Source organism: Acartia tonsa, chromosome 8, assembly GCF_053477335.1.
Source record: "Acartia tonsa isolate MP-2025a chromosome 8, ASM5347733v1, whole genome shotgun sequence".
Lineage (NCBI taxonomy): Eukaryota > Metazoa > Arthropoda > Copepoda > Calanoida > Acartiidae > Acartia > Acartia tonsa.
The window spans coordinates 5,926,738-5,998,826 of NC_137267.1; the positions used below are offsets into that span (position 1 = coordinate 5,926,738).

At 31.4% G+C, this 72,089-nt stretch overlaps 1 protein-coding gene across 1 annotated transcript; it reads left to right on the top strand.

Annotated features, from left to right (window-relative positions):
* The first annotated feature begins 11,960 nt into the window (after positions 1-11,960).
* LOC145325872 (homeobox protein Hox-A1-like) lies at positions 11,961-53,215 on the top strand. The gene is made up of 6 exons (XM_080168844.1): positions 11,961-12,880; positions 13,577-13,648; positions 14,075-14,164; positions 17,585-17,812; positions 51,735-51,913; positions 52,575-53,215. Exons 1-6 carry the CDS (start codon positions 12,616-12,618, stop codon positions 52,791-52,793), a joined length of 1,053 nt encoding a protein of 350 aa, XP_080024970.1. The 5' UTR covers positions 11,961-12,615; the 3' UTR covers positions 52,794-53,215.
* The last annotated feature ends 18,874 nt before the right edge of the window (positions 53,216-72,089 follow it).

Sequence of the window (72,089 nt, forward strand, 5' to 3'; positions counted from 1 at the left end):
ATGTAAATCAAGTAATCGGCCATTGTCTTATTCCTTTAGATTCCAAATTTGTATCTAAAGTAGAATTTATCAGAAATGACAAAGTGAAATTTTGAATTACTGGGAAACTTTAAATAGGTATCAATGTTAACAACCCAATCTATTGAGATATCTCTAGAGGCTAACGGCTAAACCTAATAATAGATAATAGTTATTTCTCGCATCGTATTATAAACGGCTTCCGCGGATATAGAATGTACAATTATAAGATTAAAACTAGTTTTTTTAGCCCCGGGGTGCCGAAGGCAACGGCTAAAAAAACTGGTTTTAATCTTATGATTGTACATTCTATATCCGTAGAAAGCTGGATATAATTCGGTGCTAGACATAGTTTTTTCGTATGGATGAGAACCGGCTCCTATCCACCGGATTGAATGAATACGAGAAAAGCTGTTAAATTCTACACAATGTTTTTTTTGGGACCGGGTGGATTAAAAAATGTATTTATGGTACTTTTAAGATATGTAAGGTATAACAAGGATTAGTAGAACCCAGTATGGTTAAAGTCTCTGCAGGGGCTACAAAAATAAATAGTATATGTAGTTTGAATAAATTTTGAAAGGAATTTTTTATAAAGATGTGTTATCATTTTTGTATTTTTCTTAATACAATGAAAAGAATTTTGCAAGAGTGGATATAAAATATAAGTACTAACATGGAACTCATTTATTAATCAGTACGTTCATCCAGTATGAGGGGGTTGGGTAGAGAAGGGATAGTGGTAGTCGTTATTTTAGCTAACTACGAGTTTCACGTTATTAGAGTACATGATAAGCTGGTGTAAGATCCAGGTAATAATAAATCCATTGCTGCAACTCTAGATTTTTTAAAATTTAACTCTATTGTCCAAGATTTAAATTTTACCTCTATTCTCCAAGATGGCCTTAGAGGCGGTGCCCTGTGATTAGCTGAACCTAGAGGTATCACCATCAGGGGTTAAATGATGATTGTTCTACAATCAAAAAGGCAAAGGAAAGGAAAAAACTGTTTTTAATTTTGGATAAAGATATTATACTAACATTTTATTTTGAGGGGGGTAAAATGAGTGGTTTTAAAGATTTAAGAGGGCAATTTACTGGATTTTTAAAAATTTTGAGTGGGGTACGATGAACGGTTTCAAAGATTGAGAGGGGTAAACACCCCTTTAACCCCACCCTTAGACTTCTACATATAACTAGGTTTTAGAAAAATTGGTCGAATTTCAGTTTCAGGGAATCCTCGTATAGATTGTCAGGATTATGTCTATTTTCTCGACGTAAATGTCTTGACAAAAAAATCTCATTAAAGTTTCATAAGCTATATTAACTGAAAAATTACAATTTTCTCAACATTAAACATTGACTAAAAATCAACTTAAAAGCTGCATGAATTTTATTTATGGAAGGTAAAGTTACATATTCCTTTACCCTTTATTTGGTGTGAAGGTGTGTTTTTGTGTGTGTGTGTTTGAGAAAATGACAGACCTCTGCAATGTGATTGGAAAATAAATATCAGGTCCAAATACACAAAATTTGGGGAGTCCCATGCCCTCTAGAATTATATACAACCCCGCCCTCCCCCCCCCCTCCATCAGAATTTTTTAAAGGAGGGTATATATTTTGTAGCCGCCGATAAACTAAATTTTCAAAGGACATGCAGAATCTTTTTGAAAATGTTTGTAATTCAATATAATAAAGGTTAAGATTGTCTATATGGCAAGAATCTCACAAACCACTGAACCGATTTTGTTTCCATTTATAGAGAAGCTTCTTATAGGACCAGGGAAGTTTTATAACTATTTTCATGGTCCTGCAAAAAAAATATTTCTCTTCGAAAGTATTTTTTCTTTTAAATTGAAATTGACTTACAACCCATCCACCGTACTTCTAGACTAGCCGCTCTAGTAGAGAATAAGATAAATTTATTTATTTAAACTCTCATGTGACTGATACAACGTTGGATGTCAGACTAACGAGTATACTAACATTTTAGATTGCTATGCTTCTTCCATCAAACCATAGATCAGAATAGTTTTGGTAACAGATTCAAGAAAACTATTTTAAAAAGAAATTCTATTTAAGTAAAAGAGTCTACTTTTAATAATAACGGGGGGAGGGGGTGTATAGGGGGGGGTACATACAGGGGGCGACATTTGGTGCCCTAAATATAGGAAATTATCAAAATTAGTATTTTCTCTGTTAAACAAATGTTGTGTCAAGGAATATCTGCATAAAGGTGCTGATTCATTTACAATACCTGTAGTTTACAGCAATTCAAATGCAACACGTGATCATGTTTTTTTTTGCCTTTAACTTATCTGTCATTTAGAAACTAAAATTGGAACAAATTAGCATACCAAAATTGTTACCAGAAGAGGAAATAAACCTGCACACGTAACACTTTAGATCTTCATGACAAAGAACGTGCAGTTAAAGGGCTGGTTGTCTTCTATATTATTGCCATATAATTCTTAGATTCATAATCTTATAGTATATTCTCCTGGGTTTTATGTGATTATTAGTTCCCACTAAATTTTATATCAGACGCTCCAAATACCAGGGTAGGGCAGCCACCGCCGCTGTATAGCGGCTGTATTAGAAAATATATAGCAGTCCAGCCGCCTGTAAAAAAAGCTTTATAATTACATATGACTGTCTTTTTAATGCTGTATATCAAAACTTTTCGCGTATATTTAATACTTAGGAATAGTTATTTTTTAAAAAGAATCTTTTTAATAAATAGGGCCTGTAGGTTCGTCCGACCGTTACAGCTAGCTCTACAGCATGTTAGAATTGTCCTATATATTTCATACTTTGCTTGATGATTCCTGTAACATAGATACGATTTAAAAAGTCCTTAGGTCCATTTAAAGCATACTAATTTTCAACAAGGTACAATATCATAAGCAAAGCATCTCTATAACCCTGTCCTAAAAATGTAAGCATGGCCTTATAAAAAATCCCGTATTTACAATATTTTTTTTGAAAATTATTTACAATTTTGTTTAATCTTTAGATTAATATTCTGCTTATTTAGTTTCAAAAATCTAAGTGTTTAAGTTTGTTTGTTCCACTGTTTGATGGATGTTTTCATCATTGTTAATTTTATGATTAGCTATCATATAAGAAATGTAAGAAATGTTTTAAATGCTAAATACAATGTGCATGCCGAGCCCCTCATGGGTAAACTAGATATTCTTAACATTTTCGACCTAAGGGATATGTTGTTGAATTTGTCTCTAAATATTTAGAAAACAAACTTCCCAAATGTATGCTTAATTTTCTGACACCATTGCAAAATACTTGATCAAAATGTCTTAGAGTAGAGAAGCCAAAATATAAAATCAATGGAACTTTCCCTTCAGTAAAAATCCAGAAAATTTTGAATAGTTGGGCAGGTGAGCTAAGGACATTAAATTCATCCAAAGCTATTAAAAAGTGTGTAAAAAATAAGAGTATATCAAAGTACAAAACATTTCAATGCAGGAAGAGAAAGTGTTATCCCTGTGGAAAAACCTAAATATAGTTTAAATATCGCAACCAGTAAGCTACTTTAATGCCATACCCTGTAAATAGCTAGTATTATTTTATATCATTTGTTAAACTTGTAAAAATTTAAAAATAACTGGGCCGAAGGACAGTCAAGATTGACTTTAAAGGCCCTGTAGTACAGTTACCCTAATTTTACAAATGTAAATAAATATATCTATAAAAATTTATGTAATTTAAATGTATATAATTATTTTGTGAAATTAATCTGTAATTTACCACTAAAAAATAATATCATATCATATCATATTGTTGCTGCGTTATTTATGGGCATAATTGTACTTGTTTTATTTTTTGCGGTTTGCAAGCCTTATCCGAATGTAGATTTGAGGCCTAATTTTAGAATTATAAATATATTAAATATTACAAAAATAAACACACAAAAGATTGGTTTTAAATTTTGATAATATGTTATTTTTGTATGAAAAAATAATTAATCGTATGTTAACTTATTAATCTTATTTATTGTCAAATGGCTTATATGATACTATTGAATATTGATTTGTGCTTCTTTTTCTTATAAAAAATTACTGTTTTTGTGAAAAAAAAGATTATTTTGGTTGGATGTAAAATCAAAATTGCGGTTCTCAAGACAATTTTAACAAAAGTACAGCTATAAACCCCAAATATTTCATAAAAATCTGACTTTAAATTAAGTAAAATAATCTTTAAAAATATGCAAGGTATAGACATGTATGGTTATATTAACACATATGTCAGAAATAACAAAATGAACATTCATGCAAAGTTCTGCAACAATAAGACAATATTTTCTTGCCTTAAAATCTTTAGGAACCAGCTTTACCTGACCTAGTGACATACAGACCCAAAATGAAAGAAAGCTTCGCTTTGAATAATCCTAAGCTAATGTTTATGAGATAAGAAACATGTATAAACATACAAACATAATGTTTTCATGTTGGCAATTTAGGTAATTGTCATGTAACCCCCCCCCCCCCCCCACCAACAACCCCCTCAATCACCCCCCTGTCCTGTCCTATACATTATTCAAGAATTTCCCCCTCTAATTGAACCCCCCCCCCCCCCCACCTCCATCTGATACATCTGTTATTAACCCTTTATCTTCCCCAGCGGTTCCTTCTTCTTGCTTTCTTAACCCTTCATCGCCTATTCAACCCCCCCCCCTCACCCTCTGAACAACAACTATGTTTTTCTCTCTGTTTTCTCCGTTATTCTATAGAGAATTGGATTCAAGGTTTTCTACAAAGGTTTGGCTTTGAGTTTTTTTCCTAATTCTAAATTCTACGATGGTTGATCCTTGTATAATTTTATTGAAATATAATTTGATACTTTTAATAATTAATATCAAGCTACACTATTAACCAGAATATGATTCTGGTCTTTTATTTTTATTTTAAAAGCACAAAAAATTGACAGGTTTAACAAAAGTTATCTATATCCTAAAACTTTCTTCTTTTAAATGCTTGTTGATAATAGCAAAGATTACTATAAAGTATTGCCAATATGATTTAAACAAACACTTTATCACATTATAGCTGATCAGAACGTTGCCTTTGATTTGCTAACAGATCTGTAGTATAGATGTATTTATAGACAACTACCTCCCTTCCTTTTTAAAAGACCTCTTTCGTCTGCTTCTAAATTATTTTCTGCTACTTGGCTGTGTTAATATAAGCGATACCATTGGTTGATTTTCAATGACCCAATAGAAAGGTTGCACAAGACGGTTGCGATGGGGAGATACAGTTATTTAACCCTTTCTCCCTCTAGTGTTTTACTCTAATGAATTTCTGATACTTGTTTCAATATTCTTGAAATTGTCGGTCACTACACACAAACACTACAGGATTCTAACATAAAATTAATTAAAATCTTTACAGAAAAATTTGGATTTTTAATAGCTCTAATTTATGCTGTTATTATTTGAAATAAAATGTCTTTAGAGCCCATTTTGTATGTAGACTCAGAATAAGATGGATTGCCCCCTCAACCCCCCCCCCCCCCCAGCACAAACAGAAACAATCATGGATATTGCAAGTAACTCTTCCCCCACCCCCTCCGACTCTTTTAAAAATTCCATATGTTATTCTAACCCCTTTAGCCCCTCCCCCCCTTCTATTTAGATTTAACCCTAATATTCTCCTTTTTTCACCCTGGGGGAAATTAGAAATTAAGGAGGATTGGGGGGAAGGGGGAAGCATAGCCAATTTCTCTGATATAAGAATTGGGGTAATGCCAGGGCCAAGGGAAGATAAGGATAAGCAATAGGGCGAGGTGGGGGGGGGGGCAAGGGTCTCTGAAGACAGGCCATCTATCAAATAATGCAGTCTTATTCTCTCATCTAAACTTATAGATACAACAGATACAGGATAGATAGATAGATAGATAGATATAAGATCTCAGATAGATAGATCAATTTACTGCGATACATTCCTATAATATAAAGCATGTTTTTGTCTGGAGCTAATGTTCTAGGAAATTGCTAGTCCGAATAGATTGTATTTTTTGTAAGCTATATAAATGTCTTTGTGGGGTTTTAGGCTACTTCCCTGACCACTTCAGCCCTCCCCTGCAGGCTAGAGGCGAAGCATCTAGTATATTTTACAGATAGATACAAACTTTCTTCCATATATTCATTGATATTTATAAGGACAATACTTTTCGTTTTAATAAATATTATTTTACATTTATAGGGAGCCCCCTATAAAAATTACAGGATACTAGTTTGCAATCCAAAATTTTAAAGATTTAATTCTCAACAAATATATGCTTATTCTAAGCGCTATTAAACATTGATTGCTTGATTTATTTTAAAGGATTCGAACTAGCTTTGAAGAATCTTCATTATTAAGACAATGGCCGATAAATTGATGTACATCCTTTATGAAGATACACAAAATTATCCCTTCTGTAGAATACTATTAGTCGTTGAGACGTTTGGACACTCAGCTAAATGAACCAAAAAAGTCCTCAAAGTTGCTGAGACAATGAATAAGAATACATTATTATAAAACTTTGGTGACTAGTGTAATAAACAGCCCAATGTCCCCTCCTTACCTGGTAACCACTAACAAAGCAAATTTTAGCAAAAATTCCTACCCTTTATGAGTGGGGCACCCATAACCCATAATAATTAATATTTATGTAAATAGCCTAACAAAAAAGAATTCGCAAAAAGAATAAAAGTGCAAGGATGGAAGGGAACGGACTCTGGAAAATAAATTTAGAGCACCCTGCATGAGCTTAAAACTATTTATGGTCCACTTTCCAGTTGAAGGAATGTCCCCAAATTTTCAACACTTGAAACTGAGATGACAGAGACAGAGTGATTGATAAAACATTTCAAAAGTGTCCCTCGAAAACAACAAATATTCTGTGTTCATAATCTTTATTTTACATGATCGAAGTTTTGTTCAAAAAATTATTCATATTCTTTTGATACTTCCCCTCTAAATATGGACTTAATAAAACTTATTAGATGTTTTTTATATTTTTTTTTACAGTATTTTAGGATAACTTCCTTTCAAGGTTTAAATTGTTCAAAAATACATACAGTCACAAAAAATGCAATTTTCAAAATCACTGAGAATAAGATTTATTTGTATAGTTTGTTCTTAAAGAATAACTTATTTAAAACACACGATTTAAGGTTTTGGAGAATTGAAAAATATTTCTTTTTACTCGAAGCATCAAGTTTGCATTGGTCATTATGTCAAATAATTATAAATTGTATTTTATGATAATGATATTTTACAGTAACATGAACTAAACCAAAGATTAGGTGCTTGAATTCAATTCTACTCACCAAAGTACATAAATCAAACTGCTTTAGTGCTTATATGCATTATATATACTTTTTTACATTTTAAATAGATAAAAAAAACTAATTCTCAGTATGAATATGTCAAAAAAAAATCTGCATTTTTCTTCTGCATTTATTTTTTGCATCGAGTTAGGAGTCCCCGCTCCTCTTTTTGGGCGAGATATTGGGCATTGATTAAGGAGAGGGATTAATGTTCTGTAATAAAAATAAATCATCCTACAAATAATTTAGATTCATTATTAGTAGCAAGGTTGTTTTTTATTATCTCTTAAACTTAACATTAGGAGACGAAAAAAGTCCCTCAATGACGTCATAAAAAGGAGGGATGAGGATGGAGGAGTGGAAAAGAAAACCCATAAAAATGAGATGGATAATCCTTCGTTTTTAAGACGTAACATGCTGACTTTTAGAGGGACTTCTGAATTATTATGAATTTTTTACACTTCCTCCATTTCACCCTATTCTTAAATAATTTACATGCCTGTTTTTGAACCAATCTATTCCTCTTTATGCAAAAATAAGCAGCTAGTTCCAATTTTTAACATCATTTGTATGGCGCTTTTCTTATACACTTACAACTTTGTTGTACATTTATTTTAAGGAACAATTATTCCTGTGGATTGACTACTTAAAGATTAGACTTGAAGTTAAAGGAAAACTTAAAAGAGGCTGGAATAAAAAGACACTCAGATTTTTTATATTGTTTTTTAAAAGCGAAGCTTTTCTATGATTAGGGTCGGTCCGTCCGTAACGGATAGCTTTTTTCGTTAATTTAGGCATGTTAGAATTGTCAAATCGATTTCAAACTTTGCATGGTGATTCCTTTAGTAGTTAGGTACGATTTATAATCATTACCAGAATGTCCGTAGTCCATTTTAAACATGTCGATTTTTTTACTTTTTTAACAAAAAAATTTTCATGTGATCTAATCATCCGATTGATCTGATTTTTGGTATATTAATTCCTGGGACAACAAAGTATAATGTAATAAGCGAAGCAACTCTATAATCAAGTCCTAAAAATGTAAATATGTCCATAAACATTATCCTGCATCAAGCAGTTTTTCAACAAATTCACTTACAATTTTGGTTCGACTCTTATACATTTATATTCTGATTATTCAGTTCTGACACTATACCGTCTTACCGTTTCAGTGCTTCGCTTTTATGGATGTTGTCATCCTTTTTTTTTTTGCAGATATGCATCATTCAAGATAAGATTTAATAGGGCTTACACTCTGGACCCTGAGTCAAACCCTTCCCCTCCTGTGACATAAAAATGAGGGATTATCCATCTCTTTTTTAGGGGTTTTCTTTCCCACTTCTTCTCTCATCTCCCTCAATTTTATGACTTCACAGGAATCAAAAGTAGAATAGATTGGGCTTCGTCGCAAAATAGGTTAAAACCAGCCAAGGACAAATAGGAAATTTTGTAAAAATAAAATTGAAAATTCTCTATGAAGAAAATACATACTGCTATATTTTCTTGTTGATTTTATTGATTTCGAGTTTCCCTTGAAACTAAAAGTTTAGTTGGTAGTGCACTTAATCTATTTATTTCATGATTTCTTGGTTTACAAAACTTAGGCCAACTTTCATAGACTTAATATACACATACCTCTGATTGATACCTCTGGGGACGGTTGAAAAGCAATGATATCCCATTTATTACAGACAACCAACCCCATTTTTGGACGACCTTTGTATGGAAGTCTTACCTGTGCATGGTAATGAGTTGCACCTGTTTTGGGCCAGGGTATTCCTTTTACTCTTACTATTAATGTTGCGCATCTGACTTAGCAGCAGTATGTACCACTTTATATCATATTTAGTTTTGACGCGAAGTGAACCAAGATTCGAACCAATCACCCCCCATTGACGAGCGGATGATATGCATTTAGTTAGGAAATTTAGCATTTGGGGAAGGAATACTTATTGAGGGTTTTAGACTATTTTCTTGACCTCCTCCAATCTTCCCTTGAGGCTAGGGGCGAATCAACTAGTTATAAAATAAAATCATGTCAAAGATCAAATTATAAAAATTGAGCTAGTTTCAACATATTTCTGATATGAGACTCATTTTTAGTTTATGTTTTGAAACAATATTCAGACGTGAACTTGAAAATAATAATGTCATTTTTTTCCACAATGCAGTCATAACCAACCGAACTAACAGGCAACTTTGAGGTACAACTGCAGAAAGTAGCTGGATGCATGTTTATCTGTCAATTAACTGCTGAGCTTTGTATTGGTCATAAGCAATTTTGATTCTTTGTGGATTTAATCTGCAAAAAAATTAACATCTAGTCTACGAATATTTTCAAAATCCAAAATTTACCTCCAGGTACAAATTCTTGTCAATGATACAAGCGACGCTACTCGACAAACATTAGTTTGTCATTTCGTTTTTCGTCTAAAGAAAGCTTCAACTTTTCATGAGAAAAACGTATTGTCAAATCCCATGGCTTGGGGCGCAGTCACATAAGATTTGCTAGTATTTCAACCACCCCATTTGGATATCAGAAACACTACAGACTTTCTTTAACCTTTACTTAACATAACCTAACTAAATAATGAAAATATGACTTTAAAAAAATATTTCAAATAAAATTGGGGAGGAGATAAAAGTCTGTGTTTGCTTAACTGGCAATTTGGAGGATAATGCCAAAAAATCTGCCAATTGCAAAATTGTAAACTTTAATTAAGAAAAAAACACACAACTAGATTACTTAGAATTTTAAATGCACTTAAATTAATTAATTTTAAAGGTAGACGGTTGTACATTTTACATCGTGTGTATATTTTCGGCTGCGCATTTAGCATTTAGTGACTTTCTTATGGAAAGGGTGAGGGGGGTAGGCAGATTTATAGCCTGAAACCACCCCATTCCCTATATGAGAACTAAATCGGTTAAGAGGTTTTCAAGACCTTAATGTACAAATAAATTACTTTGTATAATAATTTTAGCTGTTTGAAAAATAAATTTGAAAAGACTTAGTTTGGTTTAAATGAGATAGAATTTAAAAAAATAAAATTTCACTTTAGCTATTTACTTTTATCGTTTTTCGTTGAAGACCTTTTAGATTTTTTTAGGTATGTTTTATATTAGTCTTGTACTTATTCTAGGTTTACTCTTAAGGGGGTTAAGGGTGTGTCAACGCCCTCTTTTCTCGCTAAAAAATAGCCCAGGAAACATTCTTAAATTTCAAAATAAAGTTATTTAAAATTACAAGAGAACAATTATAAATGAAATGACAGATTTAATTGATCATCATTTATTATTAGATATTCATCATATAAATGGGTAAACAAGGATGATAACATCCACAAAACCAATTGGGAAAATTTGTCGTCAATTTAGCATGCTTATATGGACCTCATTTTTGGTCAGTTCGTTCATCCAGTAGGATGGGAGGAGATGGGGTAAAGGGGATAGGGATGGGGGGTATCATAATTTTAGACAGCTGCGGGTATCAATTTGAAGTACGCGAAAATCTGGTGCAACATCCAAGCAATAATATATCAATTCAGATCAATGTATAAAATCAAAAGTTTCTTTTATTAAAACCTTAAAAAGTTTATTTTTTCAAGTTGTCTTGCTTGTAAAAAAAACCATATCGTCATAGGAATGATCATTGATAATATTAAATCCTAGAAACTAAATGACAATCTCGAAATATAGATAAAAAATCTGATACAAATTGTCTAATGACAGAAAAGCTTCGCTGTTCAATTTGATAAAAATCAAAATTGAGAGGTAACCACTTTAACAATACCTAACTTGGGGTGGTGGGGGGTGGTGGTGTACTCCCCCTCGTGGAATGAATGAATTAATGAAAGGGGGTGCATTGAGGAGGGGGAAATTAATAGAATGGGTTGACATCAATGATGTATTTGAATATATAATTCCTAGAAATGCATATCACAACGTATTGGATTTAGCATGACTTCTACGAGCTTCAAACCTAAAGAAAAGTTAATAATCTATGTAGCTTTATTGCTTAGTTTTTTTTCTGTCGTATGTCACATTTTTAGATGCATTTTTATTTTATTATTCATAATACTTTTCTCTGTCTAGAATATGTTATAGTTGTTGTAAAAATTTTATTCTAATGTTATCGCGGGCTGTTATCGATCCCTTGCGGGTGGCTGAGTGTTTAACCCTCTGCAGACGGGAGGGTTTCATTTCAAATTAAGTGACAAGTTAGATCTAAACCATTGCTTATAAATGAACGAAGTAAAAAAATTCCTACCAAAGGGTTAATAAATATCCCACCCACCCTCAAGTCTTTAAAAAAGTAAAACTTTGCTTCAAATCCCAAAATTTCCCCATAAATTTTAGTATAAATGGCGAATTTCTCTCTAAAATTAAACCTAAAGAATAATGTCAAAAAGAAAAGTTCTCTACGGCAAAAGAGCAAATTATTTGTATTCGACAAAAATGTTGGTTAAAATTTGAAACTTTTTTTAGTGAAACAAAAAATTGAGCCAGAATTTATCATGGGTTAAATTCTGCTTCCGCTGTGCACGGATTGGTGGAAGCCGGGGTCACGTGACCTAAATTTGGCGGCAACTGTCAGGCAGAGTGGTAGCCGAGAGTCAGGGGGAAGCAAGAGAAGGGAATGGGGGCAGGAAAATTTGGCGGCACTTTGGATCTTAGTAGCGGCGGTGTAGGAGGTTGAGAAGTGAGAAAAGGGGAAGGAGTGAGAGCAGATTTGAGGATTGTTGGGGAAGGAGAAGGGTGTAGATTACAGTTTGCTAGAGGATACAGCACAGAATACAACCTAGAGACACTGATATTCAAATTCTGAGCCATTTGCTATATTTTTTTCTACCATAAATGCGCTTTTTCGCATTATCTTAATGGCTTAGTGAATTTTTCTGCAATTTTACACAAAAAGTGATTTTTTTAAGAAGCATATTTAGCCGGCAGTTGTGCCAAAATGATAAAATGCTTTAAAAATGAATTGTTTTAGCAGCCAATTAAAAACCAATTTAATTTGATCTTGGCCCAAATTGGATGAATTATAATTATCAAGTGATTTAAGTGACGATACATCGATAATTCTGCTTTCGGCGGTGTAATAACAACCCGCCGAAACACGCCGCATCGGTAAAACGTTAAACTGTGATATAAAAAGGCCAATATAACGTGGAGTAAACTTAGATACAACGTCGTTTGTTGTATCTTAACGTTAAGTTTGAATATATATTTTACTAAGTCGTCAACCTGGCGGTCTATACAATGAACACAAACGCGGCGGCTTTCGGTATTTGTCCGCCCGAGGCGGCGTACGGCGGTTCTCCCCACTATCCCTCTTCGGAGCAGCTATCCGCCTTTTACGGCTCCGGCTCGAGCGGGGGCGGTGATCCGGGCTCGCCTGGCGGCGGCTCGGGCAACGGGTATCCCGGCGTGACCGGCGGGGACAGCTTGCGGACGGGCAGCGGGGGTCCCATTGTTACAAGTCAACCTGAAACTAAATATGAACCTAACCCTTCACATTCACCCACAGGAACCATTTTCAAGCCCTGGGTTGACAAAAAAAAGGTCCTTTGAAAGAATTGGCTGATGAAAATATTTAAACTTTTATAAAATTCAAAGCATATTGATTTCTTAGCTTTAGGTTTAAAAAAATGGGAAAAATTCAATTTTAACTTGTAGTTAGAATCTAGTAGTGCAAAGTTAAATCTTAATAAGAGTTGGTTTAATAAGATTCCTTTTAAGGCTTTTACGCAATTTTGATGTTACTTCAAATTACAATTAGTTCATTTAAAGATGAAATGATATACTAATTACGCGTTTTTTGTTTTACAAATGAAAAGAAAATTGTATATAAATTCAAAGATAGGCCAATAATAAACCTTACTCAATATAAAATTTTCATAGTCTTTTAAGTTTTTTTTTAAAATGAGATATTTGATTTTTAAATGACTCAGCTGCCTTAACCTTATAGCTTTACTACTAAATGTATAAGTATAGATGCATAATCCAGAAAATTTACTAGTCTAAGGTGTTGGAGACCCTTTTCGTCTGCTAGCAAATTGCTTTCTGTTCATTTGTAGGTGCTTATATTTCCAATGCTATTAGTTGATTTCAAAGACCCAATACAAAATCGTGACAGGGTCCCCGCCATGTGGTTCATGTCCCCCCTATTCATTTACTTAAATCTTTTGAAAACCCTAATAATGAAAATGTTCCTCGCGTGCAGGTCAGCCTGGTTTATTATCAGGAGAGACAAGCCTACAGTATGCTAACCTGGATGGATCAGCTGATATTAAGGAATAATTTCACAACTTAGCGGTCAAAGCAAACATCTTCTTCAAATTTGTATCCAATAAAATCAAAATACAGTAGAATATTTTTAATTTGAGTAAAATCTTTTTGCGTACTATGTTCTAAGATTAGAAGGTCTGATAATTTACTTAAGTACATTTGAAATGTCAGAAAAATGGAGAAAACGATTTTTATAGTTTAGGTAAATATTTAGTATTTTTTTAAATTTCAAACTGCAAAAAAATTTATAAAACATACTTATTTCAATAAAATTTGATTTTTATTTATTGCATTATAGTTTAAATCAACGTGAATAAGACTACATATATTGTCTTATTTTTTTTCTAGCAAAAATTATCAAAAAGTCTATTCAAATATTTTATGGAGAAAAAAAACTTGTGAAAGTTGTGAAATTAACTTATGATCTGTCAGGGTTATCCCTCTGGTTATCCACACCACCATGGCTACAGTGCAGCACAACATGCCAGTCTTGTTCAAGCCAGCTACGCTCATCATTACGGTAGGATTTAGTCTTCCTTGTCAAAGCAATTTGACGAAATCTAATTTTAAAGTTAAATTCGACTATATTGTAATTTATAGGAAGTTATTGTGGCTGATAAATTTGAATAATTTAATAATTATTTTTCCAGTATGGCTTGGAAACCGACTAACCGGTTCTGAACCTTTCTGAAAAATCATGTATCGTGTCGTAATATTGAAAATTTTCTACGAATATTAAAATATGTTTTATTGGCTCGGGCTTTTTGGGGCCAAAAAAATTGGAAATAAGTATAAATTATTATTTTCTCGTATTCATTCGAATCCGGTGGATAGGAACCGGTTCTCATCTATGCGAAAAAACTATGTCTAGCATCGTATTATATCCAGCTTTCTACGAATATAAAAATGTACAATCATAAGATTAAAAACACTTTTTTTGCCCGTGCCTTGGCACCTCAGGGCTAAAAACTGGTTTTAATCTCATAATTGTACATTCTATATCCGCGGAAAGCTGTTTATAATACGATGAAAGAAATAATTATTATTTTACTAGATTTCTAAAATTTTTATTTCCCATTATAATTATTCCATACTTTAACTTATTAGCTTAATTTCTTGTTTTTAAAAGAAAACAAAAAATTAAATTTATAACTTATAAATGTTAGAAAATTTCTCCACATTCAATGAAACAAGGACTTCAAAAATAAATTAAAATATAATAGAAAAAGATTTAAACAAACAAGTTAAAATTGATTATAGAATATAAGAAAAGGGTTAAATTTTTTGAATATAATTGTTTAAATTTTTCAAACATTTTAAAGAAAACTTATACCTAATGAAGCCACCTTATTAAATCGTAATTACCCTAATCAGTGTGTTGATTATATGCGACATAAAGGGGTATAAATGTAAATTTTGCATGAACAAATTAAAACCTAAGTTTCCTGTACCTAGTTGATTGTTAATTACTTACCGCTAAAGCCTTTGAAAACTCGTCACCGTGGCCAAACTCTCACACATCTTGTCGTCTTTGCAAAGGAAGTAAATAGCAAAATTGGATGGGCTACGATATTCATATTTTTGCCAATTTTATACATCCATAGTCGAAATTCAATTGAACAAAAATTGTTCTTTGGTTTTAGGTGAGGAAGAGTAAATTGGACTTTAAATCAAAATGATAACAAAGTTTTCTAAATTCGTCGCTTCAAAAACTTTTATTGATAATTTTGTTTATCATCATTTGGGATGTACATCAATTTATTGTTCATTGTTTTATAGGTAAAGTTTAAATAGAATAATTTTCTTTTCTTCTTTTATTAGGCATTATAAAATTTTTTAAAAACAATAATTTCGTATCACCACCTTTAAAATTACAGGAAAAGAAAAGGGGGGCAATTATTCTATAAAGGGGGGATGGGGGCGGCTACTTTATATGCATATAATCCAATGAAAGGGGGGGCCTTTACTGTGGTTTACATATATATTATGCATGCATGAAACCATAATATGGGGGCAGGAGGGGTGGGACAGGGGGTCATTTTACCAACAAATAGGAAGTCAGAACCAATTTTTGGACAGTTGACAGAAAAATAACCAAATCAATGGGGGAGGGGGGGGGGGTAGCTTAATAGAATATAAAATTAAGGAGTTTTAAAAGGGGGAGTGGCTTGTAGATTAATTTTATAGATGAAATTTACAGACAGAGTTTTGTCACTGTAATAAAAAAAAATATTTGGCCTTATACTTTTCCTATGCCAAAAAAAATTTTGAGAAAAATTATTTGATTTGATACATATCATAGTAAATTAAAGGCACCTATTATTTTTAACTTGAGAGTTGGGAGAAGAAATGATTTATCTACAGGTGCCCTATGCCTGTCCGTGAGTGGACTGTGGCCGCAAAATGCGGAGTTAATTACCTGGCTGATCCATCATCGCGGCTGTAATGAGTTCTACACAATTAGAAACCAATCACCGTGTCACCAAAATAGAAAGGAGGGAGGGAGGGGGAGGGGTGTACATTACACCCCCATAACACCACTTAACCACCCCATCCCCCCCCCCTAAAAGGAAAGAATTCAAAGATTTAAAATCATGGAACAAAAAGGGGGAAAGATATTTATAAGAGAGAAAAATAAGGATAATACAATAATTTAAGTGAAAAGATTCAATTTTTATAAAGCAATGTGTTAATTTATAACTTAATGGTTTTCCAATACATAAATATAGTGCAAAGCCAACTTATGTAGATATTAAAACCAATATTAACCCTTAATACATACATTGTAGCTGAACAAAGTGTTGCATAAGTGCTGCAGCTACTATACATTAATCTATAGCTATTATAAGAATATCTAAATAAGATGTTTTTGTAGTATTTTTATTTTCTCAATATGAGTGTCGCCCAAAATCAGGGATCTAAAGGGATATGACAATGGCCGATAAATTGATGTACATCCCAAATGATGAGACAAAAATTATCCCCTTCTGTAAATTACAGTTAGTGGTTGAGCGTTTTGAAACTTAACTCAAAGAACCAACCAATCAAAATTCAACAAAAGTCCCCAAAGTTGACAAGCCAACAAGTAAGAAAACGTAATTATAAAATTTGGGGACTGGCGTAATAAACAGCCCAATGTCCCCTCCCTCCCTCCCTGTCTGAAAATATTGTTGATATTTACATAATCAGTGGTCACATTAACTTCAATTCAATTTCATACCACGCCAACAAATATTTTTAATCACCACGGAAAATAGACACAAATTAAATACCCTTTTAAAAAATTATGGGCTTTAGAAATTTTACAAATTTTGGGATTATAACAGAGAATTTAAAATTAAAGAAACTTGGAAAATTTAATAATTTTATTTGTTTTTATAATAAAATGTACCAAGAAACAACTTTTTAGAATCTTAATTCCTATGATAACCCCCCTTAAATTTCATACTTAGGAGAGGAAGGGGGGTGCTTAGGGGGGTTATAAGGGGGTTTTATTGGGGGGGTATAATGTTGGTTGCTTAATTACATTTCTATGGTTTGTAATGGTCAACTTAATATGCTTGGAATACAAGAAAATTTTCTTTTATCTATCTATCTATTAGCTTGTATGTCTATCTATCTATCTGACTATCTAAATAGTCTTCTGTCGATCTTGAATAAATTTGAAAATTTTATTTAAAATTCCTTGTACAAAATTATATTATAATATTTTATCAATGGATAAATAATAAGTGGATATTTTGTCATCAATTTAGGTTGCTAATATAGTTCTCATATATTGGTCAATAAGATCTTCCATGGTCAGGGGAGGGGAGGGTTATTGTTATAATAGCCAGTTGGGAGAAATATTTTATCAGGATATGCGAGAATTTCTGCCAATATCCACGTATTCTATATCCATTTATATTTCTAGAAAAAAATAACTCTATCTTTACTTCAGGCGAGATGGCGCACCACGGCGAGAGCGGCCTGACCTCTCAAACCGGTTCCTTCAACCCCTACCTGGACGGCATGTCGTACGGGAGCCAGTACGGGCTGTACCCGCACCACTTCAGCAAGCTGAGGTCCCCGCACGATCTGTCCGGCTACGGGGATTACCCCGCCAAGGCGCAGCAGGCTGTGCCCACATACAAGTGGATGCAGGTCAAGAGAAATGTTCCAAAACCAGGTAAGATTTTCTATTTCCAGTATGGCTTGGAAACCATTTAATATTCGCTTGATTAGCAATACTGAATTTTAGCTAATTTTCCTCGAATTATAAATAAAAGTTATAATATTTATACTAGTTTTGTTGGCCCGGGACTTCGTTCAAAGTGTCTCAAAACATCAGCCATGTGACGTCATAAAAATGAGGGATTATTCATCTCTTTTTTATGGGTTTTCTTTCCCTCTTCTCCTCTCATCCATCATTTTTATGACGTCACATGGCTGATTTTTTGGACAATTTGTAATTCCAGTGCTTAAAAAAACATGAAACTTCAGGCTTAGAATTATCATATAAATAGCGTTATTTAAAATATAAAATTATTGGTTTAATATCTAAGGGAAAGGTCCTCAAAGTTGACAAATAAAGATTGATAAAATGATAAAGAAGGAGAATCCTAAAATTCTTAAAGAATTTCTTTTCATTGCCATGTCTATCAAAAAAAGTTTACAAACGTTTATTTATAAAGACTTAATATCTATATGGATGGTTGCAGCTTTTAATACTAGCGATTATGCCGCTAGCTGAAAAATATCCCAAGACTTAAATTTAAAATAGAATTGTTTAAAATCGTACAATTGGATAAAAATGAAGCTACCTTAAAAATTTGAATACGATCGGTGTGAGTGTGAGATCTTTACTGACAAACATAATACCTTTCTACTTTATAATAGACTAGCGGCTACGCCCCTAGAGGCCTCTAGTGGCACTTTAAATGTGTTTTTTTATATTTAAATATGTCTATGGTGCGTTTGACGTTTATGTTTCGTTGAACTCTCTTTGTTAAATGGAGAAACGTAATTTTTTTTTTATTTTTTTGTGATTTCTTTTCGAAGGGTGGTTATAGTATAAACCTCCCCGGGACCTATGAGAATCTACCCTGTAAAAGAGAACCCTATCGGTTCAGCGGTTAGCGAGATCCTTCGGTACAAACAGACATCCTGTTACTTTAGTATAAGGATAGTTATAGTTATAATTAGTTTAAATTTGTGTTAAAGTAGTTGAATCGCTAAAGTATATAATTATACATTTTATTTGTTGATATAATGCCAGCATAAAAGTCTAGCAGGGAATAGTCTACCTTGATATGAATGTCCTGTGACATTGACGTTGCAGTGAGCAACGGATTCCACAAAGATAAACATCTTCTAGCCGTGGACAGGGATGGGTAAACTAAATAAATTAATATAAATCAAATAAAAATAAGGATTTTTACGGGCTAATCTGATTGCATCTAATTTTTTAGCTAGTAAAAAATGACTATTATTTAGACAAACTGTATTGTTTTTTCTGCATTTAAGTGTAAAGATGTCTATATGTCTTTTTTTCAATTGTTTTTCAGTATACTTATCCTTTTTGTGTATATATTTATTTATCTACCATCTTTGTGCTATTGTATTCGCGTAACATTGCCCATCCTCCCCTCTCCCCCCCAACCCTCCATTTTTGGTTTTCATTCAAACAAACACATATGTGATTGTCTACAGGAAGGGAGGGGACATTGGGCTGGTTTTTTTTACACTAGTCCCCAAAGTTTTATCATTCGTTGGCTTAACAACTTTAAGGACCTTCAATGAATTTTGATTAGTTTGTTCATTAAGTTGAGTGTCCAAACGTTTCGGCCTTTTATTGTAATCTAAGGAATGGGTAATTTTGTGTATCATCATTGGGGATGTACATCAATTTATCGGTCATTGTCTTATCCCTTTAGATCCCTGGTTTGCCTACCAATAGTCTGGTTTGGTATACCTACTCTATAACTCACTCTTATTGTATTGTGTATGTCCTCATGACTACTTTTTTAATTAAATCTTTTAATTTTGCATTAAAAAGATGTTTGAAGTACCCCTTTCCTATTCTATTATATAAAGTAGTAAGCTTTTTTTTGTCTGTAGCGAAGGATCTCACTAACCGCTAAATAGATATGGTTAGTATTTACAGTGAAGCTGCTTATAGGTCCAGGGAAGGTTTTTAACTATTTTTCGGGAGGAAACCACCTAACTCTAAAGAGAAATCGCCCCTATAAAAAAATAAACTCCTCCCTCCCTATTTTTTTTTTAAAATTCAAAATTAAAAATATGGGACAGGAATCATTCGACCCCCTACGCCCTAAAGGACCCTAGAGGCTAGGGGCGTAGTCGCTAGTTTTTTAAAAAGTAATATGAAAACCTTTTTTGTTGAAGCTTTTTTTAGTTCATGTAAAAAATGACGTCATACTAGCCCACTATTGGTCAATTAAAATTTATACTGGCCTGCCATTGGTAATTTAGTCTGTGTATTGGCGTATCAATGGTCATTTATATGACGTAATTTTTAATATGCATATAAAAAGCGTCCCTTTTTTCTTTGCTACTTATGGATAATGATATCCTTGTACATATTAGTATTGTATACTACCATTATAAAACTTAGGAAAAGGAATGTTTAACATAATAAAAGAACTATTCTGCCTTCCTTTTTTGTGGATTTAAGAGAAGCTTATCATACTGCTTTTTAAAAAATTACGTCATACAATACAAATGACCAATTATAGGCCAATAAACAGACTAAATTACCAATGGCAGACCTGTATACATTTTGATTGGCTAATGGTAGGACAGCATCTTTATAGGCACTATAAATAGCATATTATTAAAGCAATTAATACTAATTTTTCTTTGAGTTTTATATCCTTATCCCTTTGTGTATAAAACCTGTTTTTCCTGGATTTTGATCTACGTGTGGACCATTGTTTCTGCCTATAGATAAAAATCTATTGTTTGTCTTCTTCGAAGAAATTGAAAATTATGCTAAAAATCAAACCTATCCTATGATTAAAAATAATAAGTTTTTTTGTCTGAAGAAAGACGAAGAAAGTCCCTCATTGACGTCATAAAAATGAGGGACGAGGAGAGGAGGAGTGGAAAAGAAAACCTCTAAAAAAGAGATGGATAATCCCTCGTATTTATGACGTAACATGCTGATTTTTGAGGTACTTTCTTCGTCTTCCTCTCCCAGAGGCGAGGGGCGAACAACAAGAAGTAGTACTAGAATAGTTGTAAAAATTCCTTATGTAAAAATATTAAACAAAAATTTTACAAAAAAAAATATATTTTGTTTTCTTATTAAATTTTAATGCAAATCATTTTTTTATTGAAAGTCCTTTTCCTCTCCTTATTTTACCTTTATTCTAAACATCTGACTTAAAATTTTATTTTTTAAAATAGTAGTTAAGCTGGTTTTATTTTAGATTAAAAATAAGTTAACAATTTCTATAAAAAAAATTTGCTTTAAACGCAAAAGTGTTTATTGTTTGAATTTTTTACACCTAAAATATGCTAAAGGCTATTTAGTCATTTACATAAACCTATATTTATCATTCAAAATAACTCCATTAAGACGAGGCAAAGAATATTAAAGTTTTTTTTCAGTCGCTTCTTGCGCGCATAACAAAAACAGAGCTTGGCGGCAATTTTACGCGCATTTTGACATGGTGCTGCACGCCGCACCAAACCATATTTCAGCTGTTTTAAAAATGAGGGGGATGGGGGATATAGTAAGAGGGTGGGCTAAACATATGTTGTAACTTATCTTGTAATCTAACACACACAAAAATAACCACACACACACAATTTTGTGTAGCTTTTGTAAAAACAAAAGAAAATGAGAAATTAAAGTTTTCTATGTCGACATGTGTGTAATTATGTATAATTCATGGTGTGAGATTTACCAAAATATTCACAAAATTTGGGAACTTTTTTTCTGGCTTTATTCAAGCTGAAGACATATAATTACAATTCCTATTATATTCACTCTTTTTCTTAATACCAATTCGCTTTTTTAAAGTATGGAGCTCAATTTTTTACTAAAAGCCTTGGGGCTTATATACTCATATTTTACCTATAATTTTGTTATTTTCAACCAAATATCCCCCCCCCACTCCACCCAAAAGCCCCCCGTCTCAAAATTACCCCATTTGTTTTTTATGCTTTGTCTAAAATTTGGTCTATATAACCCTTTATTACTTCAATAACCCCCCTTTATATATGGGGGATATTATATTATTATTTTCATTGTTTTTCATAATTAAAGCAATAGCATCAAATCCCCCCCCCCCCCCGAAACCCTCCCTCAAAATATAATGCATGTTATTAAGTTTGTGGTTGGAGGGTTTTGGGGCTTGTAACCCCCTAACATAATTTACAGGGTGTCCCGGATATTTGTAATGTTGAATTTTTAGAGAAGACGAAGAAAGTCCCTCAAAAAATCAGCATGTTACGTTATAAAAACGAGGGATTGTCCATCTCTTTTTTAGCGGTTTTCTTTCCTACTCCTCCTCTCCTCATCCCTCATTTTTATGACGTCATTGAGGGACTTTCTTCGTCTTCATTTTAAGATATATTTTTCTTCATAATCATATTGAACTATTTTCAAACTCCCCCAAAAAAGTTTTAAATTTTTTTTTGTAAAAAAACCCACCCTGTATAAAATTACATTGTATAGATGCACTGGATTGCTAATAGCCCTGCGGGCAATACCTAAGAAAATTTGATAAACAAGGGAGATTTTGACCAAACCACCTAATTGGGTCTAGAGTTAGTGCCCAGGGGCAAGTCTTATACAAGCTACGCAATAGTAGTATTGGATTTTAGGGGGTTCATTTTAAGTGGGGAATTGGTCAAGTATAAAATTTGAAATTGGGGGGTTGAATTGTAATTTTATGGGGGGATTTGTTTTGATACACTTCTTGAAAGATACATTATTGTGGTCAAAATAAATTATCAATCTAACATGTTATGTTAAATTATTAAATTATTCAATTTTCTGCCAGTTTTCAAGAAAACTTTGATTCATAGATAATGTTTATTAGAAAATTTTGGCACATCAATGATTTCATCCAATAAAAATATATTTAAGGAAAAATTTAACATTATTTTTTTCTTTTTAAAGGCATGGTACTGCTTTTTTTATTTTTGGTTTTGTACAAGTTATGATACATTATACAAGATAGCAGGATACCAAAAATTTTATAAAGTGCTTCTACAAAATCGTTAAAAGTGTAAAAATTGATGCTTTTTAAGGTTAAATCAATATCAAATCATAAATTCAATTCATAATATGTTAATTTTGTACTTGATTCAGTGAATTTTCGTCAATTGTTTGCAGATTTTAATTATTTTTTTCCTGGATTTTTTGGCTGTTTTGTTTGAAAACTTGTAGAATTTATAATTCAGTGAATAAAAAGAGATAATGATGATCAATGCTGAGACTTGAACCATGTACACATGTGTGTGTGTGTGTGTGTGTGTGTGTGTGTGTGTGTGTTTGTGTGTGTGTTTGTGTGTGTGTGTATTTCAAGAAATAAAGGAATTAAAAAAGCTTTTAAAAAGTTTAACAAAAATTATATGATCCTTAAAAATTTATTTATATTATTATTTCAACATATGACTAAAATCATAATGTCATTGTTAAAATGCTTTAACTTGTAGATATATGGTTCTAGTAGTAATTAGGTGTAATAAATTTGATATAAAACCAGTAGAAGTGTTAACAAAATGGTTTTGATTGAACACAGATTGCTATAATACGTTTTATTTTATCATTAATTATTGAAAGCATAACCTTTTTCCACCTAAAAGGTCAAGCATTTTTACAGCAGATTTACAATTCCATTGTTTTTCTGATAGCAATGCACTTTCAATATTTTTGTGTTGTGCATTTTTCTGTTTCCAAACTTTTTGCTCATATAAAGTATTTGGAGGATGCTTTTGTTAGTATGTCTTGAGATAAGGATAAAAAAAACAAATAAAAGATAATAGAAAATATATTTTTTATAGGTTTTTATGAGATTTTTATATGTATATATATCTGAACTAATTGACTTTTTGCGTTTTAATACAAAAGTAGGAATATGACCAATTAAAGGAAAAATATCACAATATGACTGATTTTATTACTTTTTTGACTTATTATATGACAGTAAATATCTTATTTGAGTACAGAAAAAGTAGAATTTGTGAGAGGTTGTATAAAATACATTTTAATCAATTATAAAAATCTTTCAAAATATTTAATAATACTTTTAAATAAAAAAATGTAGTGTTTGAGTATCTAAAATACACTTTCAAATGGTATTTTTATGATTTTTATACATTTTTTTCCTCCTACGATTCTATAACGGACTTGTTCATCCCCCTTGTACTACTATAATCATTTTTCCAATAACATATTTTTCTACAGGGATGAAAGTGATAACTTTAAAGGATTTTAAAGGATGTCCAAAATCCCAAAAATGACTTGATTAATATATCTTGGAGTTTGGAAGGTTTATGAAATGACCTTTGGCATGTTTTGTGCTATTTTCCATAGAGAATTAAAACACCTTGAACCAACCAAAGCAAACTACCTTTTCATATTGTTTGTCAAATTGTCTCATCCCGAATATTCGTGATATTTTTGTGTACCTTTCCTGCTAGAATCGGATTTTAATTGTTTCCACGATATTTCTGCTTCGTGCGTGCGTGTGTGTGTATGTGTGTGTTTGTATCTTTGTGTATATGTGTGTGTTGTGTGCGTGTGTGTGTGTATGAGTGTGAGTGTGTGTATCATTGAGATATTTTTACAATTGATATAATATTGAGATATCACAAAATTTTTGTATTTTGATTTAACTATCATATTAGGTATATATGTATAGTTTTAATGCCATAATATTAGTAATATGAGATATCAATTTCTTTATGTATTTTGTTTTCTATGAAAAAAGATTTCAGAAAATGAAAGCATAATTTTAAATCCTAGATATTAAACTCTAAAAATCTCCGTTTCACTCCTGATGTTAAATTTTGGCCAGCCGTACAAATATTATTAAAAATAAATTACCTAATTGTATCGAAGCATCAACTAAATTAACATTTTATTAAAATTTATAGAATAAACATATTCCAAAAAATGTTTGAATAATTAATAATTATGATTATTTTTAGATTAGATAACTGTTTTGATAATTTCATCTTGTTGAACAAAATATAAATTATTATGGTCAAAACTGACATAAAATTGGCTTTTTGAGCTTATTTGATTATCAAGGAGGAAGGGGACATTGAGCTCTTTATTACACTAGTCCCCAAAGTTTTATTATAACGTTTTCTTATTCGTTGGCTTAATCACTTTGGGGTATTTTTTTAATTTTGATTGGTTGGTTCATAAAGTTTCTAAACGTTTCAAACACGTAATTAACAGAATGGGTAATTTTATGTATCATCACTGGGGATGAACATCAATTTTAACGGCCATTGCCTTATCCCTTTAGATCCATGTAATCTATTTATGGTCTAACTACAGGCTTATGTTGATTTAATAACAGCACTAAATCATAATGCGATAAAACATGGATTTTAACGCCCAATGATATTGGAATACTAAAATTTAATTGACTTAATATTATGCCAATAACCCATATTTACTTAGTAATATAAACAAATTGATTTTAATTTAGGGGGGGGGGTAAACCCTTATTTTCCCACCCCCAATATGACAAAACATCTCTTATACTACAAACAATGGCTATACAAACACACACACACACACACACACATACACACACACAAAATTGAAATACATCTGCCTTTTATAAAGTCCTTTGAGTTTCTGAAAAACCTTTAAAATAACAATTTTGCCGAAAAATTAAAATAAATCTCCTCTTAATTTTATAAACAATTGAGAAGTTTTTTTGCCAATTTTATGTACAGTTTTTTTTTATCTTAAATTAGAATAAGTCTATACAAGGATGACAACATCCATAAAAGTGAAGCTCTGAAATGGTAGGACAAACGAACTTATAGAGTGTCAGAACTGAATAATCAGAATATAAATGTATAAAATCAAAACAAATTGTAAGTAAATTTGTTGAAAAACTGCTTGATACAGGATAATGTTTCTGGACATACTTACAGTTTTAGGACTTGATTATAGAGTTGCCTTGCTTTTAATATTGTACTTTGTTGTCCTAGGAATCAGTATACCAAAAATCAGATCATTCGGATAATTAGATCACATAAAAAATTGTTTTTAAAAAAGTGAAAAAATTAACATGTTTAAAATGGACGTACGGACATTTTGGTAACGATTATAGAGTTGCTACGCTTTCTACGCTTGTACCTAAGTACTACAGGGATCACCATGCAAAGTTTGAAATCGATAGGACAATTCTAACATGCCTAAATTATCGAAAAAGCTATCCGTCTCGGACGTATGAACGGACGGACCGACCCTAATTATAGAAAAGCTTCGCTTTTAAAAATGTTTAGCTAGTTTGTAGAAGCACTCATTTGTATAGGATGTTTGTTTAATATTATAATATACAAATATGAAAATGAATAGATTGTAAACATTTATGAAATAGATATACCACCAGTAGTAATATCCATCTATCCATCTTCAACCAAAGTCTACCTATCTATCTATGTCTATACCTCGAGGGGCATGCTTTAATTGTAAGGTTAATTAAAGTATATTTCTAATATCAATTTCTTCTATTTATATTTACATCTTTACCAGTGAGGGAGGGGGCTTTGGGCTGTCTATTACACCAGTCCCTAAAGTTTTATATTAACGTTTTCTTATTCGTTGGCTTAAAAACTTTGGGGTCTTATATTAAATTTTGTTTGGTTTCAATAAGTTGACTGTCCCAACGTTTCATCTACTAATTGTAGTTTCAGAAGAGTTAATTTTGTATCTCATAATTGGGAATGTACATCACTTTATCGGTCTTTGTCTTATCCTGCATATTTACTGTAAATGGAAAAGGGATGATAATAAAAATTGTTTAATTTTCTGCATTTATAACAAATACGACATGCTTTTCTATGATAAAAGCAATAATTTTTATATTACAACTTAACCAGCAGCCTGTTTTCTTTGTTGATAACGATTAAATCATGATTTTGGAATTTAGGGAAGCACTACACCAATCTCCATATTATCTTTTTTTGATGACTAGAATAGTTATTTCTTTCGTCGTATTATAAACGGCTTTCCGCGGATATAGAATGTACAATTATAAGATTAAAACTATTTTTTCTAGCCCCGAGATTCCAAAGGCACGGGCTATAAAAACTGGTTTTAATCTTATGATTGTACATTTCTATATTCGTAGAAAACTGGATATAATACGATGCTAGACATAGTTTTTTCGTATGGATGAGAACCGGTTCCTATTCACCGGATTCGAATGAATACGAGAAAAGTTTTTCATCTAGTTCCCTATCCCAGTGGTGAAACCGGAAGCGCAAGTAGAACAAACTCTGCACAAACTTTACTACGACCAAAACTAATTCCGTTACATTTATCCTAAGCTTAGCTCCTGTATTATATAACTAGAAGCTACGGTCATAGAGGCCTCGAGAAACGTAAAATTGTTTCTTACAATCTATTTAAAAAATCAGCTATTTACCTAAAAAAAAATTCGCCGATCGAAGGTGTTAGTTATGTTTTTGGCTAATTTCAAAAATGTCCGTAGAGCGGCGTTTTTTTTTTTATTTTTGTCGATTTCTCTGGGGAGGGTGGAGGTACCCTATCCCAAAATAGTTATAAACCTTCTCGGGACCAATGAGAAGCTACCCTGTTAAGGAGAACCCGATTGATTCAGCGGTTAGCGAGATCCTTTGACATAAACATACAAACACACAAACATCCTGTTACTTTATTATAAGGATTATTTGCAACTATAATGTGTCATGATAACTGAGACACCCACATTCATAAACCTTGGATCGATATGCAACTTATTAAATGCTTTTATAGACCTACAATAATTATTTATTTTTGCATTCTGTGTTTCTTATATTTATTTCATTTTTTCCTTATGAAAATTTTATATTCGATAGAGTTTGATAATGTCGACGTAAATGTCAAGAAAATGTTCTTTTTTGTCAATATTATGTAAGCTTTGATCACTTTTATTAAATATTTTACAAATGGATTCATTATTACTTGGATCTTACTCCAGATTATCATGTACTCTAATAAAGTGAAACTCTTAGCTGGCCAAATAATCACCCCTCTTTCCCCATTCCCTCTCCTCATACTGAATGAACGAACTGATTAATAAGTAATGTCATTGTTAGCAACCTAAATTGACATATATTCTAAATCCATTACTATCAAAACCATTTAAATTATAAAATTTTAAGGGTTGAAAAGACATTTTGTTTCAAATCTTAATTATAAGATTTAATTTTTAAATTTAATCAATCCAAAGGCATGTTCTATCCTAATTTAATAAATTAAAAGAAAAGCCGAAAGTTAAGAAAGTTTTTTCTTCAGATCTGATAAAAATGTTCTAAAGCTGTCAAAGTGTGGAACTTGTCAAGAAAAAAGACACGGTTGCGCATTTTAAAAAAATGTCTTGAATTTTCATATTCTTATTGAAAAATTTATTCTTTTATCCACAAGTAATATACAAGAAAAGACTTGCAATAAGCGGAAAATGATTATATAGCAAAAATATGCCAATTATAACTATTTTTTTCTAGCTTATTTTGTCAAGAAAATACTAATTTTGTAATTGTTGTTCGATTGCTCATTCAATTCAAGCAAATTAATCTTTAGAATTTTTAAAATCCGTCCATATACAAGGAAGTTATTTTAGTTTAAATTATAGTCATGTTAGAATATACTGTTTTAAATGTTTTTCAGAGAAGCTATACCTGCCCAAAATCATGTTAAACGCGATGGACCGTCAAATATTTTAATTCAAAGTCGTTCAAAAGTTAATTTTCCAGATCTAATCTAAAGATATCATTCAATTTTAGAAAATTCTACACATTTCTATCTTAATATTCATTCATATCTAAGTTTGGGGGACATTTTAGATTTAAATTTTAAATCATTTAAGTTTATTTTTAATGGCAAAAATTAAAATATTTTACAATTTATTGAAGCTGTAAATCAAGAATAAAGAATGTCCAATAGAGCTTTTGATCTTTTTGAAAAAATTATTTGGCGAAGCTAAATAAACTAAAAAAATATAATGATGGGGGGGGGGGGATAGTTTGCTATGTGTTTGATGTCAAGTTTATTAAGGACTGACCGTCAATATAAATTTAGGGTTAGCTGCGCTCGCGAAAAAAAAACTGTTGAATATTGTAATATCCCTTGTCTTTAAAATCTATTTCCGTTGCCAAGAATTACAAACATGCAATTTTGGGATGACCAAGGGGAGGCTTGGCTGCTTTGTACACAAAATTACGCCATAATAAACATTATGTTATTGTTATCTTCATGTCATTGAATAAAAAGTGGCCAAAGCTGCAATGATGTCTGATAGTTATGTCAACATTATGACAACTTTAGGCATTGATATTGGAGTAAAACACTAGAAAGGGAGAAAGGGTTAAATAACTGTATCTCCCCATCGCAACCACCTTGTGCAATTCTTCTATTGGGTCATCGAAAATCAACCAATGGTGTCGTTTATATTAACACAGCTAAGTAGCAGAAAATAGTTTAGAAGTAGACGAAAGAGGTCTTTGAAAAAGAAAGGGAGATGGTTGTCTGTATATACATCTATACTGTAGAACTGTTGCATTGATTAATATAAAACCTAATTGACCATTCAAACTATCTTATGTTGATGTTAGAACAGCAAAAAGTTTTTCTTCAGTATCGAAATATACTGTACAAAACCCTACTAGCACTATAGATCATATTCTAATAAACTTTAAAATTGTAAAAGAGTATTTTAATTATGATATTAGTTAAATGATTTTAAATAACTTATATGCAAAAAATTTGATAAAACGACCAGATAAAAAAATGACTATTCAATTCTTAAGAAAGCAGTTTTTAAAATCTAATTAATGAATATATTAAATGATTACTCTGTGTAAAATTACTTGTTGAAACTTGGCAAAGGCCAAAACAAAAAAACGTCATTAAAAGTTAGGAAAGTTTTTCTCAAATTGTAATTAAAAGTAGCCACAGTTTGCTCAAGGATTTTTTACAAAAAAGTTAGGAAAATTAAGCTAATAAATTATAATAGTCGTATATTTTAAAATTAAAAAAGAACTGAAAAATGCTGTTATAAAATGTATAAAATTACACTTTCATTATTTTCTATAATCTAACCATTAAGTAAAAAATCCTTGATATTAAGTTTCTTATCAGTATACAATTATAATTATTTTCTTTTTGTATGTATTTCATATTTACTTTTGAAAACGATAATTTCATTTTTTTTACAAACAAATTAATTTAGTTCTTTTCCTGGTTAAATATGGTTTTGATTTATATTAGTAATTAAAAATAAAAAAGGTATTAAATGAAAGGGAAGGTTGTATCTTTTTGTAGACGAATCGATAATTTTTAGATTTTTAAATATAAAATATTATTATTGTTGTTGTATAAGACAATGCTAAATTGATATACATTCCCAATAATGATAAACAAAAATACCCCTTCTATAATATAATATTATTCGTTTGGACACTACTAGTTTTTTACCAGCCAATTAAAGTTCAATGAAAGCAGATGAAATGAAGATAATGTAGTTATAAAACTTTGGGTACCAGTGTAATTTACAGTCCAATATCCCTTCCCTGAGTAAAACTGCAACTTATATTATTATTGCTTCGCTACATTATCACCATAAACATTGAAACAAGGTGTTCAGAAATTTCAAGTTTGTGAAATTGTTCCAAAAATTAGGCAGACACCTGTAATACATACAATTGAAGTAGGAAATATTTTTAGAGTATTGCTTATTTTTATCTTTTTATTTATCTATCCCTTCTTTTAAAGATACAAAATCTTTTTAAGAAAGGCTTTTTAAATAAATCATACTTAATTTGTAAATAAATATTGATAATGGTTCTTTTTTTATGAAAGTATACCTCTATGCTATAGTAAATATGTGTATTGTATGATCTAAGGAATGCCTGGCCGAGATAAAGATCTATTTGGCTTGACAGCTACTGTGCTCCTTGCAGATACAGACACAAGGACAAGGATAACTATAACAGAAAGAGAGAGGGGACAATGGGATATTTATTGCACTATTCCTCGAAGTTTTACAATAAAATTTTCTTATTCATTGGCTTAATAACTTAGGGGACTTTTATGAATTTTGATGGATTGGTTTATTAAGTTGAGTGTTGAAATGTTTCAACCACTAATTGTCATTCACAGAAGGGGTTCTTTTGTATGCCATCATCGGGGATATACGACAATTTATCAGCCACTGTCTTATCCCTTTATGAATGAAAATAATACACTTAAAATATTATTTTATATATATTTTATGTCTATGTTAAGTTGAAATGACAGAAAATCATAAATATTAGAATGCTTTAAAGGTTATGTTATTATGTTTTTAAAATTATTTTTGTGTATACCTATCTCTGCCATGGGTATACCCTTGCATATCCTGAGCTTTGCACAAGATTGACATATCAAAATATCAACCATCTCTAGCATTATTAAATAAGGATGTATCTTTATAGTTGCGCATTTTTCAAGGTTATTCATAACTATTTGGTAATCAATTGCGAAGGAATGTTTTGACTCATAAAAACGTTAAACAGTATGTAGAATAAACGTGGATATTATGACAGGAGAAAAATTTAGGTTGCTAATATGGAACTTGTTTATTGTTCAGTTCGTTCATCCAGTAGGGCTGGGAGGGAATGGAAAATGAGATGTATCATGATAACGTTATTTTAGCCCGCTGCAAGTTTCACTTTATTAGAGAACATTAGAATGTGGTGTAAGATCCAAGTAATAATATATCCTTCACATAGATCCTCAGATGGATTTAGGCTATTTCATTTGAAGATTAAGTATTTGGAATCTTTTGAGCTATTTTTAAGTTTTTAAGATGCTAGAGGCGTAACCACTGGTATTTTTAAAACAAAAACTACTCCCAAATTGAAATATCTTTGTGACTCCAAATTTAGTGATGTAAAATTATGAGATAAGAGTTAATGTTAGAACTAATTAGGGAAGACAGACGTGGCAAAACTTTGCTTTATTACCCACTAATTACTATGATAGATAGATAGATAAATAGATGTTTTCATAGATAGGTACACTGTTAAAAGAATAACAAATACAATTTTAAAGTAAATGGGCTCCAAACAAGCAGGCAGAAAAATAGCCTAAAACCATGAAAAACTTAGAAACTTAGTAAGAGAAAATAGCATAAAAACACCAAGGGTTTTTAACGGAGATAAATTTATTCCTTTATGACTTCTAAACCGATTGATATCAGCTAGATTAGAACCAGTTCTCAGTCATACTGAAAAATCATGTATAGCATCGTATTATAGTCAGTTTCCTACGAATATTAAACGTTTGTTAGGCTTTAGTAGCCAAAGGCCCGAGCTGACAAAATTTATGCTAGCGGAAAGCTGTCTATATTACGATGCGATAAATAAATATTCTCACTAATTGCTTGAGAACTGATAAGAGATATTTGTTAAAACTATGCTAGCAACTTCAATTATTTCAATACATATTTCAATAGTTTAGTGTCTGCCATTTAAACTAATCTCAGTAAACAAGTTTGATTAAAAATTCATTTTTGAAACATTGTCTTTTTTAAATGTGTTATGGGGCTTAGACTTTTTAGATTTTTACTTATGGATATTTATATCAATGTGCACATATATAAAAGAGAGGGAGGGGATATTGAGCTGTTTATTGCACCAGTCCCCAAAGTTTTATGATACATTTTCTTATTCATTAACAACCTTGTGGACTTTTATTGTCGTTTTGTTCATTAAGTTCAGCGTCTAAAGGTTTCAACCACTAATTATAATCTACAGAAGGGTAATTTTGTGTATCATCATTGGGGATGTATATCAATTTATCGGCCATTGTCTTATCCCTTTAGATCCCTTATTCTTATATACACATAAATAATATGTTTAGGCATTTCTGTGTGTGTATATACTATATATGTGTGTATGTTTGTGTGTGTGTGTATGTGTATGTGTGTGTGTGTGGGTGTGTATGTATGTATGTGTGTGTGTGTGTGTGTGTGTGTGTGTGTGTATGTGTGTGTGTATGTGTGTGTGTGTGTGTGTGTGTGTGTGTGTGTGTGTGTGTGTGTAAGATAAATCCCGCTGTATTGGTCTAACTGACAGATTTGATAGATGAGAGACTAAGTCTTGGCTAACTTTTAGCACAATGTATATATGGGCAATACGGGTACTCACAGTCTACACTTCTCCTGGTGGGTCTTGATATTTAGCACAATGTATACATGGGCACTACGGGTACTGGCAGTGTATACTTCTCCTGGTGGGTCTTGATATTTAGCACAATGTATACATGGGCACTACGGGTACTGGCAGTGTATACTTCTCCTGGTGGGTCTTGATATTTAGCACAATGTATATATGGGCAATACGGGTACTCACAATGTACACTTCTCCTGGTGGGTCTAGATATTTAGCACAATGTATATATGGGCAATACGGGTACTGGCAGTGTATACTTCTCCTGATGGGTCTAGATATTTAGCACAATGTATATATGGGCAATACGGGTACTCACAGTCTACACTTCTCCTGGTGGGTCTTGATAAGTCAAATTATTTTTAATTAATTGTTTTTTTTTTAAATTCATTGTTATCACTTATTGAGTAAATTTCTAGCACTTAAAAATTATAAAAGTAAAATTGAAAATATTTCCTTTTGAGCTTAAATATGATTTTTAGTCATTGCTGCTTCTTAATTCTTTTGGTGGGTTGAAAATTATTTTATTTTAACCTTACTTTTGACATTTAATACAACAAAGTATAAATAAAAAGTGTTATAGAACTAATATAATTTCAAAAATATCCTATTGTATAAAGGTACTTCTGTTTTAAGCTCAATAATTTTATTTTCTGAATAAGCTGTAGTTTTCAGGAAAGCTTTATTAATGTCTTTAAATGGTTCTATGCTATTTGATGAGCTCTTCCAGAGGGTGGACCATCTAGTTTTAAAGATGAGTAAAAGAAATATTTATGATTTAATTTGTTATCAATTTATCATTTTTTTAGGTATGTCATGAAGATTTTGAAGAAATTAAACATTTATAGATAGATAAAAATGACATCTATAGTTTGTGGTTTTATATCTTTTTAAAGATGAATTTTAATATTATTATCAAAACTGATTTTAATTTCAAAATATTTTTGATACAATTGCTACGGATTGGTTTCTTTAGGGAGTTAGGGAAGGGACACTGGACAATTAAATACCCCCCCCCCCCCATTCATTTTCGAGTGTCCAAATTCGCCTTCTTTAAGCTGATATATTTTTGGGGGGATGTAAGGGTTGTAGATTCTGCTCTAAATCCCTGGTTATCTATGAATGGATATTGTTTAGATCCAATACAATAATATTATTCTGTGTGGTATCCGTATATAATTGAGTGCAAACTAGAGCAACTTTTCAATGTTTTCTAGTTTTAAAAATAGCTGCTCTATTAGTCATAATCAGTCAATAGTCATCATAAAACAATTAAATAGCTTCACTAAAAAGCAGAACTTATTACGTACAGATCTCTACTTCACTTTCTATAAATCAAAAAGGTTGCACAAATTTTTTTGTTAGTTTTTTATTGACCTCCAATAATTAAAAATCCATTAAAAGATGGTGTGCGCTACTCTATAACTCAATAGTCCTACTGAGTTGTGTCCCATAGCTTGTTGTGTGTGTGTCTTGTCATGTTTTGATTCTGTCTGTCAGTGACACAAAAGTTAATTGGGGAAACATTGTTAGTCGCATCGAAATTAGGGAAGTCAAACAAAAAATCAATAAAATGGTTACATTCATAGATAATAACTTTTACTTTCCATTTGGTTTCTCATAAATTTTATCCTTAAGTTGTTGGTAGTTTGTCTCTATGTATTTAAAAACTACTGAAAGGTTATTTGAAATTGTCAAGTTTTATGCCATTTTCCGTTCAATACAAAAAAAAACTTTATATAATTTTTTATAAGTTTAAAGAATATTTGTTTCTTTAAAATTTAATTTTAATGGGTGGGGACAATTTTAAAAATATAGTTTTAAGACACACAAACTAATTATATGAAAGGGAGGAGTCTAAATATCATTTAAAAAACGATATTCTAATATTTGTTGTGGTGGGGAGGGGCCTTGCTAATGTATTATCATATGAAAAAAATCCCCAAGGAGGGGCTAAATTATCATCTAAAAAAATACTCTCATCATTAAAAAAGAGATTAGTGACAAATTTTCTAGAAAACAAAAAAAAACATTTATTTTCATTTGTAGCTCAACTAATTGTTAATCATTAAAAGATTATAATATATTTATAATATAAATCTTTTAATATTAAACATTAATTTAGGGGGTTGTTTTACATTCTGATTTATTTAATTCATATTCCGATTCAGCAAAGGGCGTTGGCAGATGTTGTTTTTTTTGTCATTTTTATCTTTTGTTTCATTTTCATGTTCTTCGTTTTTTTTGCCAAACAATTAAGAAAAACATGAACAAAAAATGTTGAAGCAAAAAAAAATTGGTCTTATGTACTGAAAAAAATATAGTTATATTTGAGAGTTGCTATTTAAAATTTAAATTCCATAGGGTTTATAGGGGGGGGGGGCGGGGGGGGGTGAGTATGGTTTGATTTTGGGTGTAGCTTTCTGAATATTTTATACAGAGAATCAAAGATTAAAATTAAGGTTAGGAAAGGTCGCAAGATATGTTGGAATTTCAAAATATTTCCTCACATTAATTTATTGCAGCTTCTCTATAACTAAAGTATATACTATATACATACGTCTACCCGTCATTACGTCACTTTAAGACACCTTTATCTTTCTTGTTCATTGAAGGATTTTAATTTTGAAGGGAAAAATTGTATTATTTATTGAAAATATCATATGTAATGTTTTTGTACTGGCCTACTTTTGGTCAATTAAAATGTAAACTGGCCTGCCATGGGTTATTTAGTCTGTGTAATTGTATTGGCCTATCACTGGTCATTTTTTTTCTATGACGTCATTTTTTATTTGTACTTTAAAGAGCTTTCTACTTATCCTTGAAAACTATTGATAAAGATTTTTTAATTGAACATATGAAATAATATTTATAGATTAAAATTAAAATGTTAAATATTCATTTTTATCAATAGAAATATTACAACTAAGGCCAACTATGGAAAATTGTTTTTATCAATGTTAAGTAAATAAAATTATTATGTTTATTAAAAGTGAATTTGAGTGTTTTGTTGCGTGTCGGTTGTGTCTAGTTGTTGGAAGACATTCTAACCACCGCCGCCGTCTAGATGCAGTCTTTTGGTCCAACAACTGAATAGAAGAAAATAAAAAACAAAAAAGAAATGAAATAATTTTTACATTGACCCTTTCTGTAAAGATGTTTATGAATATATTTAAAACTAATTAAAAAGTGATTAAGGGCATATTTACCTAAAATAAAACAGGTGCAGCAAATATGTTAACTACATGCTATTTGGCAGCAGTAATATGACAACTAAAAAAAATATATATATATAGCATCGTATTACAGACAAAACTGGTTTTAAACTTATGATTCTTCCTTGTAATATCCGCGGAAAGCTGTCTACAATACGATACGATAAATAACTATTATTGGTTAATTCTTGTTGGTCTAATTTGAATTGTATATCTTATCTTATTTGGTCTGTGGTACGTGTCTCCTATGCCAACTAAATATACAACATTTGTATAGCAAATAGTACAAACTTTAAAGGACATTCTTCTTTTTGAAAGAAAAATATAATCAAAATTTGCCAATATAGTTTTTAGTTCACTTAAAAAGTGTCTTAATATTTTTTATACTTTTTTTTAAAGGGTAAACATATATTATTTTAAAGAGTACAAAAATAGGAAGGTATTCTTAACGATCTTAACGTACGTCAATTGTATTATTGAAGGGACAAGAATTTCTTTTTGAATCTCGTGTCCTAGTTTGACAGATGCACAGCACACACCATGCTAATGGATTTATTTTTACTTGGATCTTGCATCAGACTTTCAAGTTCCTTAAAGTGAACTCTGGATGAAATAACGATCTTCCTCAACCTCTTTCTTTACCCCATCTCCTCTTCTACTACTAGATAAACGGCCCGACCAATGAATACGAGGGCTATTGCATCCTAAATTGACGACAATTTTTCTCCTGTCAAACATAATATCCACATATATTCTACATCCTTACCAAGCTAGGGAGTGCAGCTACTCTTTGACCACACATAATACAATGGATTAAGTTCCTCTTTATTATATATAAAATTCTATTTCTATATGGTATCTTCAAAAGATTTGGGAGAAATAAAGGACTGTAATTTAATGTAATTGCCATTGTCCCCTCCTTTTTTATTTTCTCTAATTTTCATATTGTCATCCTTGTTTAAAATATTGTATGATATGCAATGTTAGAATGCTGCTTCCAAATATTGACTTTTCTTCACATTAAAAGATTAATTTATAATTCTTACAGCATAATTAAAGTTACTTTTAACGGCAGTATTCTAATTAAAATGTTTCTAATCTATTTCTAGACATCTTATAGACTAAATAACACACAAATAAGCATACCCACACACACACCCACACAAACAAACACATACCCACACACACACACAAACACACACACGAACACATACATACACAGAAAGTCAAAGAGAAAAACTTGCATGTTATGTTCTGGGGACATGCAATAATTTCATTAAAAATTATATAATAACTAAACCTGTATATGTATGTATGTACACAATTTACCAATACGTTGATTATAAGTTTCTTTAATTTTTTTTTTGGTGTTAACATATAATTTTAGATAAACAATTAAAGGCTTTTTCATGGTTTTGGTTTAAAAATTTTATTAAAAGACCACCATTGACGTTTTTTTAATAAGTAGGTGATGTCTAAACAATTAGTGAGAAAAACAACAAGTTTTATCTCGGGTTCGAATCCGAGCAAATAAAAAATCCATTAATAATGAATAATGGTCTGGCCACCTATAAAAATCATTAATCATGTAATGGTGGGTTTCAAAAACCAATAATTTCAAATTTTACAGTAGAATTTAAAAAGAAATAAGACTGTTACCTTAATGTGAGTTTCTATGACCAAAAGACCCCAGAACCTATTTGATGTTGGGCTTGTGCGATGTACAATGCCGCTAATGGTTTTTCAAGTAGTCATTCTACCCCCCATTTAATAGGTTAGCCAATAATAAAGCAAAAATTTTAGTTTTATGCGTTTTAGAATCTTGTAGGATGGTAGCTGGACAAAGTGTATAAAAAAATCAACCATGTGACGTCATAAAAATGAGGGAGATGAGAGGATAAGAGGGAAAGAAAACCCCCCAAAAATAAGGATAATCCCTCATTTTTATGACGTCACAAGCCTGATTTTTTGAGACACTTTGTCCAGCTACATAAGATGAGATTATTAACTGAAGGAAATTATTCAGAACTTTTTCTTAAGTCTAACTTAATGTAATTTTTTAGAAGGTAAGTAAGGCTCTGCTGCAAAACAGGTGGTGTTGGAATGCAACATTCCCCTCTGATACATTTTGCTTCATTTGATAAACACCATAGTGATAAGAAACCATTTAGGGGGGGGGGAGAAAGGATTTAATGGAGTGGTGCATGGTTCACTTTTTAGGAGGGCAGGAATTTGTCACTTGATAAGATTAATTGTTATTCTAACCATATCATAACATCATGGGGTCAGCTGAATTTGAGTTGCTGATTGTGTACACAGTTTCCTCGGTGTTTCCTCATGCTATCTCAAAATTTACTACTAGCTTAAAAGCTTAAAACTTTTGATTTAGATTTTTTTTGGAAGTTTGAAGTTTTCTTTAGCTAGTAATAAATATTGGATGAGGAAACACCTAGGAGACTGTGTACACAATCGGCAACTCAAATTCAACTGACCCATCATGGTGATATTGTTGGTTTTATCATTTATCTCAAGGGGAGGAATTTTCAGATGAAATTACAATTATTTGACATCGGCTATAATAATCAAGCTACGCCCTTAACTGGTATTTCACATCAGAGATTTTTATTCCTTGCCATTGCTGCCCTTCTTATTTTGTTTAAATACTTGTTGTCATTGAAAAAGTAGGAGATGTTTTTAAAAATGTGAATCAATTCAAAAATATTTTTTTTTATTCAATAAAGTTGTTTGTATGGACAGAAAAGATACAAATAAACTTTTTGAAGTATCAATAAGTTCAAGTTTGTGTGTGTGTGTGAGTGTGTGTGTGTGTGTGTTATTCTATTTAAGCGTTATACAAAGAAGCATTGACAAAACTCTAAAGATGTGATACAATTTATCCTGTTATATAAAGTTGTAAGGTTTTATGTCTGATGCTTAAGATTTCAATAACCACTGAACCACAGATTGGATTCTCCATTATAGGAAAGCTTAACATAGGCCCCAGGATGGTTTTTGGCTATTTTTCTACTCCCCTCTTTACCGCTTTTAATATAGAACCTGTAAATGCTAGCGGCGCAACCGCTAGTCCTTGAAAGAAAATTATAACAATAGTTTTAAACATTTATATGCTATAATTTTCAGAACACTTTGCCCCTTGAAAATTTATTATCCTCAGCTGATTTGTGAATGATTTGACATATTTCTATTATAACTGATACCGTCATCCTTTAATACAAAGTCACCAAGCAACACAAAATTGTCACTCGGAAAATCAGTCACATATCAAAACTGCTAAATTTGGTTTTAAAGCCTTTACTTTTTTACTTAAATAGTTGATTCGCCTCTAGCCTCTAGGGGTGGGAGGGGAAGGTCAGTAAAATAGGAAATAGTTTATTCGCCCCTAGCCTCTAGGGGTGGGAGGGGAAGGTCAATAAAATAGTCTAAAACCTCTATAAGATATTTTTAAAGCTCTTTTGAAAAGTACAAATACTTCAGACCAGTAATTTCTCAGATCTTTAGCTTCAAACAATCTTACTTTTTCATATTTTAGGATTAGGATAGAGTTTTTTCTTGTAAAATGATTAAAACATATAATAATTTAGATTTTCTAGGCCTTTGCTACTTTTTATCTAATTTTGTGTTTTTCAACATGTTTCATGGATTGGAAAAAAGCACAGGCGTAAAAATTGTAACAAATTTAATTTTTGAATTATCATTCTTTTAAAAAGTCAAAATATCATCCCAAATCAAGCAACTATTTTTAACTAAAGACTTTTTTTCATATTTGTCTTTAACTAAACTTAGGTATCACATATGTATATTTTGAAAAGAACAGCCTTAACTTGATTTAAATCTCTTAATATATCTCCCTTTTCCTGTTTTTGATTATAAGATAATTGTTTTTGATAAATGATATAATATACAAACAACAATAAAAAATATTGGTTTCTTGTATTGATAATAGTTTAGAATCACAATACATTTTTCATAATTTTAGACTGTTACTGAGCAGTTATTCAACTGTAACTAACACTGTACAATAAGTTAACCTGTTTATATTTAATAAATCCCAATCATACTCATGGATTTATTATTAAACTTTATCAATTATGGTTTTGTAATTCAATTTTGGAGCATTTTTGTTCATTTTTCATAAATAGTCAAGTTTCATATGATTTTTTCCATAGTTTTACAAGTAATCTTTTTCTTACTATTAAGAAAAGTTAGAGGCAAAATAGTTAAGTATATAAAGGAGAATTTTGGGGGAAGATTGATTTATTGTCAATTGTTGTATCACTGACTCCATTTCCAGCGTACATATGTCACATACAAGTGGTATACTAATTATTATTATATGTAGAATATACATATTTGTTTAATACCTACTTAATCAAAACTAGAGTGTATTAATATACATACAGTAGGGGGCTTGTATTTATTTTGCTGTATTATACCTACAAGCCATTTTTTATTCTTTTATTTTTAGTTGAACAAGGATGACAACATCCATAAAAGCGAAGCTCTAAAACTGTAGGACAAACAGACATTATCACTTGTATAGTGTCAGAACTGAATAATCAGAATATAAATGCATAAGAGTCGAAGCAAAATTGTGAGTAAATTTGTTCAAAAACTGCTTTATACAGGATAATGTTTATGTATATACATACATTGCATTGTTAGGACTTGATTATAGAGTTGCTTCGCTTACAATACTGTACTTTGTTGTCCTAGGAATCAGTATACCAAAAATCAGATCAATCTGAAAATTAGATCACATACAAATTTGTTGTTAAAAAAGTAAAAGTAATCTTAAAATGATTAATTTTAATTCTTGCAAGCTTTAACCATCTTTAGTGATTCGCCAATGGATGATAAATTTATATTTACCCCAATCAAGATTTGTCAAAGGCCCCAGAGTTTTTAAGTCAACAAATAAGAGAACGTGGTTATGTACTATAGAAAATAATAGAAATTGGAATCTCCGCTCTAAAATACCCATAAACAGTTGTAGTCCTCACTGTGAATAATATTTGCGAATTCCCCTTTAACTGACTTTTCATAAATACACATCATATAATACGCATTTGTTGTTAGCTAACAAACAGAATTGCTTTTCAGCCTCTTAGCCTAAGCTTTGGGTTTGTACAGTTGAATGAATTTGAGTAGTTTATTTGATTTTTGAAGTATCAAAGAATAATAGTTATTTATCGCAATGTATTGTATGCAGCTTTCCACGGAAAGATGATAGATCATTCAATTTAATATAATCATGAAAAATAGTCTATGATACTATACGATACATAAATTTTCAGAATGGCTAAAAGCTGATTTTTTTGAGAAAATATTTTTGAAACATTTTGGGTTCGCTTATAAATATTGAATGATATAATGTTTGAACAAGAATTGTAATACCAAGAAATAACAAACAGATTCCATATAAAGAAAATTTATATATTTTAAGTGGCATATACAATAAGCAAGGATGACAACATCCATAAAAAGATTTTTTTAAAACCTTTTTATTTATTTTACAAGTCCATGTTCTATAAAAGGGATATTGTTTGCTTATATTGTGTTCTCTTATAAAATAATAAAAAACTTGAGTAAAAAAACAATCAAACTTTCTTAAAGTTCAAAAGGGAGGGCAAAAGTTGGGACTTGGTTAGGTATTCTGATAGATAAACAGTGGCTGGCAAAGATTCATCAAATGGTTGTGTAGCTTATTTTTTGCCATGCTGTAGACTAGCGGCGTGCACATGTTATTGAACGGGTGGTGTATTACATTATGGGGTGAAAAAGAGTGTCCACTTTTAAAGATAAATGAAATAATAGTTATTTCTCGCATCGTATTATAAACGGCTTTCCTCGGATATAGAATGTACAATAATAATGTTATAACTAGTTTTTTTTAGCCCCGAGGTGCCGAAGGCACCGGCTAAAAAATGGTTTTAATCTTATGATTGTACATTTTTATATTCGTAGAAAGCTGGATATAATACGATGCTAGACATAGTTTATTCGTATGGTTCCTATCCACCGGATTCGAATGAATACGAGAAATAATATTCTGTTTACTTTGTCTAAAGATTATCCCTGGGTTTGGAGCCAAACTGAGGAAATATAAAAAGTTTATCATAGCAAAATACTAAGATTACTTTTTACAGAATGGTTTAATTCTTAGAAATGGAGATTTTATTTTTGATTTAAATTAGAATTTTAAAATTTAGTTTATTAAAATCCCAAAAACATCTTTAGGTTTTTCATTTCAATAATTCTATAAAATATCATTAGGCATGTTTTAGTAATAAAAGTTATTGGGATTCGAAGGTCTTTTTTTTACTTTTTAAACTAAATTACTTTGCCATAATTATCATACTATGGACGTACTTGAACATAGTTATTAAGAAGCTTCGCTAATGAAAGATTTCTTTACTTTTATGTAATTTTACAGAAAAAAAATCCAGGAATCCCTAAACCATATTCATATATTAGATTTGATATTGCTTGGATCTTACACCAGATTATAATTTACTCTAATAAAGTTTAACTTGTAGCTGGCTAAAATAACCACACTTTACTAAATCCAACCCCTTTAACCCATTATCTTTCCTCCTACTGAATGAACAAACTTACCAATAAGTCCATGTTATTAACCTAAATTGACCACAATTTCGCCCTGTCATAATATCCACGTACATTCTATATCCATTATTCATATAAACTTAAAGGGGAAAATATTTTTCTGGGGGAAAATATTTTTCTGGGGGAAATTTTGTTGATAAATCATGCAATTCCACTTAACCTTGTGCATACGCTTTTATACAGTGCAGGGGGACATGCATGCAAATTAAGATCACTAGAATGTTTAGGTGCCTCTAAAGGGCTCTTAAATTCTTGAAAAAGAATCTTAAATTAAACAAAACGCCATTATTTTTTAAAAGAATTTTATTACTTTTTGAAACTTCTAACTTTAAAAAATATGTAACTAAACAGATATTTAAATAACCATTGCAATTTCGGGGCGATTCGTCGTATTTTTTAATTGCTTTTGATAGGTTATTTTAGGTTAGGTTAGGTTATATTGATTTAGGTGATTGCCCTACAGGGTTAGGCAATTGGACCCGCAGTGTTTGAGCCCACCGCAGGGGCTAGAAATAGGAGAAAAGCTAATGTGAGAAACAAAGAGAAAGGGACTAAACCCGTTTTTAATATAAAGAATCAAGGTTTTCTTCTGTTCATTAAGATCTCACTAAATGCTAAGCCGATTGAGTTCTCCATTTCAATGAAGCTTTATATTATCCTTAGGCAGGTTTAATTTTATAATATAATGTATGCACACTCTGCTTAAATATGGTTGTGGTTTCTCAACCATATTTATAAGATTCTGATTTACCCAGCTTTATTGACACACAGAAAACTGTCCCGAATTTGTATTAATTTTGAGGAACAAGACTCCAGTTACGTCATATTTTTCTTTCCCGAAAAAGGGAAGGGGGAAAGAAAAAAAAGGGAAGGGGGGAAGAAAAAAGAGATGGGAGAAAAGGGGGTTTTCCCCATCTCTTTTGAAGAGATTTTCTTCCCCCCTTCCCTTTTTCGGGAAAGAAAAATATGACGTCACTGGAGTCTTGTTCCTCAAAATTAATACAAATTCAGGACAGTTTTCTGTGTGTCAGCTTTATTGATTTTCATTTAGCCATTCACTTCAACAAGGTATTTCATGTTTTCATTTATAGCTTTCCAACATTTTTACATCTTTATAAATATTGGTTTTCCTTTATTCTATAAAATAAAGTAGTAAGGTTTATATGAAGCTAAAGATCCTACAAATTGCTTGTCTGATTAGTTTGTATATTTCATGTCTAAGAGTGGTTTTAAGCTATTTTCGTGACCTTCTCAGCCTACTCTGAAGGCTAGGGACGCAGCAACTAATATTTTAAATGTAATATAGGCAATTAGGACTTCCATACAAAGTTCGTTTGATCAAAGGCTTGGTTATCTTCAGGATTTTGGGCTTTCACTTCTAAAATAAAATTCAGTTTATTTACATTAAAATTAGTTAGAACTTTTATTAAACCTGTCTTTTATAGATTATCTATCTATCTACACTTTTATTCTATCTATCTATTTATCTATATGCATATTATTAATATATTAATACAATAAATCCTAACATAATACAATGTAAGATTATTTTTTGGACTACTTCTATATACAACAGAATAATATAGTTATCCTTATACTACATGGTTTAATATAAAAGTTAGCTGCTATTTCAAGATTTAAGGTATATTTATCCCACCAGTTATAGTGGATTATTTTAATGAGGACAATTTTTGCAAATGTTTTGCTTTTATGTAATACATTAGTTGTAAAAACTTTATCTTCGATTGTCTAATCCCTCTTCTATGATACGTACATTCACGTGTAGGATGAAAATTGGCAAAAATTAGCAAATCTTTTGCTCACATTGCGAATCTGTAACATATTTATGCAAACTAATTTGCATAATAATTCAATTCTGTGCCAAAACTGGATAAGAATAAGGTTTTGGTCAGTGATCATATTTAGGCTCTTTTTGCTATGGATTTTACATGTGTTAAAGTTAATTTAATGCTTATATGTTTTAGTTTAATTTTTTATTAAACTATATAATTTTCATAATAGAATATATATAAAAAGTTATTTTATATGAAAATAAAAGTTTTAAAAAGTAGATAGTGAACGAGAGAAGATAGAAAAAAGAAAAATGTTAGAGAGATAAAAGTATCTGAACGCAGGGTTTATAAAAAGATAGTCTTTATTATTACAGCTTAGCAGCAGGGTTTCTAAGAAATTTCTGCTGTTATTATGACATAATATTAGGACCTTAGAACAAAGGTTTGTGTATAAAAAGTTGTTGGCAAATGAAGTTCTGCGGAGGTAAGATTGATCACTCTACAACCAAACAAAATTATTCACATAAAAGTTGGATAGTTAGGAGATAGCAAATACTAAGATATCAAGATAAATAGCAAATATCACTAGATATCAAATTCTGACTTCAAACTGGATAGATAGCATGCTTATTTGATGCTAAAATAAGGAAGATATAGACATCAAATTAAGATAGCTAGCTACAAAATTCTTGCTGATAGAGAGCTATAGATTATTCCAATACAGTTTTATTATAAAGTACTATTATAGTTTTAATTAATACTTTTCTAAGAAACTTTTTTCTACAGGCCAAAGTTTATATTTGAAAATCATAAAAACCTAACCAGCTATATTTAAAACTACAATTTTAACTCTTGCTATTTTTATAATATTTTATTAAGTAAATTTGTAAAAGTAATTAAATAGAAACTTAAATGTGAAATCCTTTACTTAATTTGATAGAAGAATGTTGTATATTATGAATATCATGGAAAAAGACATGTTTTAATAATAATTCAAACACACTTATATTTTAAAAATTTAAAATAAAGAGCATTGGAATAGTTATGTATCGCATCGTATTACAGACAGCTTTCCGTGGATATAGAAATAAAAATTAAAAGATTGATATCACTTTTGTCAGGCCCGATGGGTCGATGACATTGATCTTATGATTTTATTTTAATGTTCGTGGGAAATTGTCTGTAATATGATGCTATACATGATTTTTCTGTATAGCTTTGATTCATGACTTGTTTGTGCTTCGCTACTTATGGATGTTGTCATTCTTTGTTATTTCATAGCTCTTAACAAAGGTTATTTTTTTGTAATCAAATCTTTTTTATTGATAATTCTTATCTACATTCTTGAATAAATATTCTTAATACTTGGAAAGTAAAGTTATAACGGGGGGGGGGGGGGGGGATATACTAAGAGGGGCATTTCTAATATTTTGCCTGGGGAAATTTCCCCCACATTCTAAGGAAAATATATATGTAATAAGAGAGTGGGGGGGGGGGGGGCTTTACTGGTATGTGTGTAATAAGAGAGCCAGAGAGAGGAGGGGGGGAGGTTAAAATGGTGATCAATCACTGTGGGGGCGGGTTAGGGGGGAGGGGGGAGAGAGAGTCCTGAGAGCCCGGATAGATGATGCATTCCCACCAATTCACTAGCGGACAGAATTGGTTAAAATTTAATACACAATTGGCTAAAAATCAACTATAGAATGAAAAAATAAAGAAAAAATAGATGTCAATTTAAAAGTGGTAATATTGAAAAAATTTGAATTTTTTACATTACATGATCCCCCCCCCCCCCCAATCTTAAACTTAATTTTGTTTATCCTGTAACCTTTTCTCTCTATTACCAATTTCCTTTTAAAACCACAGCAAACCTTCCGTCCCCCTATTAGAAATCAGCCCCCCCTGCCTCCCCCCCCCTTCATCTGGTAATATGGTCGATAGAGTTTAACTTAAAGTCAAGAAAATAAAACATTATGATAACCTGTTTTACCCCATCCCTTATCCTCTACCCCACTTTTGCTTTCATTACAAAATTCTTCCATCCTAACTTAACAACGCTACTCAATACTGTGGCTCACCAAATTTACACATAAGGTGACGTTAACATGGGAAATACATATAATTAATTATGAAAATAATATATCCAAGTGCGTCTGTCGATAAAAAGAGAAAGACACAATAAATCATTTAGCTCTTTATTTTGAATTTTTTAAGTTTAAAAATATTGTACTCGGCTATTCCTTGGCCGATTTAGGCTTTTAATCATATCCTGGCCGAGACAAATTTAGACCGTTGACTAATCAAAAATCGGTTCAGTTAGAGGGATACCCAACGTCTCAATTTATTGCTACCAAAAGTCTTATAACTACGTTGCAATTATATAAAAACCCGTAAATTGAGTTTAATCAAAGGAGTATACTACATATTTCAATCACGCCCCCATCCCGTGATACAGCGTGGCAATAATTTGTCATCGACCAATATGGTCATGTATGTATTAGAAGAATGCCTCCCTAACCTACTAAACCCCTTTCTCAATTAAGTAAATTAAATTAGAATCTCTAAAACGATCTTAAGAATAATAGGTTGATCCATATATCTAACCAACTATATAGGTAGTCACATTAATACGATGTTGTGAGGTTGGTACACCTAATTTATACATACTTAATTCTTATTCAGCTAATATTTCATATCTTCAATTTAAAACGATTATTTTTGAGTTTTCACTTATTTGAAAAAATGAATGTTTTTGTTACTTTAATGAAAACTACTTAATCTAAGATTCCAACATAATACTGAAGTATTTATGAATAAATGCATAACAATTCAGATAAAGAAAAAATCCATGAAAAATTAGATTTAACAGATTTTTTATAGAATAAAATTACAACAACATTGTGTTACCTATACTTTTAAAATAACATTTTTTCCTTTTAGTTACCTCTGCAAATATCAAATTTTTTGTCTAAATAATTATTCCTTCGACTGAAAAACATTCTCAAGTATATATTATGCAAATCAACCCCCTCCCTCCACTTCATAAATTTTAAAATTCTAAGGGACCCCCACCCCCTTTCCCCTTGAAATTCCTAACCATATTCAAATTTTGTGATTTAATGTCTCTGTGAAGTGGTTTTCATATAAAAACCGCAGAAAAAGACCCGCCATTCCTTCGTGTTGTACAACCATTGCATTTTATTTTCTACCGCCCCTAGCTGCCACTAGAGGCGTAGGATGCTACCCTTCCAAACTTTATTTTTTTGTTTTAAAAAGAAAAAAAATTCTGCTGGGTTCATTATTTCTAGGGGCGATTTCTTTTGGGAAGGTGGCGTTACCCAAAATAGTTAAAAACCTTCCCAGGACCTATTCAACGGTTAACGAAATCCACAGGTACTCACAGACAGACAGACAGACATACTGTTACTTTTATATAAGGATAGAACAGATAAAGTCAAAAAGTAAATAAGATACATTTGAGAAATATTATGTTTTTTCCTTTCCAATACAAAATTTATGTTTCTTCCTTGTTAAAAATCTAATTTATATGTTTATTGAGTAATTTTAAAATTATCTTTTTGAAAAACTACAAAATTAAAGGTTTTTAAATTATGTAAATTTAAATATAAACATTTTAAATGCGTTAAAATTGCCCAAAATTATACCTCAAGGCCCAAAGTATAATTTTGCATCTAAAATGTGTTCATTTTAATATAAGATATTTTTTTCCCAGTAAAGCTCCGAAACCGATTAATATCCGTTGGATTATAACTGGTTCTCAGTCATACTGAAAAATCATATACAGCATCGTATTACAGACAATTTTCCACAAATATTAAAAAATAAAAACCAGTTTTGTTATCACGGGCCTTCGGCCCTTGGGGGCTAACAAAACTGGTTTTAATCTTTTCATTGTAATATCCGCAGAAATCTGTCTATAATACGATGCGAAAAATCACTATTATTTCTTTTAAAACTACTTCAAATACTACTTAACTAAAGTAAAAGCCTAAAAGCATGCTTGTAGATATTATTTCATGATTTCATTATTAAATTAAAAGGACTGTTGATTTGACAATTTAAAAGATAACAAATATATTATTATATTTATTATTTAAGTAGACATTGTTATCGATATTTTCTTTTTATAACAGAATCTTATTCTAATAACATTATCAATATAAGTTGATTTGATAACAAATATTTTAAGAAGCGGTTTTTTACAATAAATTGATTTGCAAAATAACAAGATTTTTAAAAAAAATTGGGACGTAAAGTCTTTCTAAATTCCCCATGTATGTATGTATAGTATAAAGTAAAATTGATGTAATGTAACATGGAAATATAAAGTCCGGATATTTCATGACTTACAACCAAGGGCAGGAATATGATATCTGCAGAAAAACTTTGTGCCTTCTCCTAAAATTTTGATTTATGTTTTCTGTATTGATAATATCTACAGCATTCCCCACCCTCTGATATTTATTCTTAAAAGTTATCATTTTTCGACAAATGATTTTTCATCCTTCTTTAATATACCTATCCAAGCTTAACACGCACTCACACACATACAAACACACACACAAGCTGAAGTATTATAATATGCATAATTTTATATTTCCAAGAAATGCAATATACATTACTTTTTATTACTTAAGGTTAAACTTTATTAAGACATTGTAAAATGTGGAAAAAGCAAAAAAAAGAAAATTCATTTTGTATTTAGCATAAATAGTGACTACTCTTCTAACCTCTGGGGGCATTTCTGATAGATAGATAGATGTATGTATAAAAATGTTGTTAAAGGCAGACTATGAATTTTTGTATAGATGCACAATAATTAGATATTTGCAAGAAAAACATAATATAAATATTTTTAAAAGTTATAGAAAAAATATATTTTAAAACTACAAATTTCTACAACGAATTTCCAGTTTCATATCCCTTCTTTTAAATTCTTTTATATTTTTGGATGTATTACCCTTATTTGTAATGAAAGAACCTTCTGTTTTTTTTCCTGCCAGCTGATCCCTGGATTCATCCATCCATCATACATGTCAGGGTCATGTCTCTGGCATACCCCCCCCCCCCCTCCCCACAATCTCATATACCTCCCAGGGACCAGCCACTCCTCCCCCTCCCCACCGCCCCACAGTTAAATGAGATCTGTCCCGCGGTGATTAGGGTTAATGAGACTCATTTATTGAAAGTGCAAGCTAATCAAGAGTTTTGTCTCTCTCTCTCTAGATATTTATTTATATTTTTGTGTATTGTGTTTAATTCATAGGCTTGAGGGTCAAATATAATTAAAACAAGGACAGTTAAAATCGATAATGCGGCCATAAGTACATAATGATTTCAATAATGATTTGCTTTTACTAATTTGCATTGATCCATTTTTGTTAGAATTCCATACTTTTTGTAATTTTTAGCAATTTTATACTTGTTTATTATCTACTGGCAGCTGCGCCTCTAACATCTAGGAACTATGAAATGGGATGGTTAAACATAAATAGCCTAAAACCAACCTAATATTTAAATCTAAAAATAACACACTCTAAAGCCATCAAGGGACCGATATTAAGCTTCCGTGAAATAGAGGATTAAATCGGTTCATTAGTTTTTAAAATCTTAAGCTACAGACAAGAAAACCTTACAACTTTATATATTAGGATTTAGACCTTTTTCTGATATAATAATCTAGTCTCAAAACATATGTTTCTAATTTTAAAAAGTCACATATAAAAGATATCTTAATATGTTTTTCGATTGAACATCGACGTTTTTATTACACTATCATATATGGATATTAACATCTTTATATTAATGTGAAAATATGATATTTAATTTAGGATTTCCTATATTTATTTGTTCATGAGCGGTCAACTTACAAAGTGGGAGGGAGGAGTTTCTTAAATGATTTTACGACCTCCTGAAACTTTTCTTTATTACTTTAATCTCAAATCCTCCCCCTTTTTAAACATCCCGTTCTTTCTCATTAGTTTTGATACTTGAGTGTATTTAAATTTGAACTCATTTGACCGCTGCCCCTCCCCCTTTATCTTGTAGGCAAATGAGGGAGGCGGAGACGCAGGTACACTTAAAATAATTCATTTCTTGTAATGACGGTTTCCCCACTAAATAACAAAAAAAAAATAACTTAAATAAAAAAATCTTTTTTTTCATTCAAACTTAACATTGATACAAAATGATTTAGCTTAATCATTTTAACATAAAATAGTATAATAGTATAAAAAAGTACTGGTCCTAGCCTTTTAAAACTCTTAAACGCTGGTTGAACATTTATTCAATGTAGAAATGTAGCAACGCTTATAATATAATGACATTAATTAAAGTTGTCGTTAAAATTGTTGGTTTCAGAGTCACTTCAACTCATTATCTTGATTTATGAGGGTAGCAGCTACTCTATACATCATTATGTTGGTATGTTTAGATGTCAGTGGGACGCACGGAGCCACCATCTTGCGCGCTACAGTAGCAAAGCTACTCTTTTAACAAACTAAAACTTTGCCTATAATATTCTAAACTATTGTAATTTGTGTTTAAAAAGATCTCGAAAAGAGTTTATATACAACAATTTAAATTAATTGAATAATTTTTTTATTTCTTGTTTTGATTGATAATGATGTTATGAAAAAAGGCAATGAAAAAAATTATTAGCTGTCACCAGCAAAATTTCATTTGATATCTGCATCAGAACTTGGCATTTTAAAATACAAAATAAAAATTGAAGGAGTGTTCGAATATAAAATTGTTTATGCACAGAAAATAATTTCAGGCCCAGAAAAGTTTTGCATAAAAAGATAATAAGCCGTAAAATATTTGTGTCCAAATTCTGTTTTTATTTGCACATAATTTTCTGACTGAGTTGGCCATAGAAGACAAGGTTTTAAAAAGGGGTTTAGTTATTTAAAAACGCGGGAGGGGGGAAGTAGTTATTAGAAATAGAGTATATTTTTTTTTATCAAGACTAATGTTATTTTTTTTATTTCAGCACCCAAACCTGATGGCGGCTACTTTGGGGGCCAGGGTGGCGGCTTGAACAACACCGGGCGCACAAACTTCTCAACCAAACAGCTGACAGAGCTAGAGAAAGAGTTTCATTTTAACAAATATCTGACCAGGGCAAGGAGAATAGAAATTGCAGCCGCCTTGCAACTTAATGAAACACAGGTATGTTATTAAAAGTTGCAATTACATTAAAATTGTTATAAAAACATTAGAGTAAAACACTAGAGGGAGAAAGGGTTAAATAACTGTATTTCTCTATCGTAATGACCTTGTGCCGGCTCTCAATTGGGTCTTTAAAAATAAACCAATAGTAACAGGAATATTAACACAGCCAAGTAGCATAAAACAATTTGCTTGCAGACAAAAAAGGTCATTGAAAAGGGGGGGGGGGGTAGTTATCTGTATATACATCTAAACTATAGATCTGTTATTAAAACTAACTTATTAGAGTTAACAAATTAAGAAAATATTTTGGTATTTTCAATTTTTGCTTTCCCCTGCTTGCAGAAATTATGATTAATCACTTTATTTCTATTAACAATTTGGTTTCACTAATCCATACACTTTTTTATACAGATAATTATTTACAAATAAACATACACACACAAATTATAAAACAAATACTACAAAATTTGAACTTATAAGTATAAAATGTATGAAAATATATTAATATTTTCAAAAAAATAGTATTGTTTTATTATTTAGAATTACATATTTTTGCAGTTTGTGCAATTTGTTTGTCATTTGACAAATCAACATGCAATCAATCAGCCGCCTGCATTGGCATATTGATTTTTTTTCCTCATAAAAATATTATTTCTAGGTAAAAATCTGGTTCCAAAACAGACGTATGAAGCAGAAGAAGCGTATGAAGGAGGGTCTTATTCCCCCCGACCCAACCCTGACCGGAGATTCCTCAGCTACTAACACCTCACCCCTGTCCCAGAACAACACAGACTCCAATGGGTCGCTGGACGGTCACAGCCTGGGCGGCCCCAACCTGGACGGTCACGGCAAGTCTGACTCACCCGGACAACAGTGACCCAGGGATGACGAGTTACCTGGAACAACTGGGAGTGCCGCCAGCACCCAGTGGCAAGATCCATGGTAGTGCAATAAATCCGCAAAAAAATTAAGGATGGACGCACAATTAAAACCTAAACCCTTGCAACTTATTTGATTATTTAATTTTTAAATAAAAAGCTTCATTCAGGAAGACCAATTAAATACCTACAACAATAATTATATAAAAAAAGTGAAAATTATATTCTCAATATTGATAATTGAGATTATGTATGCATAAATGTGCACACAAAAACCTTAATATGTCAAAAAATCAAAATTATGTTATAAACAAAACAAAAAATTGAAAACTTTTAGGCTACAAGAATACTTCTGTGATGAGATGCATTCACTTGATTCTATACACAAGTGGAGCTATGTATAAAAAACGATTAATAAAAAGAATGATAAAAAAAGATATAGAACGCTGATAAAAAGTGATTATATTCAACCAAAATATTATCTGCTCTGTAACCCTGAAGGAGGGGGAAAGAGAGACAGAAAAATGCGGGGAAATAAAGTTGGTGTGTTGCATAAAGGGGAAGGCAATAATAGTAGTACAAAACATGTCCGCCAAGCGCCGCTAGCAGCACTATCTCTTCTTTCCTGGTTGCCGCCAAAATTTGCCGCCAACTTTTGAGATATTTACCCCCTTTTATAATAATCCCCACTTCCCCTTTGCGTTTCTGTCTCTTTTTCACGGGTGAGTTAGAAGCATATGTATGATACACGTAGTCAAAAATGTAAAATTATGACCGTTTTCCATGACGCGGTGTGTGACAACTACGGACGATTTACAACACCACACTTTAATACACAACATAAATATATCAAAAAAGCAAAACATGATCCACCATAAAAGGGCCATTGTACTTGACGGGGGGGGGGGGGGGGGGGGGGAGGGGGGAGACTGAATATTGATTTTTAAATTCTTCTGTTTGAATGTAAAAATGGGTTTAAAAATTACTTTAAATATGAAAATATTGAATTTTTACAGTAATATAGATGCTTAGGAATCTAGTTACACTGTTAAGCCTGGCTCTGTTGTATTGACATAAAATAGGCCTGACATTTTATAAAGTTGACGTGCTATTAGAAAATGAACTTAAATGGTATTTTGTCGAAAATATCTAATATTAGGTATTACTACCGGCCTGAAACCTACATCGACCACTTTTCTAACAACAGGGAAGGAGGGGACATTGGACTGTAAATTATACTGAGCTGGATCTTTAAATCATTTCAATGGTGCGCCAAATCGGGGTGAAACAACTTTCCACCGCATTTTAGGAAATGCCACGCTGTGGTTGACTGAAATTCGGTGCACCCCGATTTGGCGCACCATAGAAATGATTTAAAGATCCAGCTCTGGTATTCTAACTTTTATAGACATGATATCTTTTTTGCTAGCCTAAAAACTTTGGGGACTCATTAAATCTCATTGCAGTTGTACAATTCCTTCAGTGTCTTCACTTTTCCTTCAGAAAGGGTAATTTTGTTTACCATTATTGGAGGTGTAAAGCATTTATCCTCTAATGTCTTATCCCTTAAGATCCCTGTCCAATAAGGACAATTTTGACATAATAACAGAAGGTAAGTTTAACAGAGTGTAAGGTTAGAACATTGACAGGGTATAATGAATATGCTCATATTCAAGCATTCAACAAGTTAAGAAGTGTCAAAAATGTGCGGATTCCTAAAATCTTAAATATGAGGTGGGGGGAGGGGGGTAGGGCATTTAGAGACAACTATTTATCATACAGTACAAGGTCACTGAATATGGCTTCATGTAAAATTAAGGGGGAATTCGGGGCTATTAGTAAGTTAGGATAATCAATTAATTGTTTTAAAATTATCTATTGAATATGAATTTTTTTTTTTAATTTAAACCTAATACATCACTTTTTGCCTATGTTCTGATTAGCACTGACATATCCAGATGCAGCAAAACTTGATGAAACACGCAATAAATTGAAAACACCAAAAATGCAAAATTTTTAAAAATGTGAAATTCATGTTTTCAAATAGATAATTTTGAAACAATTTTAAAAAAAGGGTGTGATAGAAAAAATTTGCAATGATTGTTTTATTTTTGCTTTTTTGGCAAGAAATAATTAAAATTAGGTATAAAAAATAATAAAAAAAAATAAGAATCAACAGTGCAATTTAATTCTTTTTAGTCACAATAAAAATATTGATAAAAATCGCTCGCCAAAGATTTTTTTGTTTTGGAAAATTGTTTGGTAGTTTATTTTGTTTTTATTTTATTATCATTTTTAAAATTGTGATTTAAAATTCACTGATTATGTATATTTATGTAACAATAAAAAATCCTATGTAAAAATTTCAAAAGTGTTTTTTAAAGAAGTAAAATTATATTTAAAACAAAAATTATTTCTATAAGGGTTATTTTTAAAATTAAAGTAAATACTAAAAATTAAGATTTTTTGTAAGTAACCACTTTTAGAAGTAATACCTATATACAGTAAGACCCAGGAAAAAGTATCTTTTAGGGTTTACAGCCTTTATTTTTTTTCTTTATCTGGTGTAAAGTTGTATAGAGAACAAGAACATATGCTACTTTTGATAATACATTAAGAAATAAGGGTTATAAACCCAGAAGGATACTTTTTCGTGGGTCTTACTGTAATTTCTAAAAAATACAATCTCAAGTCCAAGTGCTGTTATAGAAAAAGAACTCCTCTATAACCAACTTGGTGCTGTGTTAGTTTGTATTCTTAAAATTGTATCCTAGCTATTTTTTGTATCCAAAAATACTAAAAAATATAAATATAGTTTTATCCCCTGTAAACCAAAAATATACAGCATAACCTGTCTTTCAAAAATACATTTTTTCTTCTGTTTTTATCTTAGTTTTTTTTGTATAATTTTTGGATTAATAGTAATAGTACCTAGATGTAAAAATGATTAAATATTAAATCCCAGTTTTATGACAATAACTTGTAGTCAATATAATTTTGTAAGATAAAATAATAACAATAATTTTTTGTAGGAATAATAATTTATACTTCCATACCATAAACTTTAACATTAAAAATAGTTATTTATCGCATCGTACTATAGACAGCTTTCTGCGGATATTAAAATGAAAACTTATATAATTATAACCAGTTTTGCTAGCCCTTAGAAGCCTAAGACCCGGTACAGCAGAACTGGTTCTAATTTGATATTTTTAATTTTAATATTTGTGGAAAATTGTCTGTAATACGATGATATACAAGGCTTTTGTTATGGCTGAGAATCGGTTCTAATCCAGCGAATATTAATCGGTTTCGAAGCCATACTGAAAAAAACTCATATTTTTTCATTTGATTTGTGTAAAGGACATCCAAAGAAATCGTGTAGGGTATATAAAACTGTTGTGACGTTATCAGTATAGAATCTTGAGTAACCAATTAGCGTGAAAAAATATTCCATTCTCTTTTTAGATTTCAAACAGTTAGGTTTGCTCAGAATTTTAGTGTGGCAGTTTTTTAGCTATTTTTCTTTAAAAAAATTGGGGAAATATAGGCATACCATTACCCACAAAATTAAGGTTTACTTATCTTCCAAATAACCTTTAAATGGAATCATGTAAGGGTTTTGGTTTACCTATCTACCTAGATAGTTCAGTTAATCTAGTAGGATGGCTTGATTGTATTGGCAATAGGTATACCCAAAAATGTCTTTGTATATTTTTCTTTAAATTTAAAGCAAAACCTTTTAAAAATGAAAAATTGCTGCCGCACCTAAAAAATCCGAGTGAACTAATTAACAAATTTTCTTGCTTTGATTTCACGTGCCAATAATTCTGGTTTTAGGCATTTTTAAAACTAAATTAATAAGCAGTTTTTAATAAAAATAATATTTTAGAAAATGGAATTAAATGAAACTTATCATGTCATATGATAACATGCATCTTGGAAGGCATATCAAAAATATTTATTTTTTAGCTAATTGGTGATTTTTATTATTATTATTATAGAAATATTATTATGAAAACAGTTTTGTTATTTAAATTTTTTTTTATATTTGTCAGGATGATATTTTGTAAATTATAGAAATGTTATGGAAATTAAAGAATAAAATTTCTGAAACAATTCTACTGATATAATTGATATAATGTGCATTTTTTAATAATTTAAGTTATAATTTTGTTGATTGATTGATGGAAATGACACGTAACTTAGATTTGTTTAATAATCAATAAATTCACATTCCAAATTTTTTTTATCTTTTTATTATTCTATTTTTAGTTAGGATAAATGATCACGAAACCTCTGTTGGTTATTTTTGAAAGCGTAGCAGGAAAGTTTGACCGTCAGCTTATAACGGACAGCTTTTGGTTGTAAATTTAGGCTTGTTAGAATTGTCCTATTGCTTTTAACTTGCATGATAATTCCTGTAACAATAAAGTATAATTTTACGGCGTAGGAAGGAACTCTACAGCCCATTACAAAAAAGTACATTAAAAACTTTTTTCTATTCTTAAAGTATTACCAGGACAATTAGGTAGGATATTATTAATCAAGGCATAGACAATTTATATCTTGATATAGTATATAACATTAACCAGATAGCAAGTTATATTGTAATCATGAGGGCTTGGCTACTCTATCATAAAGAATGTAGAATATACATTGATATTATGACAAGGGAAAAATGTCGACGTCAATCGTCAATTTAGCTTGCTAACATGGAACTCGTTTATTGGTTAGTTTGTGGTAAAGTAACCTTGTAAAGTATCCCTAAAATAAAGAACTCAATCAGTTAAGTAAATATTAAAATCTTAAGCTTTAGACAAAAAACCTTACTACTTTATAGGATAGGATATGTTTTGCTGTTCAAATCTTGGAACTAATACTATGCAATTCGGAGATACAGAAAACATCCGGTTTATGTATATTGTTGTACATGCTACCAATCTTATGCACTTAAAGTGTGTTACTTTATTTTATGTTTTATTATTATTTGGCCACAACTTGGTCAAAAATGCTCACAAATCAGACCTTTTTCGACCAAAGATACTCAAATGGTTCCTTTACAATCCCAATCAATCAGTTTTAAGATATCTTTATATTTCAAGAAAAATTTATGAAAATACTAAAAAACAGCAAATTTGGGTGTTACCTTTTATATGCACAGATACCATAAAATCAACAGAAAAAATACTTATTTTTACTTTTCTGTCATTTTTAAAGTTTGATTCTGTTAAATTGGCTATTCTTGAAGGGATTTATGCATTGATTATACTGAAACATAATATTGGACAGAAATTAATGTATTTCAAAGAAAGAAAATTCTAAAAATAAGAAAATCGACCTCTATCACTTCAGAGGACAGCTGCCAACCTCCAGTTGACAGGATGTAGTTAAATACTTGTTAGCAATAATAATTAGCCCAAAAAGTAAAACAAAAAGTTTCTTAATATGGTAAAAAAATGATAATCTAAATCTTAATTTTGGGGATGATGATCTGAAGGACGCTCCTACTGGTGGTGATGATGACCCAGATCGTATCCAAGTACATGAGCATTATGACAACTTATCTATTGAACTATGGTCCAATTTTTGTATTTGTAGCAGCCTCCAATTAAAAGTTGTAACAAGAAATATAACCATCTTTTAAAAACTACTATATTTACCTTATGAATTAGAGAATTTAAAAACCATGATTGTATGTTTTGGGATTTCTCTTGATTGGAGAATGCTACAAATACAAAAATCGGACCATATAGTTTAAAAGATAAGTTGTCATAATGCTCATGTATTTGGATACCATCTGGGTCATCATCACCAACAGCAAGAGCGTCTTTAAGATCATCATCCCCAAAATTAAGATTTAGATTATCATTTTTTTCCCATATTAAAAAAATTTTTGTTTTACTTTTTGGGCTAGTTATTATTGCTAACAAGTATTTAATTACATCCGGTTAACTGGAGGTTTGCAGCTGTCCTCTGAAGTGATAGAGGTCAAATTTCTTACTTTCCAAATTTTCGTTCTTTGAAATACATTAATTTCTGCCCAATATTATGTATCAATATAATTAATGCATAAATCCCTTCAAGAATAGCTAATTTAACAGAATTAAACTTTAAAAATGACAGAAAAGTAAAAATAAGTATTTTTTTTTGTTGATTTTATGGTATCTTTGCATATAAAAGGTAACACCCAAATTTGCCTTTTTTTGGTATTTTCATCAATTTTCCTTGAAATATAAAGATATCTTAAAACTGATTGATTAGGCTTGTTAGGGAACCATTTGAGCATCTTTGGTCAAAAAAGGTCTGATTTGTGAGCATTTTTGACCAAGCTGTGGCCAAATGATAATAAAACATAAAAAAAGGTAACACACTTTACATCTATATATGTAAACAAGTAAATACGCTTATAGCCTCTAGGGGCATTTCATTGAAGGTCATATATCATTTCTCAATGCGTTTTTTTTTCAAGAATCAAATATATATGATAAAGTTAATTTGTAAGATGAAAAAAGGAAATCAAAGGAACAAAGAAGAAAATTTAATCTCCTATCTTAAATCATTGAAAAAGTAAGAAAAGTTTTTGAAAAAACTTATCTATTATTAAACATGTATGAATGCAGATTTTTTTATATAGTCGCAATTCTACCAGCGCGGCGTAGCAACTCAATACTTATGAATATAGAATATACATGGATATTATGACAAGTGATAATTTGTCATCAATTTAGGTTGCAAACATGGACAAAATTTATAGGTCAGGTTATACAACAAGTTGGATGGGAGGGGTTAGAGTAAAGTGTGTGAACGTTATTTTAGCATCCTGCAAGTTTCACTTTATTAAAGTACATAATAAACTGGTGTAAGAACCAAGTAATAATAAATCCATTACTCTGAACGAAAACAAGAACAGAGTAAAGTCAAAAGCAGTAGCTAAAATCTTTATTAAAATTTTGACAGGTTGAGACCAAAGTTTGCCTTTTATTGTCTTAATCTGTCAATCAAACAGAGAGGTTTCCAACCCTTATTTCAAGCACCCCACAGGGCAGCCAATAATCTGTCAAAATTGATTGACAAAAGTATGATTTTAAACCTGTATAATTGCACCTTTGTCTCTCCCCCACCCCTCCTAATTTCAATTTGTCCTGTCAAAAACCGCCACAAAGTTATTAATTACGGTAAATCACAATAAAATCAAACCGTGCCAATTCTTACAATCTACTGTAACACCGAGAAGATTTTACTCTTTAGAAACAGCTAAAACTTTGATTACTCAATTTGACATGGTCAATTGATATATCTTAATAATAGAAATTTTAATTCACTTTCTTTTAATAGCGCAGCAATTACAGAATTACAGCTTAGTTTTATGCCAGGGAGGGAGTGGACATTGGGGTATTTATTACACTAGTCCCCAAATTTTCATAATAAAGTTTTCTTATTCATTTGCTAACAACTTAAAGGACTTTTTTTACTAAATTTAAATTGGAATGTTCATTAAATTGAGTGTCCAAACATTTCAACAACTAATTGTAATTTACATATGGGGTAATTTTGTACATAAATTTATCGGCCAATGTCTTATCCCTTGAGATCCCTGGGTTTATGCAATTAGATAATGAATCTTTCTAAGAATTGATTTATTTTGGTAAAGAATATTGACCTACCAACTTTACATTTATTTTTCAGACAACTTTCAAAGGGAGGGAGGGGACATTGGGCTCTTTATTACTCCAGTTCCCAAAGCCTTATAATAACATTTTCTTATTCGTTGGGGACTTTCACTGATTTTTGATTAGTTGGTTTATTTAGTTAAGTATCCAAACATTTCATTACAGAAGGTGTAATTTTGTGCATCATCTTTGTGGATGTACATCAATTTTTTGGCCATTGTCTTATCCCTTTAGATCCATGGATCATACGGGTTTGAATTATTTATGTACATCCCCAGTAACAAAATTACTCCTTTTGTAAATTAAAGTTAGTAATTGAAAAGCTAAGACACTACTACCCTGAACAAACCAATTGAGATTTCATAAAAGTTTAAGCCAGCGAATGAGAAAGCTTGCTTATAAAATTAAATTTTAATGTCATCTGATTTATTCTAAAGAAGGCGTCTTAACTTTTTTGCTTTTTATTTAGAATAGCTAGCCGGTGCTTTTAGTAAGTAATAGATGTAAAATTTTGATTAGAATGGATTCGTAATATTTTTCTGACTCTAAAGGTATATATGAACCCATATTTTTTATGTCTATTTCAGAAAATATTTAATAGGTTTAAAGTTTTTATTAAACCGAGGTTAAAAAAATAGATTTTTTCAATAATTACTCAACAGAATTTTAATAGTAAGGTGTCAAATTAAAGATCTTACTATTTTTGTTCATACTGGCAATTTTCTTCTTTTATTTTGTTGCGTTTTAGTACCTTAAAACCGACTTAATTATTTTTTTAAAAACTTAAATTACTTCAAAAATAAGAGGTCTACAAAAAAAAACGATTGCATATCTGAATTCTCTGGAAAATTTTACATCTTTTACTTACTAAAAGCACCGGCTAGCTATTATAAATAAAAAGCAAAAAAGTTAAGACGCCTTCTTTTAAAAGCACAAAACAAACAATTTTACCTCACATAAGAGTTAATAATAACTATTTAACAACCCGCGATTCGCAATAATAATCACGCAACTTCCCCTGGTTGTGTTAGAAGGGGATTATTGGGTAAGTTTGGATACTCAATAGTCACGTACATAATATCAGTACTACCCTTATCCCAAGCTCCTCTGAGGAGAGCGTCATTCATTACGATGACTTAAATTGGGTCACCTGCCATACTCGGCGAGGGTGAGGTAATAATGAGTAGCTCTCATGAGACAGCGGGTCAAGTCATAATGTGCTTGAGCGTGGAGCTTGATAGCCCTAGTGGCTAGACAAAAGTGTCTCAGCCTACTCCATGACTACTTAGGCCCAAACCCTAAGAAACTATGGCTAATCAATCAATCAATCAACAACCCGCGACCGTGGCTCAACACGTAGCGCATCCGCTCGTCGTTGGGAAGGTGATAGGATCGAATCTCGGGCCGACACCGCGTCATAACTAAAGACGTTAAAAATGGTTCCTACTGCTGCTATGTCAGATGCGCGACATAAATAGTTAGAGTAGGGGGAATGCCTTGGCCCAAAACAGGCGCAACTCGTTACCATGCACAATTGGGACTTCTCAGACAAAGGTCGTGCATCACAGAGAGTTGGTTGTCTGATGGATGTTACTTAGCCTAATATCCTTGGGTGTTTGGACAGAGAAGGGTGCGTTAGTCATCCTTAGTTCTCCTGGATTGCTGGACCAGGACCTGGACAGTACATCAAGTCGATAAGGTCCGGTACTGCAATCCCGCCCGTACGAGGTAATCTAGGTAACTATTTAACAAGGATGACAACATCAAAGCACTGAAATGGTAGGACAAACGGACATTAACACTTGTATAGTGTCAGAACTGAATAATCAGAATATAAATGTATGAGATTTAGTCGAAGCAAAATTGTAATTAAATTTGTTGAAAAAACATCTTGATACAGGATTATGTTTATGGGCATACTAACATTTTTTGTTACTTGATTTTAGAGTTGCTTCGCTTATAATATTGTACTTTGTTGTCTCAGGAATCAATATACCAAATATCAGATCAATCTGATAATCAGATGACATAAATTTTTTTTGTTAAAAATGTAAAAAAATCAACATGTTTAATATGAACGTACGGACATTTGGGTAATGATTATAGAGTTTCTACGCTTTCTAAATCTTACCTAACTACTACAGGAATCACCATGTAAAGTTTAAAATCGATAGGACAATTCTAACATGTCTAAATTAACGAAAAAAGCTAACCGTTCTGGACGTACCAATCCTAATTATAGAAAAGCTTCGCAATGTTTTTTAGAATCAAAGCTCTTCTATGATTATAATACTCCTATAATTTCCTCTACCTAGTTTGCAATATGAAGTTTAAGAAAAGTTAATATGAAATAATTTTTGCAGTTTCACTCGAAGTATCTAGTTAAGCACAGAAAACACTTTAAAGAAATTAAAATCAGAGAGGGAAGAATTTTTCCTTGTGTTTATGCTTTATTTTAGGTCTGGTTGGGTTATATTAGCTATAGAGTAGCCTTGCAGGCCGAGGTTTGAAATATATTGTGAAAAAATACTGTCCAAGCCCTTATTACCAATTTATTTTTTTTAAATGAGGGCAGAGGGGGGCCAAGCCGGGGGAAGAAAGAAATTTAGGTTGAGCCAGCAGCTCTCTTTGTCTGCTATATTCTGGGTCCCACCGCGTCTTATAAGTAATTTCTGTTTCTAAGAAAACCTATGCCTAATCATGATGGGAATGATCTAAGAGGGAGGGACATTGGACTGTAAATCACACCGGTACCCAAAGTTTTATATCCATGTCAACTTTTTCGTTATCTCAAAAATTTGGATATTTTTTGTTAAATTTGAATGGTTGGTTCCAAACTAGAAGTGTACAGTATGGGATGTGTATCATTTTAAAGAAAATCTTTGTAGTTTGGTAGAATACTTGTCCCCTAGCCCTGTGGGGATGTCAGAATTAGTTTGGTAGAATACTTGTCCCCTAGCCCTGTGGGGATGTCAGAATTAGTTTGGTAGAATACTTGTCCCCTAGCCCTGTGGGGATGTCAGAATTAATTTGGTAGAATACTTGTCCCCTAGCCCTATGGGGATGACAGAATTAGTTTGGTAGAATACTTATCCCCTAGCCATGTGGGGATGTCAGAATTAGTTTGGTAGAATACTTGTTCCCTAGCCCTGTGGGGATGTCAGAATTAGTTTGTAGAATACTTGTCCCCTAGCCCTGTGGGGATGTCAGAATTAGTTTAGTAGAATACTTGTCCCCTAGCCCTGGATGTCAGAATTAGTTTAGTAGAATACTTGTCCCCTAGCCCTGTGGAGATGATAGAATTAGTTTGGTAGAATACTTGTCCCCTAGCCCTGTGGGAATGTCAGAATTAGTTTGGTAGAATACTTGTCCCCTAGCCCTGTGGGGATGTTAGAATTAGTTTGGTAGAATACTTGTCCCCTAGCCCTGTGTGGATTATAGAATTAGTTTGGTAGAATACTTGTCCCCTAGCCCTGTGGAGATGATAGAATTAGTTTGGTAGAATACTTGTCCCCTAGCCCTGTGGGAATGTCAGAATTAGTTTGGTAGAATACTTGTCCCCTAGCCCTGTGGAGATGATAGAATTAGTTTGGTAGAATACTTGTCCCCTAGCCCTGGATGTCAGAATTAGTTTAGTAGAATACTTGTCCCCTAGCCCTGTGGAGATAATAGAATTAGTTTGGTAGAATACTTGTCCCCTAGCCCTGTGTGGATGATAGAATTAGTTTGGTAGAATACTTGTCTCCTAGCCCTGTGGTGATGGTAGAATTAGTTTGGTAGAATACTTGTCCCCTAGCCCTGTGGGGATGATAGAATTAGTTTGGTAGAATACTTGTCCCCTAGCCCTGTTGGGATGACAAAATTAGTTTGGTAGAATACTTGTCCCCTAGCCTTGTTGGGATGACAGAATTAGTTTGGTAGAATACTTGTCCCCTAGCCCTGTGGGGATGACAGAATGATGGAGCACCAATATCACAATACACAGGGGGGGAGAGAGCCGGCTTGCAAGAGAGACACAGTGGTAAAAACCAAACGAGAAGTCTTTGGAATTTGGACAGTAAAGGTGTAAGTATAGATAGATGTATAACCCAGATAACTACCTAAACCAAGTCTTGGGGACCTTTTCGTTTGCTAGAAAATTTTTCTTCTCTTTTGTAGCGACTTGGTTGTGTTCATATTTACGATGCTATTGGATGATATTTAAAGATCCAATTAACATTCGTCATGGGGTCCACAGGGTGGGGACATACAGTTGTTTAACCCCTTAGTACTAAAATCTCTTTCCATTCTACTCGCATCGGACTTTTTAAATTAATTTCTGCCTTTGACAAAACCTGTGTAAATTTGTCCGCTTTTATGCTGAACAATATATAAACGATCATAAGTGGTTTAAAAATATAGGCTACTTACAATAAATAATAATTCGTTGATGAAAAACTTTTCGACCAATACAAAATATTTGTATCTAGCGTAATGTAAATTAATCATACCTTAAGACCCCTGTAGCCGCTGTTCATGAAAGCTCAACTCTGCAACAATATGGTTTTATGTCTAATAGCTGCGCTACTAGCTTAACCTGTATTTCATAAAAAAATGTCCAACTAAACTCCACTGTGTTAAGGAGGAGGAGGGTTGGCTGAACGAATAGATAAAAGGGCAGGTTTCATAGATCTACAAAACAAAATTTTTGGGGTGGTTTTGTTGGAGGGTAGAGTGAGCGTAGTCCAAGCTTGGACAGAGATAAACGTTTAGATGACCTGGATAACCTCCAGCGGACAGTCACGCCACAAGGTCTTTTTTTAGTGTACCTAAACCTGGATAATCGGGTTCACCGAAATAAACCTTTACCTGCGAATTCAAACTGTTCATAATGGGGAGCCAAAACAAAAGTGCACTTACGAGCGGTTTCGCCCCTAACAGATGAAGACGGCGGAAAATAGCCGTGAACCATCCCAAACGTAAACTTCCTTTACTGTTACTTGAATATAAGAAAACCATTACCTGTTAATGTGTAAGAAATATAAAATATGGAAATACAAAGTGTGCTATAAATGGATATATTATTACTTGGATGTTACACCAGATTTTAATATTCTCTACTAAAGTTAAAATCGCTGCGGGCCAAAATAATGATACCCCTTATCTACCACCCCCTTTAAATTGAATGAACGAACTGACAAATAAATGATTTACATGTAAGCAACCAAAATTGAAAACAGTTTGTATCCTTTCATAATATCCACGTATATTATATATCCATTGTGCTATAAGTATAAAAAAAATACAGTGGGGAACATGTGTGGGTCATCATTTATCTGCGCTGCTATTCTCTACGGGTTTGCAGCCATAGTTATATTTATTTGGAGAAGTGGCAGTTGAGCCCCATATAATAACTTGGTTCTTGTTTCGTGGAAGTATCAAAACCCCTCTTCTGTACTTGCCTGATAGAACCAAATATATCTAAACAAGGATGACAACATCCATAAAAGCAAAGCACTGAAACGGATGGACAAATGGACATTACACTTGTATAGTGTCAGAACTGAATAATCAGAATACATAATTGTATTAGAGTCAAAGCAAAATTGTAAGTAAATTTGTTGAAAATCTGCTTGATACAGTTTATGGACATAATTACATTTTTAAGACTTGATTATAGAGTTTAGATTAGATCACATAATTTTTTTTTGTTAAAAAGGTAAAAAAATCAACATGTTTAGAATGAACGTACGGACATTTTGGTAACGATTATAAATCGATACGCTTTCTAAATCGTACCTAACTACTACAGGAATCATTATGCAAAGTTTGAAATCGATAGGACAATTCTAACATGCCCAAAATAACGAATAAAAGCTATCTATCATAGTGTTCAAAGATGTCTCTAGCTGCTAGCTTTTAAAAAGGCTTTATTTAGTAAATACTTTTCTCGTATTCATTTGAATCCGGTGGATAGGAACCGGTTCGCATGAATACGAAAAAACTATGTCTAGCATCGTATTATATCCAGCTTTCTACGAATATAGAAATGTACAATCAAAAGATTAAAACTAGTTTTTTTAGCCCCGAGGTGCCGGAGGCGGAAAGCCGATTATAATACGATACGAGAAATAACTATTAGCAAATTTTAAAGAATATGTAAATTGTAAAAAACTCTTAAATAAAAAAGTATTTCACTCATAATCTTCACTGTAATGTATTATATCTATATACATATTTTTGCTTTTTTGTTGTACTTACATTTAGTAAGAAAAGTATAAAAAAATACTATGTAGCTTTTAGCTTTTTATACCTTAATGTATTGTATCTGTAGTTATGATAATGAAAAAGCAAATATATAAAATTGTGTAGCTAGGTAAAACACACAAAGTACCCTCCCCCTTATTTTATTTTTATATAAATAAAAAAAGGGGGGGGGGGTAGTTTATAACTTTAGGTCAGGCTAGGTGTAGTACCTTCGAGATTTAAAATATGAATATAAAAAAACAATCCCACCCCCTCAATTTTAATTAATTAAAAAATAAGAAGAGAGTTAGTTATCAGTGCTTTTTTTTTTATAAAATCTGACTTTCGCAATCGCATGTTAACCCGATACTTCCAGCATCAAAACCATCAAAACATTCTTTCATAAAAAAGGCGATAGATTTTCTTGTCCATGAAACATTTAGTATCATTCAGATCCTTATTATAAAATCCCTTTCGAAACGGAGGGCTCGGCAGTTGCGACGAGCTTTTTTGAAAGAAACATTTATTACAACAAAGAAAGATAGATAAATAAACATAATGAAAGAGAATTTTAAAATATATATTAGAAGTGGTAAGGCTTGAAAGTGGGGATGGGGAATAATTTATCGCATCGTATCAAAGACAGATTTCCGCGGATATTAATTCAAAATGAAATATATATAAAAAAACTGGTATTGATATTATGATTTCTCATTATTTGGGGAAAATTGTCTATAAAACGATGTAATACAGTATGTATACCGGTTCTAATCCAGCGGATACTACTCGGTTTTGAAGTCATACTGGAAATGCTGAGATGCAAAATGCAGATTTGGTTGCTCACAGAACTATCCAATCCATCAAAAGCTCTGTCTGCACAATGTGCCCCTTCCCCCCCCCCTCCCCAAACTCATTTATAAAATTTTCTCATTCCCCAATAGTCTATACCTCCCTCTTTCTTTTGTATCAGCCAGCTACCCAAATTCTGAGGAGCGAAGCTACTCTGTAGAAGAATAATTATGTAAATTTTTTTACATTTATTAAATTAGATATTAAGGGTAAGAATAGTTATCTATCGCATCGTATTATAGACAGAATTCCGCGGATATTAAAATAAAAATTTTGTTAGGCAAAAGGCCCGATCTAACAAAACAGGTATAAATATTAGGATTTTTATTCTAATATTCGTGGAAATTGTCTGTAATACGTTGCTGTTTATGAGTTTTCAGTAGGCTGAGACCCGATTCTAATCCAGCGGATATTAATCGGTTTCGAAGGAATTCTATTTCCTATGTCCGTCTAGAGCCTTCAATTGCTCCAACAATTGTAATACCCTAACCTGCGGGGCTCTTCTAACCTATATTTTACCTAACCTAGCCTAAAATAAAAAATCCCCTTTTTTTCATAACTTGTTTGTGGTCCAAATGCCAAATGATAGAAACTGTCCCCTTCTACAGTAATAAATGTATAATTTAAATTTCTTTCTACAAAATACATTGGCTTGCTAAGCTTAAATGTAAAATCTTGACTTGTTCAATCAAAAAAGGCCAAATCTGCCTCATATCTTTTGATATATGCAACATCAACAAAAAAAAATATGCAAATTGATTACAGTTCTTATGACATTATTTATGAAATTAATCGGATTTGATATTATAAAACAAAGGTGGCTTCTCTATAAAGCATAACGGTATAAGTTCTCTTAACAAAGTTATACGTATATTTTAGAGATAGATATGCCTAAATAAGAGATGGATATTACCTGTGTTAGAGAAAGACATTCCTATTTAAGAAAATATATGTATAATGTCGTTTAAACTTTTATTACTAGGTTCTAAAAAGTGGCCATGCTAAAACTAACAAAGGTGACAACATCCATAAAAGCGAAGACCTAAAATATAGTTAAAAATCAACATGTTTGAAATGGACTTTGGACATTCTGGTAACGATTAGAGTTGCTTCGTTTCCTAAATCGTACCTAACTGTCATAGGAATCAGCAATCAAAATTGAAATCGAAAGGACAATTCTAACTTGTATAAATTAACGAAAAGAGACGGTATGGACGGACGGAACCTAATTATAGAAAAGCTTCATTTTATAAAGTATAAAATACTGTCACATTTAGCTTGAAGATATTGGGAGAGGGTGAGGAAAGAAAAAAAAACATCTGCAATTTACATATCCCTGTATTTACCAACTATCCAAGTTTGCAGGGGGTAAATTTAAAATAGGGGTTAGGGTACGTTACAAGTAAACAGTCACAGTGTCAAAATAAAATCACTAATTACTAGATTTATACCTCTAAACATTTTAAATAAGTACTAAAATGTAGAAAAAGTTAAATTTGTTATAACTTAACTATCAAATGGAAGATTTTTTTCTAGGCTAAAACTAGCTGCCCGCCAAATTTTAAAAATCCGCAAGTAAAAACTTCCGCAACATTTAACACAATCCACATTCACAGCTGATTTAAACGATTAGAATCAGCTGCAAGCCTACGATAACTACAATATAACCCTAGCTACTTAAGACAGAATTTTGGACATTGCGTAAAGGATTAAAGTAAAAGAATAAAGGGGGCAAGAGCTATATTTAATTCTACCCATAGGTAGGGACATTGAGTCTTTAAATATCAGCCAATAGCGAAGAAAATATAAACACTTCCAAGTCGCTAAAAAAGAGCAGAAACCAATTTGCTAGGAGACGAAAAAGGGTCCCCCCAACTTATGACATGTAGTTGTCTGGGTTATACATTTATTTGTTAAGGAAACGCAATATCTAGGAAACTAGCAATTTTTGTTGCTTTGCTGCAACACCCCGCAAGTTGACTGTTTACCCTAAACTGAGAAATATTTGGTGAATGATTGATTCATTGTCAACAAAGGTTCCAACACTCTTTAATAAAGTTATAATAATTGCAAAATTTTGTTTTTAAACAGGGGCTGGGCTGCTCTTTATATTTCTTTTGCCGCCTTTCCCCAACATTGATAACTTGGCATATAGAAGATTATAAAAAAAATTCAAAACAGCCGAGAGAAAGCCTTCTTAAATATACTTCATAAAACTATAATGACAATTCAATTTAATGTTAAAGCTAAAACAAATGCCTTTTTGAACACTTAGCAATGGATTTTTTGTTTATAAACCACGGCAAATCTTTATTTATATTTTTCCGCGATTTAGATAGCTTTAGGTTATACTTTTTTATACTTTCTTTATTATGACTCAGTTGAGCTAAAAATCCAAAAGATTTTACTCAATTTGTGCAGGGGTTGTTCTTAACTTACTAGGTAACAAGGATGACAACATCCATAAAAGCGAAGCACTGAAACTGTAGGACAAACGAACATTAACATTTGTATAGTGTCTGAACTGAATAATCAGAGTATAAAAGTATGGAAAGAGTCAAAGCAAAATTTAAGTAAATTTGTTGGAAAACTGCTTGATACAGAATAATGTTTATGAACATGCTTACATTTTTAGGACTTGATTATAGAGTTGATTCGCTTATACTATTGTTCTTTGTTGTCCCAGGAATCAATTTACCAAAAATCAGATCAAACGGATAATTAGATCACATAAAAATTTGTTGTTAAAAAAGTAGAAAAATCAACATGTTTAAAATGGACGTACGGACATTCTGGTAATGATTAAAGAGTTGCTACGGTTTCTAAATCGTACCTAACTACAGGAATCATCATGCAAAATTTAAAATCGATAGGACAATTCTAACATGCCTAAATTAACGAATGAAAGCTATCTATCTCGGACGGACGGACGGACGGACCGACCGACCCTAATTATAGAAAAGCTTCGCTTTAAATAATTTAAATTTATCTATACATCAAGTTTACTCAATTCTACAAATACAACAAACCTTCAGTCAACTGCTTTAAAAAAGTCAAAAGATCTAAAATGGTAACTAAGGTTTTGTGATTTTCAGATACAAACCTTTTTTTTTATAAATCTTTGTGTATGTTCGTTTGTCTTCAAGTAATAAGTTTCCAATGCTTCCAAAACCTTTTTTGGACCTCCACTGTAATACCACATCACTTCAGCATTTCGCGAGTTCCTTCGCTACAAACAAACACACAGACATCTAATTTCTTTAAATAATGTGTTATTGTGTTATGTCAAGTTCAAAATAAATAGATTTTTATCATTAAAAATTGATATATTTATATTGCATAAAATATAGAATTTTATAATATTAATAATTAGTGGTAGAAACGTTTGGACACTCAACTAAATAAACGATACAATCAAACTTCAATAAAAGTCCCCAAGGTTGTTAAACCAACGAATAAGAAAACGAAGGATAAGACTTTAGGGACTAGTGTAATAAACAGCCCAATGCTCCCTCCATGCAAAATACATAATCCTTTAAAAGGACACTACATAATTGTATTTTAGGTTAACTTTTATCCTTCACAATAATCGTATAATATGGTAATGAAGTTTTTTATGTTTGTCCGCTAACCCATAAGGCAATTTAGTGTTCTACTTTCTGGACGGTTTAAAACTGTATTATCTAATACTTTAGGCTTGGGATGGTTTTAGGCTATTTCCTGCCACTATCTTTTTCCTACATACATATCACAAAAGACTTTTTTCGATAAAATTTGTAATTAAAAAAAACCCATTAACTTTAAATTTATTAATAAATCTGAACATCAGAGTGTCCCATTAAAAGGCTTAATAGAATAATAAGTGTTGGAGTAAATGGTTTTGACACCTTCTAATGTTACAAAACAAATATACACACAAACTATACACTGCGAATTTTAAAAGAAAAAAAGTTGACCCTTAAAATTCCACCTTGAAGTGATACTTTTCTAATAGTTTATAGTCCACTAAGTCGTAAGCAGTAAAAATTAAAATCCATTAAGTCCCTTCTAACGAGATATTGGCAACTTTTTGCACACATTTTTCGCAAACGGCAATTATTTCCTTTATTTGGAGTTTTGGTTAATAACATTTTCATAAAAGTTTTCAGTAATAATCATTTAAGATCCATTGTTGAGAAGAAATGACTGAAAAAGTGTGTTTCCATGCAAAATAAGCTTAAAATCTAATGATTTTAAAAATTAGCGATTTAATAGTAAAAAAAAATATTTTTAACTTTTTGATAGCCTGAATATGTTTAATTTAGTTTTTTTTATATAATCTATTCTTTAAAAAGACAGGCATATTCTTTCAGATTTGAAAAAAATTTAAAAAATTAAAAATCGGAATTAATCAAAATTAATCTATAGCCTTTAAAAAATACTTTTGATATTTTTAACCTATATAATCAATAAAATCAATGGAAAATAAAATATTTTTATAAAACAAACTTTTGGAAAAGGTTTAAGATAACTTCATAAAAGTAGCATTTAAGTAGAATATTTTTCTTG

What these genes read in the sequence shown, in the direction of transcription:
- LOC145325872 (XM_080168844.1), top strand. Translation starts at nt 12,616, where the DNA reads ATGAACACAAACGCGGCGGCTTTCGGTATTTGTCCGCCCGAGGCGGCG. An exon ending in GAGAAATGTTCCAAAACCAG is followed by an intron (nt 17,813 to 51,734) that starts GTAAGATTTTCT and finishes TTTTTATTTCAG; the next exon opens with CACCCAAACCTGATGGCGGC. An exon ending in TGCAACTTAATGAAACACAG is followed by an intron (nt 51,914 to 52,574) that starts GTATGTTATTAA and finishes TATTATTTCTAG; the next exon opens with GTAAAAATCTGGTTCCAAAA.